Here is a 72,089-nt window from a genome sequence, read left to right on the forward strand (position 1 = left end):
TCGGCACTACAGGCTTAAAGGGGTATTCCAGGCCAATTTTTTTTTTTTTATATATCAACTGGCTCCGGAAAGTTAAACAGATTTGTAAATTACTTATTAAAAAATCTTAATCCTTCCAATAGTTATCAGCTTCTGAAGTTGAGTTGTTGTTTTCTTTTTAACTGCTTTCTGATGACTCGCGTCCCAGGAGCTTTGCAGCTCCTATGGGGATATTTTCCCATCATGCACAGCTCCCGGGACGTGACATCATCATTGAGCAGTTAGACAGAAAACTTCAGAAGCTAATAACTATTGGAAGGATTAAGATTTTTTAATAGAAGTAATTTACAAATCTGTTTAACTTTCCGGAGCCAGTTGATATATAAAAATTTTTTTTTGTCTGGAATACCCTTTAACTTTGCTGATTTTTCTTCTCGTTCTTTTGGACATAAGGTCCTGCAGGTTGTGGTCCCACCCTAATTCTTGTACTCTCTCTGGTGGTGCTGTTGAGACTGGTGGAAAGTTGGTAATTACTCACCGGTAATTCTGTTTCTTCATAGTCACGACAGCACCACAGCATTCCCAGCCCTTTTTATTTCTGTGCACTGGGTTTCTTGTTTACACGAGTGAGAGAAGAAAACTAAATGTGGATGTATATACATTGATATATTTCATGTAGAGGGAAAGAAGACCTTTTCTTCCTTTTTTGTAGATTTACTTTGACTACGTGGTGTCATTTTATTTTTAGTAGTTTATTTGTAGGAAGTCTATTTAATTTGTAGGCTCTTAATGGGTCTTGGTAATTCACTGAGGCTATGGAGGGTTGTGCTTCCTTTTGTGCTCCTGTGGGAGGAGTCCATCTCTCTGGTGGTGCTGTCGCGACTATGAGGAAACAGAATTACCGGTGAGTAATTACCTGCTTAACTGCAGAAAATATGGACTGATTAAAAGTAGGGATGCACCGATATATCGGCCGAAAATAGCTCTTTCGGGGAAATGCTGAAACAACAAGAAATGTGACGATAATGACCCACCTCCCCTGCCCGCCCACAGCACAAGTTACAAACACTGCCAGTGGCAGAGGCACTCGTGGGGGGTGCAGGGGGGGCCGGCCGCACGGGGCGCAACATCTGGGGGGGCGCGCTCCCGGGATAGGAATACTTCTTTTTATGTGCCCGGGCCGGCTCCCGTGTGTGGCTGCAGGCGGGGGCCGACCAGAGCATATAAAACCTAATACTGTATACTAAAAACCAGGGGGCCTCCAGCTGTTGTGAAACTACAACTCCCAGCATGCCCGGACCGGCAAAGTCTGTCCGGGCATGCTGTGAGTTGTAGTTTCACAACAGCTGGAGGCCCCCTGGTTTTTAGTATACAGTATTAGTTTTTATATGCTCTGGTCGGCCCCCGCCTGCAGCCACACACGGGAGCCGGCCCGGGCACATAAAAAGAAGTATTCCTATCCCGGACATCCCTGTGTCCCGAAAAATCTTTTCGGGACATAAGGATGTCCGCCGGTCACTCACCATTCCCCGGCATCCTCCTGCGATCCTCCTTCGGTCCTTCGCTTCTCCGCCTCTATGGTCGTACGCATGGGACGTCACTGACGTCCCGTGCGTACAACCATAGAGACGCAGGAGGACCGCAGGATCGTCGCAGGAGAACGCGCGCTGGCCGGGGCCTGGTAAGTGACCGGCGGCGTCATCTTCTTGAGTGTTCCGGTCACCGCTCCTCCGATCCTGGCACCTACTGCTATGGTCCATAGGCCATAGCAGTAGATGTGACCCTGGGCCGGAGGAGCGCTGACCGGATCACTGTGGGGGCAGCAGTACAGACATACAGCCTCCAGCCATACACTGTATATGGCTGGAAGCTGTATGTCTGTGGGGTGGGGGGAAGCTGCCTACTATTGTGGAGGAACTGCTGACCTAATGTGGGGGAGCTGCCTACAAATGTGGGGGGAGCTGCCTAATATTGTGTGTGTGTGTGGGGGGGGGGGGGGAGCTGCCTAATATTGTTGGGGGGGAACTGCCTAATATTGTGGGGGGGGGGAGTTGCCTAAAATTGTTGGGGGGAGCTGGCTACTATTGTGGGGGAACTGCCTACTATTGTGGGGGAAATGCTGACCTAATGTGGGGGAGCTGCCTACTAATGTGGGGGAGCTGCCTATTAATGTGGGGGAGATGGCAATCTACTGTGGGGGAATCTGATCTATGAGCGGAGCGCTGCATTTTACCAGAAGACGGGTAGAAGTCATTTTCGGTATCGGTTTCGGCCGGACATTTTTTTTTTTTTTCGGTTTCGTTTCGGTTCTGAAATTTCCATTTCGGTGCACCTCTAATTAAAAGTGTAAGACTAGCCCAAATCAGTATAAAATATTTGAGGAGATTTACCAAAACCTGTGCAGAGGAAGATTGGTGCAGTTGTCTATAGCAACCTGATTGCTTCTTTAAGTTTCCAGAGACCTTTTCAAAAATCAAAGAAGCAATCTGGTTGCTATGGGCAACTGCACCACTTTTCCTCTACACAGGTTTTAATAAATCTCCCCTATTATGTTTAAAGGCTTGGAATGTAGGAAGCGCAGGGTTTTTCCTATCCACAGATGTATTTCAGCACTCATTAAAAAAGAATGGGGGTATCCAGATAGGAAGGTTTTCTACCAAGAGCTCTGAAGAGAAAATATCTTTGACACTACCACGATAGCTAACAGGGACAAGTCACCTAAAACTGATTTGGCAATTGCCAAGGGGTCTAGATTTACAAACCTTTACAGATCGAATGATAAGAAATCTGAAAACTTTCTTAAAGAGGCCTTGGAGGCATCCACAGCAACGATTAAGCCAAATGTAGCAGCTTGTGTGGCTAGGTCTATGCTTGCTGTGGATAGATCAGGAAATATCAGAAACAATGTACCACGTGATCTGTTACTGAATTCTCTCCTGCTATTAAGAAATATGTAGCATTTTTGGTGGAATAATCCTCAGATTGTTGTTAGCCCGTCCAGCAGCCCTGTCAAGTTCAGCTCATTGAGCTCTTTTGATAAATGCTGTCAGATAAAAAAAAAAAATGTTGTACATCTTGGCAAAACCTTAACACGTCTAATATACTTCATAAGAAAATTTGTATTTCCTTTTTATAGAAATCTTGGCTTCTAATGAATACCCTATACCAGGGGTACGCAATTGGTGGACCGTGGTCCAGATCCGGACCGCCCACCAGATCCCCAGAACTCCCCTTATTCATTTGTAGCAGTGTCTTTAAAACACTGATACAAATAAATAGCTGTGGCCCGGAGCAAGGGAACGTGGTGTCCCTGCCTAGCCACGCTTCTCCTGTGATGCAGGCCATGCAAGTAGCTGCCTGCATCATCTGCTCTGGCCAGGCCTGACAAGAAGAGGGCCAGTGCAGCGGAGCAGCACGGGACCTGGGATGGGGAGCCAAAGCTCTCAAGTAAAAATTTGTGTTCCCCACCTGTGACTCTTCAGTTGTTGTAGAACTACAGCTCCCATCATGACCTGTCTGTGCATCATGGGAGTTGTAGTTTTTAACAGCTGGAGAGTCACAGTGGCAAAGTTCATGTGGGGGCACAGTTTATATGGGCATGAATAAAATCCAGTAAGTGAGAGCAGGACTTGCACTTCTCTGTGCTCACTCCTGTCCTATAAGACTGCAGCATGCAAAAAAGAAAAGAAAAAAAGGAGGGGGTTACAGAGTTCCCTGTGAGGGCCAATTTCTTTTTGGAAAAGTACTATCTGATATTCTTGAAAAGGCAGGTGATTAAACAAAGTGTTTTCTTCCTGCATTAAGACTAAAGCCTTTCCAGTCCACCTGAAGGTCTAGAAGTCAGGGTAAAGACCAGGCGGCATTTTCCTAAGAAAACAAAAGAGTACATGTTTAACCAATCCTCCAGTACCACAAAAAAGTCTAATCAGCAATGACAAACTGTGGAGAGTAGGAGGCAGACCAAAGAGGTTTTATCCATCCTGGGAGAAGATCTCCTACAAAAACTGGATATTAGGCACTATAGAAGACTGATTACGTCTAAAATTCTCCAGTTTGCCTTCTACTCACCTGGTAGTCACAAAAGACCAGTCAGGAATAGATGATCAGTCTACATTAGAACAAAGGGTATAGTCTCTAATTCACAAAAGAGTTCTTGTCTGAGTACCCTTCCTCTTTTTTAGTAAAGAGAAAAAAAAAAGCCTGACAACACACTTTCAGAACCATCATAAATCTAAAACCGCTAAACTAATTCCTGAAAATAAAAATTTGGCTGCTGCCAAAGCTAACAAAGTCAGGGAATGGATCAAGAGAGGCATAGAGGCTTGTAAAAAGGAACATAGCTTTGCCTCTGTTTAAATCATTAGTAAGACCACATATAGAGTATTGTGTCAAATATTGGGTATCCATATAAAAGAAGGACATGGCTGAACTGAAAAGGGTGACACAGATCATTAATTGTATGGGAGGATTACAGGACCAAGACAGGGTATCAAGCTTGGGGTTATTTAGTTTGGAGAAAAGACGTCTTAGGGGCAATCTGATCACAATGTACAAAGTGGGCATCCGTTACACTTAGAGAAAACAAGTCTTTGCCATCATTGCAGACAGAGATCTACTGTAAGAGCAGTGACCCTATTCTGTCCATCCTTGGGTGATAAGGTTTTTTTTCAAGGCACTTAAGTGATTATCGGTCTGGACTTTCCCTAGAACCCCCCCTATATATAGGGTGGTTGGTTGCTCTGTCTAGTTCTAACCCTGATGAAGATCCTAGTTCAAGGTCAAAACAAGTTGCTGTGGTTGCTTGGGGATGTGGGGTAGGTAGTGTGTATCTGTGCAGTGATGAAAGGGTGTTGGATTAACCCTTAACTGTTGTGATGCCAGAGTGCAGGTTCCTCTCTGTATATATGTCCTACCACCACCTGTCCCAGCAACGATAGGGAGGAATAAAGGATTGTCCACAAACGGAATCTTAGTAAACTGAAGATAACTTTACTGCAGATTTTATGCAGGTTAATTGTAGTAACAGTCTTTACAGAGGACCGGACTTTAGGTTCCTCACAGGTTTGGTTGGGACCTTGTAGGGAATAAGCTTGAAGTAATTGCTTTACGCTGTTCCACTGGATTTAGGGGAATTGTTTAGGTCCAGCCGTCACGTAGGATTAGGATTGAGTTAAATTGAACTCACGGTTTTGTATTTGGCTGAAGTTAGGCTTCAGGCCTAGATTTGTCTTGCAGGTATACACAGAGCTCAGCTCACTGTCATATCCCAAGGGAAAGAGAGCGACGATTGGATAACAGTGCCCTTATATCTAAAAGGGCGGGCTTCAAGCTTATTGGTTTCCCAGACCTCTCAGTCCTAATACAAAAGGATTATGGTACAACATGTGACATGACCTGGATGATCCTTAACCTTAGCAAAACACTACAATTATCAATCAGGTGACCTAAGGTCCTGGAAGCAATATTTACACTATACATTATATATATTATAAACACATAAAATTAAAGGAGGAAGAGGTGACTAGGGGTTATCCCACTTAGAGCATCCTATCAGTATTGAGGAACTCTGACTTTGGGGACTTATTACACAAGGTACAGTACGTGTACATTACCGGGACACCACAAACCCCCTTATTTGAATTGAGTCGACCTCGACGACTGTCCCCAGAGACACAGGGATGAAGTACTGAAAGTTTTTAAACAGTTCCGGGCATATTCAGAAATGTCCTTTTTAGTCAGGCTGTATCAACAGACAACAAAAGAGTCCTTGCTTTTGATGAAGTCTTTGCTTTTGATAAAAGTCCTTGCAGGCTCTGAATATTAAGTTTGTTTTTTTTTTCATTTTTTTTTTTCATTTTTATATACTTATACCAACAAAATGATACTATATCACTTTAGTATACAAACATGGAAAGCTAGTTAACCCATGAACATGATTGTATTGTCCATGAATTCACAAATAGGATGACATTAATACATCCTATAATTTACTGACTGATTATTTCCTTTTCCTTTTTCTACTTTGACTAAACTGTTAAGAATATATATACGAAGACATTTGAATCTCACTTTATATTTTTATTTATACCACATTAGTTACCTGTTATGCACACTGGTGGTGTACTGGCTTGCCTGAGGCTATCTGACCAATACCTGGCTACTAGGGTCCATTGGCTACATGCACTTATCCCTAGAACTCTTTCTAGATAATCCTGACATAGGTTACCTTATTGAATGTGTATACACTTAGGCTTACAGGAGCGCCTTCTGGCCAGGAAGAGCATCCTGAACTCGTAGAAAGAAAAAGAACAAGTTAGTATGCAAACAGTGGTATGGAACTGAATGACATGTTACAGTCCCTAAAGCTTTGTGTTGGGTTACTTGAAGTATAAGAAGAAGGAAAGTGGAATCCCGGTTCCACAAATAAGCGGTGCTTGGTAGCGCTTGTTTCTAGCGAGAGGTGAAAAATTGTAATCCATGAACTCGGGTATGGCATAAAGAAAAGAGTCTTTATTCGCACATGTAATAACAAAAGGGATAACGCGTTTCGAGGGGCGGAGACCCCCTCTTCGTCAGATCCAATCATGATCCAATCAAGATGATTGGATCTGACGAAGAGGGGGTCTCCACCCCTCGAAACGCGTTATCCCTTTTGTTATTACATGTGCGAATAAAGACTCTTTTCTTTATGCCATACCCGAGTTCGTGGATTACAATTTTTCTCCTCTCGCTGGAAACGAGCGCTACCAAGCACCGCTTATTTGTGGAACCGGGATTCCACTTTCCTTCTCCTTATACCAAGACGTCCAGGACCAGCTCCCGAGACGAACGGGTGCCCAGCAGCTCTTCCACCACCACCTCCCAGGGATCTGGGATACAAGCCCTCAACGGCGTTGTGTCTGTAACACAGCACCCCCAGGTGAGCGCACTAGTCTCTGTTCACCTGTACATTTTCCCATACATACAGAATCATGGCACATTAGTGCGCTCTCTTTTCTGTTTCCTTTTTTTTTTTGCATATACTCGAGTTACTTGAAGTGTGAGATATTTATTTTGTGTACAGAAATTGTGAGGTAAGTACACTAGAGAAGTGAGGATATGCACTATGTGTACATAAAATTATTTGGAAGTCAGTCTTGGTATCTGAGAGATAGATTATCTTCAGTAGACCTTTGAGACCTCTTGGCTGTCAGCAGTTTCATTGATCGACAACTCTCGGAAGACTTCAGTCCCTGAGGGAAAAGTTTGAGGGCTGGAAGCAGGAGTTAGATCCCTGTGCAGACTGGGAGAACCCATGGGAATGGGTGAATAGGGTTCTGAGTTGCTTGGAGCTGTCACTGGAGACAGACTAGCGCTGGGCGAGGAATTCAAAGATGGTTGGACTGGAGCTGGACACGGTACACCACAGAACATTGCAGGCTGATGAGGGGAAAACATTGGAATGTCTATTGACGGATGAATCCCTTCCCCCGGAACATATTCTCTCACCGGTCTTGCAGCTGCGGGAGTAGGAGGAGGCGGCACTGGTAAATCTTCCTTGAGACACAATTTTTAATTCAATTTCTGTGGACCACATGTGGTTCAATTACCTCCTTCAGCACCTCATAGACATCCGTGTCGGGATACGGCACTGCAGTGATGGTATAGGGTCTCCCAGAGGGAATCTACCTTATTTGTCCTGGGAAATTTCCTAAGCCACGCCCGATCTCCAAGCTGTAGGGGTTTGGCTGAAGCATGCCGATTGTAATCCTTTTACTGCTGGCCCTGAGCCTCGCCCATTTTCTTCTCCACAATGCCTGTAATCCATAGGCCCTATCTTTTGGCAGTTGGCCATGTTGTTCCATCATGAGGAAGAAAGGAGTGTACCCTGTGGAGCAATGGATAGTGTTGTAGATTTCCAGCAGCTCAGGCAAGAGTTGGGGCAACTCTTCATGTTTGGAGACAGATGCTGCCCTTAGCATGTGAATGAACACCTGTTTGATCCTCTCACATTAGCCATTTCCTTGAAGATGATAGGCTGTAGTCCAGAGTTTTTTGCAATCATGGAATTGGCAGAGTTCTTGGAACAGCTGAGCTTCAAACGCGGTCCCTCTATCTGTGAGGACCGACTTCGGACACCCCAAAGGTTGGACCCAATGGGTGTAAAACATCTGAGCAGCAGTCTTAGCAGTGAGGTCCTTGACGGGGACGACTACTACCCATTTGGAATAATGATCCACCATGGTCAGGGCATAGGTGTAGCCAGTCCGAGTGGAGGACAACTTCACGTGGTCCAAGGCAACCATCTGGTTAGGCATGTCAGGATGGATGTAGAGGTGCTCTCGCCTCCTTGCGGAGGTTTTTGGTGACATTGCAGACGATGCATTCGGCACACCACTTTTTGATATCTCTGTGCATTCCCACCCAGTAGAACCTACGTCTGATGGTGGCTTCGGTCTTGTGGACTCCAAAGTGTCTGGACTGGTCATGGTACTCATTAAGGACCATGGCTGCATCCCATTCGGGGGACTAGAATTTTATGTAGATGCTCTCCTTAGACTGGATCCAAGGAGTTTCTGTATAGCAGTCCTTTGTGAAGAAACGGGCAATTTAGTTGTTGCCACAACAGTTTCAATTCAAAGTCTCCCTGTGACCAGCGTTGACAGGTTGGCACCTTCTTCTGGAGCAGGTAGTCCAAGAGATCCCCTGTGACTCGACTCTCATCCTGAAGAGTTTTCCAAGTGTACAAGTCCTCAGGGATTTTGGGAGGCCTAGGCTCTTCGCCCTCCTGGGTAGCCAAAGTACTCTGCCTCACGAAACTTTGGTAGAAGGGCGGCATCTCCACGTCCTCCCACACATCTTCTATGGGCGGTTCTTCGCCAGGAGCCATGCGGGAGAGTACATCAGTGTTGACGTTGGTTTTTTCCACTCCTATACTTGATATTGAAGTCATAATTGGCCAGCCTAGAGGCCTAACGCTGTTCAATGGCTCCCAATTTTGCAGTGTTCAGGTGTGCCAACGGATTGTTGTCGGTGTAGACCGTAAAGGGAGTGGCTGCCAGGTAGTCCTTGAACTTCTCGGTGACTGCCCAGACCAAGGCAAGAAGCTCTAACTAAAGAACTGTAGTTGGCATCATTCCTATCTGCTCGCCGCAGATGTCTGCTCGCACAGGCGATTACTCTCTCTTTACCTTCCTGTATTTGGGACAGAATAGCTCCCAGACCTTCAAAGCTGGCATCGGTGTACAGCCTGGATGGCTGACCATAGTCAGGATACGCCAAGATGGGAGGCTCAGTGAGAAGGCGCTTCAGGGTCCGGAACGTCTCTTGTTCTTTAGCTCATTGTATCGGGAGTCGTCCATTATAATTCTCCTTCGCAGTACCCCGTAGAAGAGCAGTAAGGGGTCCAGCAATTTGGGCGAAGTGGGGGATAAAACGTCTATAGTACCCAGCAAACCCAAGGAAGCTTCTGATGTCCCGCAAGTGCGGGGCGTGGGCCAGTTCTTCACAAAACTCACTTTTTCAGGGTCAGGCTGCACACCCTCAGCACTGACAACGTGTCCCAGATAGTGAACCTTGGTTTCAGTAGATGACACTTGGATGGCTTGACCTTTAGTCCATGCTGTATAAGGACTTGGAAGACTTCCTTTAAATGGTCCAGATGCTCTTGGTAAGTCCTGGAATAGACAATAACATCGTCCAGATACAGAAGTACATTCTGGAAGTTGAGGTGTCCAAGGCATCGTTCCATCAAGCGTTGGAAGGTGGCAGGTGCGTTGCACAGTCCAAAGTGCATGCTCTTGAATTCAAAGAGCCCCATCGGGGTCACAAACGCTGTCTTCTCACAGTCTTCCTCAGCCATCGGTACCTGCCAATACCCACTGGTCAGGTCTAGGGTGGAAAAGTAGGCAGCAGATCCCAAGGCCATCAGAGATTCTTCTATCCGGGGAAGAGGGTAGCCATCTTTGAGTGACCTCATTTAGCTTCCTGTAATCTACGCAGAAGCGGATGGTTCCATCTTTCTTTTTGACCAGAACCAATGGAGCAGCCCAAGGACTTTGCCTTTCCTGGATGACGTCAGCCTCCTTCATCTCAAGTAACATCCTCTTCACCGTCTGGTACATCCCAGGTGCTACTGGGCGATGAATTTCCTTAATTGGGGGACTATCGTCAGTTAGAATACGATGCTGGATCATCGTGGTCCGGCCAAAATCGGTGGGGTGTTTACTGAAGGCCTCTTGGTATTGCTTAGCCACTTGAATGACTCCCCCAACCTGGTCTCTGGGAGGGTCCTCGTCCCCTATCTATAGCTGGGCCCACCAGGGTTCTGGATGGCCCTTGTCGGACCTCTGGGCAGTCTGGGCGGTCCATTGTCGGGCTACTTGCGGCTTTGACACTACATCCCTGGAGTCCAGATGATACAGCTGGGCTATAGGAGTATACTTGGGCAGCCTGGTAGCAACATCTGACAGATTAACCACTCGAACCGGTATTCTTCCATTCTTCACAGTCACGGACTCCTTGCGGCACGCACAAGAGGGTAGTCTTCGAGCTGAATGGGTTCCAATAACACCCGATAATCTTGATTCTTCACCCCTGGTCGAGCACGGCACCAAATTATACTCTACAACCGCAGACAGACTAACAGCCCGTATATCCTGGATTCTTACTTGACAAATCGCTCCTTGGTGGTTGAACTTCTGTCCAGGTGGTGTTACGCGACTTGCCGGACTGAAGGTTACATGTGAGGAAGAGATGCATGCAATGAACTGACAATTTCCTCAAAACAGTGTCTCATGATGTTCATCCCTAAGATGAATTCTGCGGCACTCTGATCACTAACATTAGTAACAATAACACCTTGCCCTCTAAGGACATGTCTCCCCACCTGTATCGTGGGCTCCCAGTACCCATGTCTTGGCACTGGTTTCCCATTCCCGCAACCACCTTTAAAATCTACATCATGGGGTTCACACAACATTTCGGGGCCCCAATATTTATAAAACTCCTCTTGGGGAATGGTGGACACTTGAGACCCGATGTCTATCAAGGCTTCTAACTGGACCTCCTCCACTACAAGTTTCTTATAAGGGCAAGGGGCAACATACATTGAGAAACCTATTTTAGTGCCGGTTGATCCTGGACCTTCAGTGGTTACTCCTGGGGTGCGGTCCTCTACCCCAGGGACTCTTCCAGTGTCCAGTTTTATTACAAAAGCTACAAACAGGTCACTGAGTCCCAGGTGGCCTCACAGGAGGGGCATTAGAACAGGACGGAGGGCAGGTTTCTTAGGTGGAGGTGTCTCGGGCCTAGGGGAATGAGACCTGCCCACCATCATTTTAAAAGCTTTAGTCAATTGATCAATGTCCTGTCGTACATTCTGTAGGTCGGTAGTCCATGGACTAGCAGGGGCGATGCACCAACTGGCTGTACAGGGGATAATGGTTGGGTTGATGTTCCCAGGGGCTCTGCAGAAGGGGCACTAACTTCCTCTGCCTCGGGCCCTGACTCAATAAATTTGTAGCTAAACTTTTAAAGGCTGGAAAAGACATATCAGGATTCTGCACCACCAGCATCCTTAGTTAGGCCTTATACCATTTATTATGTGCCCCATCTATGAATCTGTCCATCAGGACCTTGTTACCCTGCTTGGGCGTAATGCCGTCGAGTCTTTGCACTGATTCCAAAGCATTTTGTAAGGCCACAGCATATGTCCGAAGGGTCTCACCTGGCCTCAGACGTCATTCATATAGCCTTAGACGTACCTCAGAAGGGGAGTGAGACTCGAACACTTGATAGAGCCCCCACAAAGATCTACTCCACTGTAGCCTTGTTGGCAGCTGGCCAAGTGCAGACCTCCTCCAATGCAGTTCCCTGTAGTTGTCCCGTAAGTAACTGCACCTGCTGATTAGGGGGAAAAGAATAAAAAAACAAAGAGACTCTGGATCTTCTCCTTGAAGTCCCATTGTAGTTGGGGAGGACTGGATTCCCCAGGAAGACAGGTGCAGCCACAGGAGCTCCTAGGTTAAGACGTTGGGCCGGAGGTGAAGCAGGCAGCATCCTTCTTGCTTGTTGTGGTGACCCCTCTGGCGGGGTCGCAGGAGCACCACCAGCTTGTTGGTTAGGCGGTGGAGAGGGCGCTGCAGGTGGCAATGGTGCTGTAGGTTCGGACATCTTGACGTACAGCGTTGGCCCTTTAAATGAAGCTTGAAAATGCAGGACCCTTTACGAGACGCAGCTGTTCTTTAATCTGGAACTTGAGAGCGGTGACCTGGAACAGAGTGGGTTGAGCTGGAACTTGAGTGAGACGATCGGAAGTTTAAGTGAGCCCATGTAGGACTTCAGCGTAGCGATCTGACACCTTAGAGCTTAATAGTATGCTGGCTCTTTAAGAATTTTAGCTTGTTGCAGCACTCTGCGTTTTTTCGCTGTGCTAACTGTGCCTTTATGCAGGTCTTTTGTTTGAGGCTCCAACAAAATGGCCGCCGCGGCTCCGGAGACCTCGGTGGGCAGAGTTTTCTAATGAGGATTGCAACTCCGCTGTACTCTTCGCTTCCCCCCTTTGGTGCGCATTTCTTACCCACAGTAATACTAGCACAGTCCCATTCACTTGTGTGCGCACACCTATTTGCAGTATACGAAGGCTTTTCACAGTACATTAATACCGTTCTTTATATGGGGGGAGTACATTTTAAATGGTGGCAACAGCTGTAGGCACAAACCCATATCCTGTTCATAAGATGCCAAAAAGCTATGTGGTAGCTTGGGGGTGTAGGGTAGGTAGTGTGTAGCTGTTCAGTGATGAAAGGGTGTTGAATTAACCCTTAACTGTTGTGACGCCAGGGTGCGGGCTCTCTGTATATATGTCCTACCGCCACCCATCCCATAAACGATAGGGAGGAATAAAGGATTGTCCACAACCGGAATCTTAGTAAACTGAAAACTTTTACTGCAGATTTTATGCAGGTTAAACGTAGTAACAGTCTTTACAGAGGACCGGTCTTTAGGTTCCTCACAGGTTTGGTTGGGACCGTGTAGGGAATAAGCTTGAAGTAATTGCTTTATGCTGTTCCACCGGATTTAGGGGAATTGTTTAGGTCCAGCAGTCACGTAGGATTAGGATTGAGTTGGATTGAATTCACGGTTTTGGATTCGGCTGAAGTTAGCAGGCTTCAGGCCTAGATTTGTCTTGCAGGTATACACAGAGCTTCTCTCACTGTCATATCCCAAGGGAAAGAGAGCGAGGATTGGATAACAGCGCCCTTATATCTAAAGGGGTGGGCTTCAAGCTTATTGGTTCCCCAGACCAGTCAGTCCTAATACAAAAGCATTATTGTACAACATGTTACATGAGCACATGACTTGAAAGGTCCTTAACCTTAGCAAAACACTACAATTATCAATCAGGTGACCTAAGGTCCTGGAAGCAAAATTTACACTATACAAATTATATATATTATAAACACATAAAATTAAAGGAGGAAGAGGTGACTAGGGGTTATTCCACTAAGAGCATCCTATCAGTATGGAGGAAGTTATAACACACGGTACAGTATGTGTACAGTACCAGGACACCACATTGCATTAAAGAACCTTATCCAACTACCGGGAGAAGCACCTTCATTTGGGTGAACCATTTTACACTGTTTTGCATAGTTCAGAACCCCATACACAGATTCCTTCCAAAGGTTATGTATAGATTTCATTTGCCACAGGACATTTTATTACTGTCCTCTGGTACTTGTCCATTTAATGATGATGAAAGGGTTTCACACCTTAAATGTTAGGTGTTGTGTGTTAGAGTACTAAGAAATAAATAAGGGCTTCCAGGAATTCTCTCTCAACTCAGTTTTCTGGCCTGTACAAGGGGCAAATACTTGCAAGGACTCTTCAGCTAGATGGATTTTTTAAATCAACTGGTGCCAGAAATTTAAACAGATTTGTAAATTACTTCGATTTAAAAATCTTAATCCTTCCAGTACTTAGCTGCTGTATGCTCCACAAGAAGTTCTCTTTTTGGATTTATTTTCTGTCTGACCACAGTGCTCTTTGCTGACACCTCTGACTTTCTTAGGAACTGTCCAGAGCAGGATAGGTTTGCTATGGGGATTTGCTCCTACTCTAGACAGTTCCCAACATGGACAGAGGTGTCAGCAGAGAGCACTGTGGTCAGACAGAAAGGAAATTCAAAAAGAAAAAAAAAACTTCCTGTGGCGCATACAGCAGCTAATAAGTACTGGAAGGATTAAGATTTTTAAATAGAAGTAATTTACAAATCTGTTTAACTTTTTGGCACCAACTGATTACTTTTTTTTTTTTTTTTTTTCAGAAGAGTACCCCTATAAACTCTTAGCAGCAAACAGAGCTGAAACATTCCCTTTAAAGTACTGCCTTAACCACTTAAGGACGCCGGGCGTATCCATACGCCCCCGTTTTAAAGTCCTTAAGGACTGAGGGCGTATAGGTACGCCCGTGGGAATTCCGGTCCCCGCCGCTCGCTGGGCAGGGCCCGGACTGGGGTGACTGCTCATATCCATCAACAGGCACCCCGTACAAACCCCCGGCAATTTGCGGCAATTCCAGGTCAATCTCTGGAGACGCGGTGACCCGGAAAAAAAGGGTGAATGGGGCTGGGTGAGGTGGCATGGGTGCCATCTCAAGATCACGTGATTGATCGGTCGGAACGACCGACCAATCATGACCCTGCTGGGCGGTGATCGGGGCCGGAGGGGGTTGCCTATCTTGCCCTGGTCCGGCGGGGGTCCTCTCGTGTGCGGTGGCGGCGACAGGAGCAGCAGGATCGGTGGCAGCAGAGGCAGCGGTCCCGGCGGAAGGATACAGAAGGAGGTGAGGCCTGTTCACCTGCTGTAGCTTAGCAAAAACTCTCATGCAAAGCCAAAGGGCATGCTGGGAGTTGTAGTTTTGCAACAGCTGGAGTTCCAACTACAACTCCCAGTATGCTCTTTGGAGGTCTGTGCATGCTGGGGGTTTTAGTTATGCAACAGCTGGAGGCACATTTTTTCTATGAAAAGTGTGCTTCCAGCTGTTGCATAACTACAACTCCCAACATGCACAGACTACCAAAGGGCATTCTGGGAGTTGTACCAGTGTGCCTCCAGCTGTTGCAAAACCAACTCTCAGCATGCCCTTCAACTGTCAATGCATGCTGATTGTTGCAGTTTTGCAACAGCTGGAGACACATTGAGTGTGAAACAGTTTGTTACCTAACTCAGTGTTTCGCAACCAGTGTGCCTCCAGCTGTTGGAAAAATACAACTCCCAGCATGCACTGAGATACTGTACATGCTGGGAGTTGTAGTTTTGCAACAGCTGGAGGCACACTGGTTGCGAAACACTGAGTTAGGTAACAAACTCTGTTTCGCAACCAATGTGCCTCCAGCAGTTCCATAACTATAACTCCCAGCATGTATGGTCTGTCAGTGCATGCTGGGAGTTGTAGTTACCCCCCCCCCCCCCCCCCCCACACCACATGTGAATGTACAGGGTACATTCACAATGGCTGGTCTAGAGCAAGTTTTCTGCTGCAAGTTTGAGATGCGGCAAATTTTCCGCTGCAGCTCAAACTCCGTGAGAAACTCGCTGTAAACCCGCCCGTGTGAATGTACCCCAAAAACACTACACTACACAAAATAAAAAAGTAAAACACTACATATACACATACTCCTACACAGTGTCCCCCCCCCCACATATATAAAAACGTCTTGTACGGCACTGTTTTCAAAACAGTGCCGTACAAGACAACTCCCAGTACTGCCGGACAGCCACTGACTATCCAGGCATGCTGGGAGTCTTGCAACAGCTGGAAACACTGCCGCAGGGTATTTTTGTGGCAGATTCAAATCCCCAATTTAGGCCTCAAATGCGCATGGCGCTCTTTCGCTTTGGAGCCCTGTCGTATTTCAAGGAAACAGTTTAGGGCATCTCCGTACTAAGGAGAAATTGCGTTACAAATTTTGGGGGGCTTTATCTCCTTTTACCCCATATGAAAAGATAAAGTTGGCGTCTACACCAGCATGTTAATGTAAAAATTTTCACAAGCGGTAAAAGGAAAAAAAAGACCCCCAAAATTTGTAACACAATTTCTCCTGAGTACAGAACTACCCCCTATGTGGGCTTAAAGTGCTCTGTGGTCGCACAACATGGCTCAGAAGTGAGAGCATGTCATGTACATTTGAGGTCTAAATTGGTGATTTGCACAGGGGTGGCTCATTTTACAGTGGTTCTGACAAACGCCTAATAATAAATACCCAGATGCAACCCCATTTTGGAAACTATACCCCTCACTAAATTTAACAAGGGGTATAGTGAGCCTTAACACCCCACAGGTGTTTGACGAATTTTCGTTAAAGTTGCATGTGAAAATGAAAAAAAATTAAATGTTTCACTAAAATACTGGTGTTACCCTACATTTTTCATTTTCACAAGGGAGAAAAGGAAAAAAGCCCCCCAAAATTTGTTGCCCCATTTCTTCTGAGTAAGAACCTACCCCATATGTGGATGTAAAGTTTTCTGTGGGCGAACTACAATGCTCAGAAGAGAAGGAGCGCCATTGTGCTTTAGGAGACAGAATTTTTCCGAAATTGAAGGCCATGTGTGTTTACCAAGCCCCCATAGTGCCAGACCAGTGGACCTCCCCACACACGACCCCATTTTGGAAACTACACCCCTCACAGAATGTAATAAGGGGTACAGTGAGCATTTACACCCCACAGGTGTCTGACAGATTTTTGGAACAGTGGTACGTGAAAATGAAAAATTTTATTTTTCATTTGCACAGCCCACTGTTCCAAAGATCCGTCAAACGCCAGTGGAGTGTAAATGTTCACTGCACCCCATATTAAATTCTGAGAGAGGTGTAGTTTCCAAAATGGGGTCACATGTCCACTGTTCTAGCACCACAGGAGGCTTTGTAAACGCACATGGCCTCCCACTTCTATTCCAACCAAATTCTCTCACCAAAAGCTCAATGGCGCTCCTTCTCTTCTGAGCATTGTGGTTCGGCCGCAGAGCACTTTACATCCACATATGGGGTATATAAATTTTGGAAGGCGCTTTATCCAGTTACCCCTTGTGAAAATGAAAAATTTGGGGTAACACCAGCATTTTAGTTTTTACGTCCAAATTTAGCGGAAATTTGTCAAACACCTGTGGGGTGTTAAGGCTCACTGTACCCCTTGTTATATTCCTTGAGGGGTGTAATTTCCAAAATAGTATGCCATGTGTGTTGTTTTTTTTTTTTTTTTGCTATTCTGGCACCATAGGGGCTTCCTAAATGCGACATGCCCCCCAAAAACCATTTCAGCAAAATTTGCTGTCCAAAAGCCAAATGTGACTCCTTCTCTTATGAGCATTGTAGTGCGCCCGCAGTGCACTTGACGTCCACAAATGAGGTATTTCCATACTCAGAAGAGTTGGGGTTCCAAATTTTGGGGGGCATTTTTGTAAAAATGTAAAATTTGGGGGGGAAACCAGCATTTTAGTGAAAAAAAAATTATAAATTCATTTACACATCTGACTTTAACCAAAAGTCGTCAAACACCAGTGGGGTGTTAAGGCTCACTGGACCCCTTGTTACGTTCCTTGAGGGGTGTGTAGTTTCCAAAATTGTATGCCATGTTGGGATTTTTTTGCTGTTCTGGCACCATAGGGGCTTCTTAAATGTGACATGCCCCCCAAGAACCATTTCAGAAAAACTCACTCTCGAAAATCCCATTGTCGCTCCTTCCCTTCTGAGCACTCACAGAATACCTGACATCCACACAAGGTATTTCCTTACTTGAGAGAAATTGGATTACAAATTTTGGGGGGATTTTTCTCCTTTTTACCCCTTGTAAAATTTCAAAAACTGGGTCTACAAGAACATAAAAGGGTGTAAAAAATGAAGATTTTGAATTTTCTCCTTCACCTTGCTGCAATTCCTGTGAAACACCTAAAGGGTTAACACACTCTTTCTTATTGGGTCATTTATGTGATATTTCTAATATGAAGACTCCTCAAATCCACCCCAAAACTGAACTGGTCCCTGAAAAATTCAGATTTTGAAAATTTTGTGGAAAATTGCTGCTGAACTTTGAAGCCCTCTGATGTCTTCCAAAAGTAAAGACATGTCAACTTTATGATGAAAACATAAAGTAGACATATTGTATTTGTGAATCAACATATCATTTATTTGGAATATCCATTTTCCTTACAAGCAGAGTTTCAAAGTTAGAAAAATGCTACATTTTCATGAAATTTTGGGATTTCTTACCAAGAAAGGATGCAAGTAACGACAAAAATTTACCACTGTGTTAAAGTAGAATATGTCACGAAAAAACAATCTCAGAATAAATCGGTAAAAGCATTCCAGAGTTATTAATGCTTAAAGTGACAGTGGTCAGAATTGCAAAAACGGGCTCAGTCCTTAAGGTGAAAAAGGCTCAGTCCTTAAGGGGTTAAAGGGGTACTCCGGTGGAAACTTATTTTTTTTAAATATATAATATAAACTGGCTCCTGAAAGTTAAACAGATTTGTAAATTACTTCTATAAAAAATCTTAATCCTTCCAGTACTTATCAGCTGCTGTATACCACAGAGGAGGTTGAGTTGTTCCTTTCAGTCTGACCACAGTGCTCTCTGCTGACACCTCTGTCTGTGTCTGGAACTGTTCAGAGCAGGAGCAAATCACCATGGCAAACCTCTCCTGCTCTGGACAGTTCCTGACAGAGGTGTCAGCAGAGAGCACTGTGGTCAGACTGAAAAGAACTTCTCAACTTCCTCTAGGGCATACAGCATCTGATAAGTACTGGAAGGATTAAGATTTATTATTAGAAGTAATTACAAATCTGTTTAACTTTCTGGTACCTGAAGAGAGACAGTAAATACTCACTGGCGATTGTTTCCCCGAGCCATGACAGCACTGGGGGAATTCTCACCCTTTTATTTTGTGTTATGGTTTACCTTTTAAGGTGTAAGTTCTTTATATTATGTAATGCAATATGTCTGTACTAATCAGTAAGGCTCTTCTGGTCTCGTAAATTTACTGAAGCTGGAAAGGAGGATACTTACGTTGATTCTCCAGGTTTCTTGTGCTTTGAGGTGTAGGCCCTCTTTCATCTTGGTGCTTTCATGGCTTGGGGAAAACAGTAATTACTGGCTTTTCCTTCCAAACTCAAGAGCTATAAAGATGGTGCTGAACTACAGCATGCGCTCCTCCTCCCTCCCCCATCCCTGCAAGATTGGCGTACTGGCTCAATACTGAAAGCCAAGCAGGGAGAAGGAGTGCATGCCGCAGCTCACAGGATTTTATAGTTACATAGTACGGTTAAAAAAATAAAAAATAAAGTCATATGTCCATCAAGTTCAACCAAGGAGGAGAAGGAAAGGGGTATGTGTGAATGAAGGGATTCTATATTCCTTCATATGCATTAATGTTATTTTGCTCTAGGAATGTATGTTATCCTGTTTTTGAAGCCCTCAACTGTTCCTGAGGTAGACTGTTCCATAAATTCACAGTTCTTATGTAAAGAAGGCTTATCGCCCCTTGAGACTAAAGTTTTTTTTTTCTTCAGACAGAGAGTGCCCCCCTTGTCTTTTGAGGGAGAAACTTTGTAACTAAGCCAATCAGCTAAGACGGTATTATTTGTTTTATCTCCCTCAAAAACTGTCTATTACACAATAAATGTGGTGAAACTTTTGTAAGCCAAGTTTTTTGTACAAACCTGTCCAAAAGAAGTTTCAGAGTTGCTCATAGCAATCAGATTGCTTCTTTCATTTTTCACAGGCCTTTTCAAAAATGCTAGAAGTGATCTGGACAGGTTTTGCTAAATCTCCCCCAAAGTGTTCAGGGTATTGTCAATCTGTACCGGCTGCAGAGTTGTCCGCTGGAAAGGTTCTCGCCAACCTTTATACTGCAGGCAGAATGAAATGTACCTCATGTAAAGTATCATCATAAATTGTCACAAAATGCAGTCTCTTTCATTCTAATGTTAATGCAGTAAACATAAATGTTTTTTCTTTGTGCTTCATATAAGTTTGTATTTAACGTGCAAAAAGTCTTTGGTCATCTGAATACATATTGCATCAAAATAAGGCTGAATACTTAATAAGGAGTGTAGGGATGTACTTTGCTCTCCAGACAGTGACCTCCATGCTGCTCCATAGCAGTGTCATCACCAAGTAACAAAAAATCGCATGCAGTATATAAAGGTTAATTTACACACTTAATGTACTGCAGACTTAATTAATATAAGCTAAAATACAGAGTGGATTAAATATGTGTGAAAACACATATTGCATTACATGCCAATTTTACTGCACATACACTGTATTTTACCCCTATAGAAAGGGATATCCAGTGCAAGGTGCAGCAAAATCAGGTAACTTCATTGGAGGATCATAGGACACACAGGTAATAGGACAAACTCCGACGCGTTTCAGATCTCGCAGGATCCTTAGTCATGGCATGACTAACCCCTTAAGGATGCAGGGCGTATGGGTACGCCCTGTTCAGAGCCCTCAAGGATTCAGAATGTACCTTTATGCCCTGATCCCGCTAACGGGGTTTAAACCGTTCTCACAAGCAGAGAACGGGTTAAACCCTGCGGGTTCTGGTTTCTACGGGCAGCCAGGACCCACGGCTAATGCCAGGCACCGGCAATCGGGCCAGTGCCCAGCATCAACCCCTTAGATGCCACAGTCAAAGTTGATTGCGGCGTCTAATCTGAAAGTAAAACTATATCGGCAGCTCAGCGGAGCTGATCGGGACTATGGCGACAGAATCGCGATGTACCGATCAGCTCATTGGACGATGGGAGGGTCCTCACCTGCCTCTTCGTGGTCCAACCGGCAATCTACTGCTCCATGCCTAGAGTGCCGGTAACAGCAGCAGTGCCGGTAACACTGATCAATGCTAAAAAAAAAAATGCCAACTTTTTTTAATCACCCCCCCCCCCTTTTCCTATTATTTAAGTAAAATAATGTAATAAAAAAAAAAATCATATGTGGTACCTCCATGTGTGTAAGTGTCCGAACTATTAAAATATAAGGTTAGCTAAACCGCATGGGCGATGGCGTACACGTAAAAAAAAAAAAAAAAATCCCAAATTGTGAATTTTTGGTCACTTCATAAACCATAAAAATATTAATAAAAAGCGATCAAAAAGTCTCATCAAAACAAAGATGGTACCAATAAAAACTACAGACCACAGCGCAAAAAATAAGCCCCATATAGCCCCATTCTTGTAAAAATTAAGTTATAGGGGGTCAGAAGATAACAATGTTAAACATACTAATTTTGGGGCATGTAGTTTTTTTAAATTAACTGGTGACAGAAAGTTAAACAGATTTCTAAATTACTTCTGTTAAAAAATCTTCACCCTTCCAGTACTTTTTAGCAGCTGTATGCTACAGAGGAAATTCTATATTTTGGGAAAAAATTTTTTGTCTTGTCCACAGTGCTCTCTGCAGACACCTGCTGCCCGTGTCAGGAAATGTCCAGAGCAGCATAGGTTTGCAATGGGGATTTTCTCCTGCTCTGGACAGTTCCTGATATGGACAGCAGGTGTCAGCAGAGAGCACTTTGGACAAGACAAAAAAGAAATTCAAAGTGTATAGAATTTCCTCTGTAGCATACAGCTGCTAGAATGTACTGGAAGGGTAAAGATTTTTTAATAGAAGTCATTTACAAATCTATTTAACTTTCTGGCACCAGTTGTTTAAAAAAAAAAAGTTTTCCACCAGAGTACCCCTTTAAGGTGAAAATCGGCCTTAAGGATTCTGCAAGATCCGAAATGAATCACCGTTTGTCCTGTTACCTGAGTGTCCTATGATCCTCCAATAAAACTACAGCCGTTGGCTGTCCGGGCATGCTGGGAGTTGTAGTTTTGCAACAGCTGGAGGCTCCCTGGTTGGGAAACAATGGTTTATGTAGAGGACAGGAGCTTCTTCAGGGTCCTATACAGTACACACAGTGTCCCAAATGGAGCCACTCCTACTTGGTGTCCAAAAGAGCAGCTAACCCTGGCACAGGTAAAGAGTAGTACAGAACTTGTAGTTCCTCCCTGCACTGTAGGCGGCGCTACCAGACACCAGTCAGTGCATGCACTTCAGTAATACAGCTGATTTACCAGTAAATGCCCATTCTGATTGGTCAGTTCCTCCAGTTGTGACACATTTCCCAGATCTGGACTGTCTGTACATTGTATGTTGAGTCTGGTTTCAAGTTACGATGGTCCAGAAAAAAAACATTGTATGTTAAAACTATTGTATGTTGAGGCCATTGTAAGTTGAGGGATCACTGTATGAATATAGGTTTAAAGGTGGTATTTAGGCTTCAACAATGAATAGCCTATCATCAGAATAAGCCATAGATATTAGATCACTGGGGGCCAATTCCTGACACCCCTATTGATTAATCTGAAGCCCTTGTGCAAATGCTGCAACCTCTGCAATGTTTACAAGTGCTCTGTACAAAGTACCAGACAATGCTGCGGTACCTTACACTATTGCTACTAATTATATGGCAGAGCCTGTGGAGATGTCAGAGTGAATGGGCCCTTAGGCATTGATGTGCTCAGTTCAGCTTTCATTTGATATTCTGCTCATGAAGAAAATGAAAGCTGCACTGTGAATAGTTGCATTTTTTTTCTCTTTTCAGGAAAAAACTTTGCAGTCAGATTTTAGCTTTCAATACAGAATTATATTGCACTACACCCACAATCTTTTGTTGGGTCAGAGGATAGTTTTTTAAAAATGCAGTAACTCTGGTGATTTAAAAAAAGAAAATACAATAAAATCATGTGCAAATTTGTGTTTTTTTTTTTTGTTGCACAACAGATTCTGCAACAAATATGCAATATGTTTAAGGGGAACCCATCATTAAAAAAAAGTTATATGTTAAAGAGAAAGCTATTTCTAATAAACTTTCTAAATGTTATTACATTTTTTTTTATGTTTATTTTAAAGGGGTATTCCAGGCAAAACCTTTTTTTTATATATATCAACTGGCTCCGGAAAGTTAAACAGATTTGTAAATTACTTCTATTAAAAAATCTTAATCCTTCCAATAGTTATTAGCTTCTGAAGTTTTCTGTGTAACTGCTCAATGATGATGTCACGTCCCGGGAGCTGTGCATGATGGGAAAATATCCCCATAGGAACTGCACAGCTCCTGGGACGCGAGTCCTCAGAGAGCAGTAAGACAGAAAACAACAACTCAACTTCAGAAGCTGATAACTATTGGAAGGATTAGGATTTTTTAATAGAAGTAATTTACAAATCTGTTTAACTTTCCGGAGCCAGTTGATATATGAAAAAAAGTTTTGGCCTGGAATACCCCTTTAACTTGGGAAAACCCACCACTAGGGGTCTCCCTACATGTCCTGGCCGCTAGATTTCGGACTCATGCTGTTGGCCTGACAGGAGTCCGAAATCTGACTGCAGCTGGGACATATGACCAGCACAGCTCTGCTCCCAGTCAGACCGGCGGGAGCGAGCGCTGAGGCCGCAGCAGCGGCGGACATGGCTGGCTGGAGACAGGTGACAGACCTATGGAAGAAGTTTTCACCTTCTCCCAGCCGGCCTGCAGCTTCACCGCTGCTTCTCCCCTGCTCCGGACACCAGCGGGAACCGGGGAAGCTGTCCCCACCCCAGCAGGCTTCTGTGACATCACGCCTGCTGGGGCACACCCACATTGTCCTGCTGCCAGCTCACTCTGTGAGGTAGGACATAGGCAAGGTACAGAGCTTTTTAAAGCTCTTAAAAAAAAAAATTAAGAGCGGGTGGGTGTTGGGGGTCTTAGGTGTAGTTAGGAAACATAGCCTAAGTTAGTTTAGGATAGTTTATTTAGTGATAAGTACTCTTTAATTTCTACTCCATCAGCCCTTGTGTGCAAAATCATTGATTTATTGCCCAATTCTTCAGACCAGCTGAATGAATGTGTATATACAATATCCTAGTCACCTTCAAGGGTCATCACTATTCAGGTAAGGCTGTGTTTACACATGGGGTGTATTTGGTGGTACCGCTACAATTTTACAGATATTCGATCATCACTTAACGCAACTTAACAGATTTGCATTGCAATTCTGTGATTATGCAAAATTGTACTTTTACCACGATTTTTAGAAAATAGTACTGCTAATTTATACCCTAAAGCTCCGGTCTGGATCTACTTTTAATAATGTAATGAATATTTTAATTCCATTCAGTATCTATAGTATGTGAACAACCTCTTACAATTTGTGGTCACTAATCATGCAACAAACTTTGCATAAACCAATATTTACAAAAGAAAATCTAAAATTATTTATCTTATCAGAGAAAATGCCACTTCCTCCTGTGTGTGCAGTGTATCAGATACATCATGGCAGCTAGTCTCCACACACTAACTCGGGAGGGAATTAATCAATGGATTTTGTGTAGGTTCTGGTGAAATATTGCCACAATTTTTGGAGCAATCACTTATTTGCACAAAAATATGCAACTTTTTCTGTGTTTTACGCAAACATTTGAGACAAAAAATCTGGTGAAAATCTTTATATGCAAGTCCTAGGCATGGCTGGCCAGTGCTATTGTTGACAGGTTAGTGACCATTGTGGTGCCTCCAAAATGAAGCTTCACTTATAATTGAATTGCCCACCACATAATTCTATCTTTAGTGTATGTTCACGCTGTACATTTTAGAGAAATCTGCAATGTGTAAACACACCCTTAAAGGGGTACTCCACTCCTAGACATCTTATCCCCTATCCAAAGGATAGGGGATAAGATGTCTGATCGCGGGGGTCCCGCCGCTGGGGACCCCTGCAATATAGCATGCGGCACCCACCTGTTGCTTGTCCGGAAGCGCTGGAGGGTCTGGGTCCCAACCATGGGAATGGAAGTTTGTGACGTCACGACTCCACCCCCCCGTGTGACGTCACGCCCTCGTCCCCTCAATGCAAGTCTATGGGAGGGGGCGTTACGCCCCCTCCCATAGACTTGCATTGAGGGGACGGGGCATGACGTCACACGGGGGCGGAGTCGTGAGGTCACAAACTTCCATTCCCGTGGTCGGGACCCAGACCCTCCAGCACTTCCGGACACCTTACAATCTACTCTGCAATATAACTGATAAGATTGGAATATACGTTGCAATAAGTTAAATATTTGTATAAAATATAGCATAAATATTAGATTTTCTTGCTGAAAGCGAAAAAAAACAAAAAAACTTTAAATAACCCCTTATAAAGATCAGTGCTTAAAAATTGAAGCGCAGTTGATTTGCACTAAAAAAACTTTTTTTCCCTGAAAAAGTGAGAAAAGGCACAGAGACATCACTTGACTTTTTTAAAACCAACTGATACGAAGAAATATATGCACTCTTGGAACCAGGAGCAATATCCAACTAAAAAAGAGAAGAAAGAAAGAATCATAATTATGGTAATGCCTTTAAAAGTAATGTGGCATAGATAGTATTAAAACTCAGATATGGGTCATTATGCTTCCTCCACTTCTTAGACATCTACTTTATTTCCCTTACTCATAAGGTCTATATTCCATTTCAAAGAAAAGTGAGCATATAGTGTAGATTCTCCCAGCAATATGCTGCATATAACTTCACATTTTGGAAGTATATGACTATTTGCAAAATTGTTTGTTTTTATGCTCTTATCCCCTGTTTCTTTGGTGTGGGCACCTTAAAGGGGTATTCCAGGCCAAAACTTTTTTATATATCAACTGGCTCCGGAAAGTTAAACAGATTTGTAAATTACTTTGATAAAAAAAAATCTTAATCCTTCCAATAGTTATTAGCTTCTGAAGCTAATAATAGTTATTAGCTTCTAGTTGTTTTTTTCTGTCTAACTGCTTTCTGATGACTCACGTCCCGGGAGCTGTGCAGTTCCTATGGGGATATTCTCCCATCATGCACAGCTCCCGGGACGTGACATCATCATTGAGCAGTTAGACAGAAAACTTCAGAAGTTAATAACTAGAGATGAGCGAATTTACAGTAAATTCGATTTGTCACGAACTTCTCGGCTCGGCAGTTGATTACTTATCCTGCATAAATTAGTTCAGCTTTCAGGTGCTCCGGTGGGCTGGAAAAGGTGGATACAGTCCTAGGAAAGAGTCTACTAGGACTGTATCCACCTTTTCCAGCCCACTGGAGCACCTGAAAGCTGAACTCATTTATGCAGGATAAGTCATCAACTGCCGAGCCGAGAAGTTCGTGACGAATCGAATTTACTGTAAATTCACTCATCTCTACTAATAACTATTGAAAGGATTAAGATTTTTTAATAGAAGTAATTTACAAATCTGTTTAACTTTCCGGAGCCAGTTGATATATAAAAAAAAGTTTTTGCCTGGAATACCCCTTTAAAAATACCAAAGGCACCAGCCATAGGTGAAGACTTTACTAGTCTCCATCCTGCTATGTAGAATACTGAAGAGGCTTTAACACATGGGCTTTAAAGTATATACACTTTATATTAGTAATCCAGTCCACCCTTTATACAAATTCTAAAGGGAACCCCTAAACAGTCATTGAAAAAGGAGGCGCTGTTTCAGGCATTGCTCAAATGATTATCCTTGGAGACTTGAAATTAAAATAGCATCAATGCATTTGACACATAAAATAATAAACATACAAAAGCAGTGACACATCATAACAGGAGTATAAGGTCCCTCTGATTTTAATCTGAGGAAGGAAGATTATACTCCTGAAACGAGTCATTGCTTGTATGTCTATTATTTTATTTAAGGCGTCAAATACATTCTTCAAGGATAATTCATTTTACCAGGGCCTCCTTTTTCTTTGTTTCATTGAGTAAGAATTGGGGCAGACACAGAATAACGTTGGAATCTATCCTAATAAGTGACTAGAAATCCCTGTTCACAATTGTCCTTTTATTTTTTTATTTTTTTTGAGAACAGCTCTGTACTCAATGGGGGAGATTTATCAAAGCATTATGAAAGCATTTAGTAGATTTTTTTTGCTTAAAATTGTCGCAAAAAAGCCGCAAGTGCGACTACTCTCTTTTTTTCCCGCAACTTTTTTATTGTTCAGTGTCCTAAGCAAAAAAATTAAAATCTTGCTTACCAAAGCAAAAAGTTATTTTTGAATTGCAGTGGTCAGAGATTTATCAAGTGCGAAAGTCGCAAAAAAGTCGCATGGCATGAAAAAACTTAGTAAATTTACTCCAGCTGAGACCTGGAGCAGAAAAAGCCACTACCAAAGCAAAAAAATAAATAAATATAAAAAAAATTGATTATGTGAAAGAAATTTATCAACAGGCTGAAACCAGTTGATAAATACGTCGCACATAAGAAAAAAATAACAAAAAAAGCAATACATAAGCAAACATTGATAAATGTCCCCCAATACAGTGGATAACATAGTGCTGCATGTTGGCTGCTTTGTACAAGTCTTGGAGTCAGCCCTGATCACGATTCAGAACATAACATGTATGGAACAAACCAGTATCTTACCTTAGTCTGTATTAAGTATTTGTTGCTTCCAGGGGGTGTGCTTTCATTAAAATATCCGGTAATGTCCGTTAAGGCATCATCTGCTTTCCCTCCATTATTGGAAGACTAAAAAACAAATAGATCTTAAGATATGGGTGGACACTTTAAATTAAAATTGCCTTTGTTGCCCATAGAAAACCACAGTGCACCTTTCACTTTGTATACAGCTCTCGTAAAATGAAAGCTGTACTATGTTTGTGCAGGATACGGGCAACAAAACAAAACACACTCATCACTAGTCCTACAGGGCTATTTTTTTATACTTCAGCACAGCTGCATCTAATCATTTCACTATTGTAACTGGGTCATGTGATCACAGTGCTTAATATTTTAGACAAAGGGATCAGTCCTGGGTCAGCTGACTTCCTGTTAACTGCAGTATGACATCATCAGATCAATTCTGCTAGTTCCCAGACCCTTCCCCTACCATCTCTGTCTGTATGCTGCTGCAATCTCTATGGGGGCAGTATACACCCTGTTCCAAGTTATTATGCAAATTATATTTAAGTGTCACAAAGAATAAATATTTTGTTTTTCAGTTTAACTCATGGATGGCATTGTGTGTCGGCTCTTTTGATCACTGAAAACAATCTCTGAAACCTGTGATAATTAGATTGCCAGGTGAGCCCAATTTAAGGAAAAACTACTAAAGGTGGGTATTCCACATTATTAAGCAGACACCATTTTCAAGCAATATGGGGAAGAAAAAGGATCTCTCTGCTGCCAAAAAGAGTGAAATAGTTCAATGCCTTGGACGAGGTATGAGAACATTAGATATTTCACAAAAACTTAAGCGTCATCATCGCACTATTAGGGTACGTTCCCACACGGCGTATTTTGCTGCGTATTTGCTGCATATTTGGTGCTGCGTATTTTCCTACCCATTGACTTCAACAGAGAAAATAAAATATGCAGCAGCAAATACGCAGCAAATACGCCGTGTGGGAATGTACCCTTAAGAGATTTGTGACTGATTCAGAGCACAGACAGGCTTGTGCAGATAAAGGCACATTGAGGAAGATTTCTGCCAGATCCATGCATCGGCTCAAGAGTGCAGCTGCTAAAATACAATTACATAGCAGCAAACAGATATTTGAAACTGCTGGTGCCTCTTGAGTCACATTGACATCAAGGTGTAGAGTCCTCCAGAGTCTTTCAACTGTGCATAAACCTTCTAGTCGGCCACCACTAACCAATGCTCACAAGCAGAAACGGCTGCATTGAGCAGAAAAATACTTGAAGACTTATTTTTAAATAGTCCTGTTACTGATGAGTGTCATGTAACCCTGGATGGTTGAGATGGATGGAGTAGTGGATGGTTGGTGGATGGCCACCCTGTTCCAACAAGGCTGCGACGTCAGCAAGGCAGTGGAGGAGTCATGTTTTGGCTGGAATCATGGGAAGAGAGCTGGTCGGCCCCTTTAGGGTCCCCAAAGGTATAAAGATGACCTCTGCAAAGTATGTGGAGTTTCTGACTGAACACTATCTTTCCTGGTACAGAAGGATGAACTATGCTTTCTGTAATAAAATCATCTTCATGCATGACAATGCACCATCTCATGCTGCAAAGAATCTCTGCATCAGTGGCTGCTATGGGGATGAAAGGTGAGAAAGTTATGGTGTGGCCTCCATCCTCCCCTGACCTCAATCCAATTGAGAACCTGTGGAGCATCCTCAAGGAAAAAGATCTATGAGGGTGGGAGGCAGTTTACATCCAAACAGCGGCTCTGGGAGGATATTCTGACATCTTACAAAACAAATTCAAGCAGAAACTGTTCCAAAACTCACAAGTTCAATGGAAGCAAGACTTGTGAAGCTGCTATCCAAATAAAGGGTCCTATATTAAAATGTAATGCGACCTGTTAAAAGTTTGATTAAAATAGCTTTTGATTTCAGTAAATATGCTGCAAACACAACTAATCACAATCATTAGGAGGTTTGTTCAATAACATTTAAATTTTACTCTTAATAGTTGATAACATGAGAATTATGCTGACTGTTATTTACATCAATAATTTTCGTAAATGAGAAAAATATAATTTGTATAATAATTTGGAACAGGGTGTATATTGTAGTTATACAACTCTACTGTCGCAGTGTTCCCACAATGCCTTTTTTACAGTATTTTTCTGTTTACTATTATTTTCTCAATCATGTGACAAATCATGCTTTTTTAAGGCAATTGTACAAAAGACAGGAAAAATTCCTCCTGGTGTAGGTCAAGTGAGTAGCGCCGCGCATGTGCCACGCGCCGTACACCCGGAAGCGGCGTTCTCCTGCATAGATAGATTCGCAGGAGAATGCCGCTTCCGGGTGTTCGGCGCGCGGCGCTACCCACGTTACCTACACCAGGAGGAAGACTGTGATGAGGCAGCCATGAATATTCATGAGCCGGGCAGCCGCTCCACCCGGCGAAAATGACGGAAGCGAGTCCGTGCTGATGCTGCGGACCTCCCACTGAGCCCCAAGCCTGGGAATACCATATAACTAAAAATGAAGATATCTGGCGAACTGCTGCACAGTTTTTAATGAGGTAAGAAGCGTTTTAATCAGGATCACCCGCACTACAAGCCTGTGTAACAGGTTTAGCGTGGGTGATTCTGATGACAGATTTCCTTTAAAGGGGTATTCAGGGATCTAAGCATTTATCCCCTATCCTTAGGATAGGGGGATAAAATGTCTGATCGCAGGGGGGGGGGGCCGTCCGCTGGGACCCCCCTGATCTTCCTGCAGCACCCGCATTGTATGCAGGGCTGCGTCTCCAGTGTCCAAAACTTCTGGATTTCCGAGACTGGAGACGTAACATCACGCCCCCTATGTGATGTCACGCCCTCTCCATTCATGTCTATTGGGGGGGGGGGGGGGGAGAACACTTCCTGGCTTCTCAGCGGTGCTGATCGGGATGATGAGAGGACAGCGGGAGGGCCCTTTCCTGCCTCCTCGCCGTCCGATCGGTAATTCAAAGCTCAAGTCAGCCATGGCAGGCTGGAGCAATAGAGCACCGATAACACTGATCAATGCTATACTATGGTATACTATCCCTAGTAAAAGTTTGAATCACCCCCCTGTTCCCATTTAAAAAAAAAAATTATGTAAACAAAAACAAACATGTGGTATCGCCATGGGGCGTTAATGTCCAAATTATAAAAATGTAATGTTACTTTAACCGCACGGTCAATGGCTTATATGTGAAAAAAATACCAAAGTCCAGAATTGCATAATTTATAAAAAGTGATCAAAAAGTCCCATCAAAACAAAAATGCACCGATAAAAACTACAGAAAAGTGCACTGAGTGGAACTGAAAGCCCCAAAATTTACAAAATGGTGTTTCCCCCCCCCCCCCATTTTTGCCCCACAAATAATAATTTTTTTTATTGCACCTTAGATTTTATGGTGAAATGATTGATTTCATTACAAAGTAAAATTGGTGGTGCAAAAAACAAGCCAGCATTAAGCGTGTATAAAATGTGCACATGATTTACATTTTCAGTAGTCGATCCAAGCAGCGTCATAAGGTCTCTGCATCCTTTGGAATTCTGCCACTCACATCCAGATTTGGTGGACATGCCATCACCACTTATGCATGACAAGTCACCTTCCAGCCTGAAAAAGCAAACAATCCCTATAAGGTTATATTCACATGTGAGAGATTTGTTACAGAAATCCATGCTCATTCTTCAGAAACAAGTCCCCCCAAAAAATAAAGGTTTCAAATATAACAAGGTTTTTTTTTGTCTGACTGTCCCAGACTTATAATTAAGCAGTGAAACAATCGCTGAGAGGTGGGAAGTAAGGCACTGAGACCTCAACTGATCAAAACTTTTTACATTATTTTTTTTTTTAAATCAACTGGTGCCAGAAAGTTAAACAGATTTGTAAATTACTTCTATTAAAAAATCTTAATCCTTCCAGTACTTATTAGCTGCTGAATACTACAGAGGGATTTTTTTTCTTTATGGAACACAGAGCTCTCTGCTGACAATCACGAGCACAGTGCCCTGTTAGTTTTTGATATTACGCTGAGAAGCAATTAGATCATTATACAAGATTGTAGATGTGCGACCATGTCTGTTTCTTCTACCTGAATTCACATTGTGTTTTCTGTCCACTCCTTTTTTTTGTTTGAACATGTGTCTGCACACTTCCCCACCCCCTCAGCCCAACCCTATATAAGTAGTAGTTAGCTACACAAGGGCCATTTCTTTCCTAGCAGCCTCCCAGTCTGACTGGGAGAGCATGGAAAGTGTGCTGTAAACCTTGTTCACACTGGTGTGGTGCTATGCGGCGTCCGTTGCTGCTGTGGCGCCGTGTCTGTGGGGGGGGGGGGGGGGGGTGGCCCATAGACTGGTTTGAGTGCATTGGGGCCGCTCTGCCACTGGGTCATTCCCCCCCGTGGGCACTGGTGTCGTGGCGGTGGTGGTCGCTGCCCAGTGCTACGCCCTTTTATGCTAGGGACGTTAGGGACCCACTCTAAATAGGTGGCCTTGACGTGGCGAGTGGGCTTGTACTTTTTGATCAAAAATGTATACTAACAACCTGTTAGTTTTTGATATTATGCTGAGAAGCAATTAGATCTTTATACAAGATTGTAGATGTGCGACCATGTCTGTTTCTTCTACCTGAATTCACAGTGCTCTCTGCTGACATCTCTGTCCACTTTTAGAACTGTTCAGAGTAGGAGAAAATCCCCATAGCAAACATATGCTGCCCATGTCAGTTCCTAAAAGGGACAGAGATGTCAGCAGAGAGCTCTGTGTTCCAAAAAGAAAAATAATTCTCTGTAGTATTCAGCAGCTAATAAGTACTGGAAGGATAATCTTTTAATAGAAGTAATTTACAAATCAGTTTAACTTTCTGGCACCAGTTGATTTAAAAATAAATAAATAAATAAATAAATAAAGTTTTCCACCTGAGTACCCCTTTAAGCAGCCCCACAAAGTTGTCTGAGAGGAGAGTGGAAGCCAACCTGAAGTCTTGGTCTTACAATGACTGAGAAAACGGCTGTAAATGCCATCACAGGGAACAGACAGGGTCCTCTTGTTTCATGCACAGAGCTCACTGAAGGAGTTGATCCAGTCAGAAGATAGCTATAGCTGTTAATCATGGCTGATGGTAGGGGGCTTTGGACCACCACCTCTCTCCCCGTCTCAACTCTGATCCTGCTTGATTGATAGTCAGCTTGGTGCAGAGCCCCGATTCAAAATCTCGCACCTGCACATTTGTATGCATAGCGCAGGAAAGAGATTTAGAAACAGGGCTCAACTTCCAGTCAAGCATGAATGGGAAGATAAGAGAAGCAGCGTTAAAGGGCTTAGGAATGCCTCATTGATGCTTGGCACCAGAAAAAAAAGCCTTTATAGAAGCACTGACAGGGCAAGGCAACATATTGTACATTTTCAGACTAGAAGGATGAGTAACACACTGGGACCCCACATATTAGCAATTAAAGGGGTATTCTGGCTTTATACATCTTCTCCCCTATTCAAAGGATAGGGGATTAGATGTATGATCGCGGGGGTCCCGCCACTGGGCACCCCCATGATCTCTGTGCAGCCCCCGGCATTCTGTGCCAGGTGCTGCCTCTGAGACAGGGAGGTGACATCACGCCCCCTCCCATAGACATGAATGGAGGGGGCGTGACGTGATGTCACTAAGGGGCATGGCCGGAATACCCCTTTAACCCATACACTGCCCTAGACCATCAGGCAATTTTTAAATTACCCTAAATACCACTAGGAAGTCTGATTTTACCTTTTTCACTACTTTAGATACCCAGGGTTGCGAACATTAAAGGGGTACTCCGGTGCTTAGACATCTTATCCCCTATCCAAAGGATAGGGGATAAGATGCCTGATCGCGGGAGTCCCACCACTGGGGACCCCGGGATCTTGCACGCGGCACCCCGTTTGTAATCAGTCCCCGGAGCGTGATCGCTCCGGGTCTGATTACCGGCGACCACACGGCCAGCGGCGTGTGACGTCCCGCCTCTGCCCCCCGTGTGATGCCACGCTCCGCCCCTCAATGCAAGCCTACGGGAGTGGTCGCCGGTAATCAGACCTGGAGCGAACACGCTCCGGGGACTAATTACAAACAGGGTGCCGCGTGCAAGATCCCGGGGGTCCCCAGCAGCGGGACTCCCGTGATCAGGCATCGTATCCCCTATCCTTTGGATAGGGGATAAGATGTCTAAGCACCGGAATACCCCTTTAACTTCCTCTCTGCCATATACCCCGGGGATGTTATCATAAACACATTGACTACAGCAAAAACTTCTTTTAGTTTCTGTGTCTGATCACTGGGTTAAAGGGAGCAGAGCCCAGGACCCTAACTTCCCAGTTCACTAGCTACCCAGGCCTACAGCGAACAGTGGCCAAAAACGGGTATGATAGGCGATGCAACATTCTCAAAATCTAGTTGATACTTTGATATATCTGACTACATTGCAATACAAATAAAACAACCTGCAAGTGACATATTTCTTATATACCCCCAGTAATCATAAGCTCCAGATGGAATATATTAAAACCTATACTAATTGTATTACCATAACCGGGTCTTTATTAATTGGGATAGGTTTTCTTCATTAGACATCAGCTCTTCCAGGCTTTTTACATCGTCATTTGTATCTTCTACAGGAACGGCTGGAAAGCCTAACCTAAATATTCGTTCACATTCCTGTCTGTTCTGCAGCAAGATGACAAACAAAGGAAATATTTAAGTCATGTGTTCAGTCATATCAGCGTTTACTTCAGAATATGCATGTACATGTCGGATTATAACTGGTGACTGTGTTTATATCTTTTTGTGGTATCGGGGTGTTTCAATGATGCTACAGGGTCTGGTGGTATTAACTAGAGATGAGCAAAGTTCCAGTAATTCGATTCGTCGCGAACTTCTCGGCTCGGCAGTTGCTGACTTTAGCCTGTATAAATTAGTTCAGCTTTCAGGTGCTCCGGTGGGCTGGAAAAGGTGGATACATTCCTAGGGGAGAGTCTCCTAGGACTGTATCCACCTTTTCCAGCCAACCAGAGCACCTGAAAGCTGAACTAATTTATGCAGGAAAAGTCATCAACTGCCGAGCCGAGAAGTTTGTGACGAATCGAATTACTGGAAGTTCGCTCATTTCTAGTATTAACCCTTGGTTTCTCGTGACGCCAGGATGCGGTTGTTCTGTATAGAAGGCCCTACAGACAACTGGCCCAAAAATGGCAGGATAATAAACGGAATGTCCACAGCAGGATTTAAGAGATAACTGGAACTTTTACTTAACTTCTTGTGCAAACAGTCTTTACAATTAAATAATTTCTCTTGAGGTAACCGGGATGCAGGTTCCTCACAGGCTTGGCTGGGACTAATAGTCTTGAGCTTTAAGCAGGCCACTGTGCTACTAATTATAGGATTTGAGTTGAATAGTAGTCACAATTAGTAGATAGAGCTTTATAACTCACGATTTTAGTGGCTGCTGGTTCTTTAGGCTTTGGCCTAGGTAAGATGAATTGTGATATGCTGATTGTGCTTGGCTTAATGTCCAGGTCCTAAGAGAGCGAATTTAGAGACTACAGCCCCTTAAATACTAGGGAGGCTGGACTAATCCCATTGGTTGCAAAGCCTGTAGGTCCTGCGAACCCAGAGAACTCTGGGTACATCACATGACATCACATGACCCAGGAAGGTCCTATACATTTATACAACTTTGTACATAATGACTAATATACACTATACCTTTTATAATGCATTATACGAGGCGAGTAAAGGGTAAGCCCTGCAGGAGAGCCCTGTGGAATGGAGGGACTCTGAGGGGACTTAAGACAGGGACAGGATAAGGTCCTGTACCGGGACACCCCATTTTCACCTGGTCCTAGTCACAGAAGTGTAATTCAAAGCTCTTGGGCCGGACTGCAGACTGTGCCATTTTTAAACCGGTTCTCTTATGTGACAGATAGGCTTTAGGACCCCTCAGTCACCAGTGATTCACCTCTGTCTAGTCTTCCAACTATACATTACATTACGCTTTCTATTAAATGCAGGAGCCCCAGAGAAAATTCTTTGACCTTCCATGAGAATTCATTAGATTGTAGACTACTGTTCATGAAAGTCTAATATGTATGTAAGCTACATACAATCCAAAAAACAGCCTAACCTCTGCTAAGACTAGTGGCCCTGTAGTATTTTCTGTTCTCTAGGCTTAGTGTTCATATGCCTTATAATCTAATAAAGGGGTTCCCCAGCTTGGGACCAGAGAGACTTTAAAAGTGAATCCGACAGCAGATTCACTGGCACTAAACCCAATACACTGGGTTATAGTGCGGGTAAACTTGATTAAATTGAGGTATACCTTATCAAGATCTGTTGTCCGGAGATAGACCCGTTATTAACCAGCATTATTAATGTGTTAATGGATTTGAGCAATCAAGGAGGGATCCGGCATACCTGCCAGGCTCTGCCCACCATTGCGCAGAGACAGCGATTAACATATCAGCATTGCCAGCTAATAAAGGGTCTCTCTCTGGAACCAGACCATGAATCGAAATAAGTTTTACATGATTTTAAATCCATTTCACCCGTACTAGAAGTCTGTGTATTGGGTTTAGTGCGAGTGAACTGGCTGTCAGTTTCCCTTTAAGTAATGGTGGTGCCCACTCTAGTGACCTGATACATCCATGTATTACACAATTGGCATTATATATGACTAGGCAGTACTTGACTACTTAACCCACATCAAACTACTTATCATCTAGCCGACACCGATTGTAGCTAACCAAATACATTCTCAAACACAAACCTCATTTCCTAGATTAAATGCATTCCATTGGCCTTCTCTATGGGTTTGGTTAGTGCCGCAGTCACCCTCAGCAATAGTTGTGACAAGGATGTCCTCTTCTATCGCACCATCCTCATACACAAGTTGATCGGCCTGTGGTGTGAATTCATTAAAACTCTCAAAGTCTCCCCATGTATTGGTGGCCTCAGGAGAAGAACTAGCTGCATCACAGTCTTTCTGTAGACCTAGGGATCCACTCTCTAAGAAGCCATTGTCCAGAGTAGATGGCACAGATAATAATGTCCTTCCATCATTGCTGCATGCTGTAGTAACATCACTACCATCCTTCATTGTCCTTCATGGGCTATGGAGATTAGCAGGCCTGAATATACCTGAAGCTGTGAAGTCTCTAGAGGTAAATCTGGAATAGGAAAATGTGGGAAACAAATTATTGCAAATATGTACAGTATGAATAAAGCATATATATATATTTCTGGCAGCATTGCTAGAAAAAAAAAGTATTGCCATGTGCCAAATAAATGAATCCTACTATATGTATTGATTTCTTGTCATTGCAAGAACTCTACTTGCTATTGATGCGATACGAGATGTGCAGCACCTGAAACTACGGATACTGGAAGCCTGTGCTATCATTTCTCCTGCAGTGTATATAGTAGTATATAGCAGTGTATACGGGCACTGGAAGCCTGTGCTAGCATTTCTCCTGCAGTGTATATAGTAGTATATAGCAGTGTATACGGGCACTGGAAGCCTGTGCTAGCATTTCTCCTGTGGTGTTGCTATCAGTGTGTGAAGAGTGGGAGAAGAGGGTTGCATTGACAATCCAACACAATGGGCAGCACATTGAACACATTTTATAAGTGGTCAGAAACTTGTAAATAACTCATGAAAGAATAAAGTTACGTTAAAACCAAGAACATCATTGTTTTTCTTGGGAAATTCCCAATAAGTTTGATGTGTCACATGACCCTTTTCCTATTGAAAAAACAAAAGTTGGATTCAAAATGGCCAACTTCAAAATGGCTGCCATGGTCACCAACCATCTTGAAAAGTTTCCCCCCTCACATATACTAATGTGCCACAAACAGGAAGTTAATATCACCAACCATTCCCATTTTATTAAGGTGTATCCATATAAATGGCCCACCATGTAGTGTAAAAAAGTGTTAGGAGAGAGTTTGGAAACATTTGTATTCACTGACAGAAAGCAGAGATCTTAAAGGGAAACTGGCAGCAACTGGAACTGCTGGATCACAACAATCCTTACCTTGCTTCCCCAACATGGTCCAGTTCCTGAGACATCCCTATAAACCCTTATATATAAATTTGGGTATTTGGTTCACTTGGGTCATTCCTCCCTAGTACTCCCTCCCAGCCAGTCCATGATGCATGTCCCTATTAAATATTCCTGATCTCCCTATTCTGCATGTAGCCTCTACGTGCTGGGAGATCCCGCCTGTGCACATTAAGATCTCCAGCACGGACTATCACCTTGCACGAGCAGATCTCAGCATGTAGTAGATAAGTGCAAAATAGGAATATTATTAATATTTTGAGACATCTCAGGAATGACATCACGTAAGAAAATGAGGTGAAGGCCATTATGATCATACATTACCAGCAGGTTAGTGCAGTGACACACTGCTATTAGTTTTCCCCTAAAAACTATGAGGAACCTATTGAAAACTGTGAACCCAGCTTCCGACCAACAAAGCTGTGAACAAAGCAAGACCAGTGTATGGAGGGGTTACTCAAAAATTCATAACTCAGAGACCAGCCAAAGGATGGTCCAAAATGACCCTATATTTCCCACACAACTAAAATTAGTAACATTATTGAAAATTACATCAGCTATTAATTATAGTGGTGTGGGGAATGCAAAGTATTTGGGTCAGTAATTTAAGCCACCATCTGAAGTGGGACCAAAATACAGTGAAAGGTGCAAATGATTCCATAACACATTTCATTGTGTCGGTTTCACTCCTGATATTTGGCTAAAAATGCCAAAATACTGTGATCCCCAGTCCAAGACAAAGTAGATATCCATCAAAAATAAACTAATCCCCTATCCACAGGATGGGAGTGCCAAAAAGAGTACAGCACTCTGGCATTATCGGCGCTCCCATAGAAATGAATTAAAGGGGTACTCCCGTGGAAAAGCTTTTTTGTTTTTAAATCAACTGGTGCCAGAAAGTTAAACAGATTTGTAAATTACTTCTATTAAAAAATCTTAATCCTTCCAGCACTTTAGGGGCTATATGCTACAGAGGAGATGCTTTAATTTTTAGATTTCTCTGATGTCATGACCACAGTGACCTCTGCTGTCCATTTTAGGAACTGTCCAGAGCAGGAGAAAATCCCCATAGCAAACATATGCTGCTAAGGACAGTTCCTAAAATGGACAGCAGAGGTCAGCAGAGAGCACTGTGGTCATGACAGGACATCAGAAAAATCTAAAAAATAAAGCATTTCCTCTGTAGTATATAGCCCCTAAAAAGTACTGGAAGGATTAAGATTTTTTAATAGAAGTAATTTACAAATCTGTTTAACTTTCTGGCACCAGTTGATTTAAAAAAAAAAAAAAGTTTTCCACGGAAGTACCCCTTTAAGTGCGTGCCGTCTACTGGTAGATGACACAAGCTCCTCACAGAGAGTCGAGGTCCCATCCCAGAGATCACAGGGAGTCCCACTGGTCGGACCCCCGCGATCAGCCACTTATCCCCTATTCACAGGATGGGAGTGCCAAAAAGACCCGAGTACAGCACTCTGGCATTACCGGCGCTCCCATAGAAATGAATTAAGTGCGTTCCGTCTACTGGTAGAGAACACAAGCTGTTTGGAATTGCATGTATACCATAGAGGCTGCTATGATTTGGAAATACATGTATACCATAGAGGCTGCTATGATTTGGAAATACATGTATACCATAGGGGCTGCTATGATTTGGAAATACATGTATACCATAGGGGCTGCTATGATTTGGAAATACATGTATACCATAGAGGCTGCTATGAAGGATTTGGATAAAGAGCTGTTTTTTTCCTATTCTCCATTGACAGTGTGAACTTGCGCAAGGCTGATGTGGAAAGCCCCATTTTGCCCTAGTTATGAGGTCCTCTCTCCTGCATTATATTATTTGGGAATACAGTGATCCCTCAACTTACAATGGCCGCAACATACAATAGTTTCAACATACAATGGCCTTTTCTGGACCATTGTAACTTGAAACCAGACTCCACATACAATGCTATGGAATCTGTGAAACATGTCAATGGCTGGAAGAACCGACCAATCAGAATGGGCATTCACTGGTAAAACCCTTGTATTCCTAAAGTGTATGCACTGACTGGTGTCTGGTAGCACAGGGAGGTTTAACATGTTCTGTACACTTTACCTGTGCCAGGGTTAGCTGCTCCTTTGGACACCAGGTGAGGGCGGTTCCATTTTCCTTTTTTTAGGACATTGCGTGTACTGTACAGGACCCTGAAGGAGCTTCTATCCTCTACATAGACTAATGTTTCCCAAAGAGGGTGCCTCCAGCTGTTGCAAAACTCCAACTCCCAGCATGCCCGGACAGCCGAAGGCTGTCTGGGCATGCTGGGAGTTGTAGTTTTGCAACAGCTGGAGGCACCCTCTTTGGGAAACACTGAAATAGACAGTGATTACAGCTCCCAGCAGATCTTTCTTACTTTTATATGTAAGGATTTGCTTTATCTGTATTAGTTATCTACTTATTTTTGTTTAATCCTCACTTTTTCCTATTTTTGGATGACATTTTGGTGGCTTCAGAACCAATTACCAGCTTTCCATAGAGTTCTGGTCTCAACATACAATGGTTTCAACATACAATGGTCGTCCCAGAACCAATTAATATTATAACTTGAGGGACCACTGTAGAACATTCCACCTTTCAGACACCGTCTTTCTTTAGGGGGTTAATTAAGTTAGGCTTGCCCCCAGCAATTTTACACCAGTCCCTTTTTTGTACCTGAATCAAAACCAAGGAGGAAACAGCATATATTTATTCTACTGGGCAAAGGGTAGAAGTACTAAAGGTTATGGGGGAGATTTATCAAAACCTGTCCAGAGGAAAAGTTGCTGAGTTGCCCATAGCAACCAATCAGATCGCTTCTTTCATTTTTCAGAGGCCTTTTCAAAAGTGAAAGAAGCGATCTGATTGGTTGCTATGGGCAACTCAGCAGCTTTTCCTCTGGACGGGTTTTGATAAATCTCCCCCTATGTGCCCACTATGGAATATCCTAACCCATTCATTTGGCAAGCCAGCTGCACACAGAATGTCCACATGGAATTTCTGCGGGCGGACATTCTGTGTGCTGCAGGCTCCGCCGAACCAAATCGGCACTAGGACCACGCGTCCATTGAGACCAATGCAGTCCGCACCGGAATTCTGCAAATTTCCGTGTCCATGCAGGTAAATCTATTCCAGTGTTTCCCAACCAGGGTGCCTCCAGATGTTGCAAAACTACAACTCCCAGCATGCCTGGACAGCCGAAGGCTGTCCAGGCATGCTGGGAGTTGTAGTTTTGCAACATCTGGAGGCACCCTGGTTGGGAAACACAGATCTATTGAGTGATTCTGTGAAGAGCTCCATACAAAGAAACTGGGTCAGATTGGCAGATTTAAAAAATGGGTTATGCCGGATTAGAAAAACTGCTTTCTCACAGAAACAGCACCACCTTTGTCCTCAGGTTGTGCGTGGTATTGCAACTCGGTTCCATTTAAGTGAATGGAGCAAAGTTGTAATATCACAGACAACTTGAAGACGGTATAACGCTGAAAGAATGATTAGAAGAAAGAAACAATGAGGGGCATTTATGAAGTTTGCTTAGGTATGCTATTTTTTAGTTTTTTTTTTTTCACTTCCATTCTGCTTACGTGCGACAAATTTACTATATTGTTTCACAGCGTTAATACATTTTTTTTGCAAGTAAGCAAAAACGGGAGTTTTTTTCTCAGTTTCTGTTAGTTAAGCCAAGGTTCGGCTGGAGTATATTTAGTAGGTTTTTAAAACCTTAGCGACTTTTTTGCGAATGTCGCCGTTGATAAATTTCTGACTATGGCTAGTCAAAATTGTAAAGCCGCTTATGTATGCCGATTTGAAAAAAAAAATGCTTTTCTCGCTATTGTGGCAGATTGTCGCAAGAGGTGGCGCAATTGCGAATTTTTTGCAACAATTTTATGCAAAAAAAAAAAAAACAGGTAAATTGGTTGATAAAAGGTCTGTCAATGTTTTACTAATCCTGGATAACCCCATTAAAGGGGTATTCCAGGAAAAAACTATTTTTTTTATATATCAACTGGTTCCAGAAAGTTAAACAGATTTGAACATTACTTCTATTAAAAAAAATCTTAATCCTTTCAGTACTTATGAGCTTCTGAAGTTAAGGTTATTCTTTTCTGTCTAAGTGCACTCTGATGACACGTGTCTCGGGAAACGCCCAGTTTAGAAGCAAATTCCCATAGCAAACCTCTTCTAAACTGGGCGGTTCCCGAGACACATGTAATCAGAGATTAGACAGAAAATTACAACCTAAACTTCAGAAGCTCATAAGTACTGAAAGGATTAAGATTTTTTTAATAGAAGTAATTTACAAATCTGTTTAACTTTCTGGAGCCAGTTGATATACATAAAAAAAAGTTTTTTCCTGGATAACCCCTTTAACCCCTTAAGGACACATGACGTACTGGAACGTCATGTGTCCACTCCCGATCTATAACGCGGGGCCACGGCGTGGCCCCGCGTCATAGCGGTTCGGGCCCGGCCTCTAACAACGGCCGTGACCCGTGGCTAATAGCGCGCGGCATTGATCGCTGTGCCGCGCGCTATTAACCCTTTAGACGCGGCGTTCAAAGTTGAACGCCGCGTCTAAAGTGAAACCGAAAGCATGCCGGCTAGCTCAGTGGGCTGTTCGGGATAGCCGCGGTGAAATCGCGGCATCCCGAACAGCTGACAGGACAGCGGGAGGGCCCCTACCTGCCTCCTCGCTGTCCGATCGCCGAATGACTGCTCAGTGCCTGAGATCCAGGCATGAGCAGTCATGCGGCAGAATCATCGATCACTGGTTTCTTATGAGAAACCAGTGATCAATGTAAAAGATCAGTGTGTGCAGTGTTATAGATCCCTATGGGACCTATAACACTGCAAAAAAAAAGTGCAAAAAAAAAGTGAATAAACATCATTTAACCCCTTCCCTATTAAAAGTTTGAATCACCCCCCTTTTCCCATAAAAGAAAAAACACAGTGTAAATAAAAATAAAAATAAACATAAATGGTATCGCCGCGTGCGGAAATGTCCGAATTATAAAAATATATAGTTAATTAAACCGCACGGTCAATGGCGTGCGCGCAAAAAAATTCCAAAGTCCAAAATAGTGCATTTTTGGTCACTTTCTATATCATGAAAAAATGAATAAAAAGCGATCAATAAGTCCTATCAATGCAAAAATGATACCGTTAAAAACTTCAGATCACGGCGCAAAAAATGAGCCCTCATACCGCCCCATACACGGAAAAATAAAAAAGTTATAGGGGTCAGAAGATGACAATTTTAAACGTATAAATTTTTCTGCATGAAGTTATGATTTTTTCCAGAAGTGCGACAAATTCAAACCTGTATAAGTAGGGTATCATTTTAATCGTATGGACCTACAGAATAAAGATAAGGTGTCATTTTTACCGAAAAATGTACTACGTAGAAACGGAAGCCCCCAAAAGTTACAAAATGGCGTTTTTTTTTTCAATTTTGTCTCACAATGATTTTATTTCCCGTTTCACCGTAGATTTTTGGGCACAATGACTGACGTCATTACAAAGTAGAATTGGTGGTGCAAAAAATAAGCCATCATATGGATTTTTAGGTGCAAAATTGAAAGAGTTATGATTTTTTAAAGGCAAGGAGCAAAAAACGAAAATGCAAAAACGGAAAAACCCCCGGTCCTTAAGGGGTTAAGCATTCTCTAGTGGGGCCAGATTCTGTGGGCACAACCAAGTATATCCCATGAAAGAAAATGTACATATGTTTTGTATAGCTAAGGGAGGGCCCCTAGCTTACCTGTCTCTTTAGGGCCCAAAGACCCCCCCAGTCCACTACTCATAAGTCTAGAATCCCACATAATTCATCGAAATATCTCGAAATATGTAGATTATACAATGGCCCTGATTTACTAAGAGCGGAGTGTAGGTTTCTTCTTCTCTTGGGGTTTAATTCCCTACAATTTTTTTTCCATTGTATTTACAAATTTTTTCCTGCACTTATATTTTTTATTTTTACACACATGCTCGGATCTGTCTGGTTTTCCTCAGCTCAAATCCACCACATTTTCTGTGGAAACCTTAGTAAATATGTTGTTTTTTGTGTGAAAATGTTGGGAACGCGCTCCTTTCCTGTGACCACGCCCCCTTTTCATGACAGACACGCCCATTTTCGGGTTCTCTTAGTAAAATGTTGGTCTGGTTTTTAATTTCTGGCTCAGACAGAATTCTGGCGCAAAGCCCAACAAAACATGTAGGGTTTACAATAATAAATCAGGGCCAATATCTATATTCAGAAGAGCTGCAGGGAAGTATCACATTGAGAGTAAAAGGTAAATAGCTAAAAGGATACAACAATGTTTGGTATTTTGCACACAATGACCTGTTAAGCCTCAGAAATGTTGCAGTCTTGCGGCATTACTTGTTTACAGTCACGTCTTTCCTCCGGGCTGAAGTGTGGTAACACCGGAAGTACCGCACGTCATAAATCTCACAAATGAGAAGTTGCCTAAATATAATTATTTAATGACGGGGTTACTCTGTTCTTCAGCTTTGAAGATCGTGTTAGGCAGGATCTTTTGCCTATATGGTAGTGGTATTCAAACTGTGGACCCCCAGCTGTTGCAAAACAACATCTCCCAGCATGTCCGGACAGCCGTTGGCTGTCCGGGCATGCTGGGAGATGTAGTTTTGCATCACCTTGAGGGCCACAGTTTGGAGACCTCTGCACACGGTAATAAACCGTACATGTGTTGTACATGAATTTTGCCTTGGTGCAGCTCAATACAGAAGGTAAAATGTAGTTATGTAGCGTCTGTCCCTACACAGGCCTTGCTTTTCTGCAGAGGCAGGTACCATAAGGCAATCATTGCAGCCTATATTATAGCCCATTCAATCAGAGAGTAGAAATGAACTCTGCTGAGGAAAATACAGTGCAGCAGCCTCCCATTGCTTTCAATAGGATTCTGCTGCACCATTCACCCTATGGATGTTTTGGACCCCAGACTCCACCAAAACATTAAGCATGTTCATTCTTTTGGCAGAATGTGCTCAGAAATGCATTAACATCTGTGGAGACAGCACATTTCCGAGCGGCTTATTTAGCCAGCCACATGCAGCAGATTGAGTATCCTCCCGGGTGGAGATTCTGTAGTGTGAATGAGCTCTTACAGTACGAGCAACTGAATCTAAATCTTAAAGTAGCTGCGGCACCAAATCTGCTGCATGTGAATTTGCCCTTAAAAGGAGAACTCTGGAATAGGAAAATTGCCCGTCATACAACCAGCAGTAAAAAAAAATAAAGAGGTACATACCTTCCTTCGCTCCCCCGGTGCCTCCGGTAACCCGCTCCGGTCTCCGCCGCGATCCTCTTCCTAGTTGCCGGTGGTCGGCGGGTAATACTGCAATCAGCCAATCACCGGCCGCAGTGAAGTCCCGACTCGGCCGGCGATAGGCTGAGCAGCAGTGTGAGAACGCTTCAAGACACACAATTCTTCACTACACCGGCACCTGCTGCCGGGGCCGAAAGCGTCACACTGCCTATTGCCGGCCGAGTCGGGACTTCACTGCGAGGGGTGATTGGCTGAGTGCAGTATGACTCGCCGACCACCGGCAACCAGGAAGAGGATCGCGGCGGAGGCCGGTAGCCGGTTATCGGAGGCCATGGGGGAGCGGAGGTACATGTACATCTTTATTTTTTTTACTGCCGGGTGTCTGACAGGCAATTTTCCTATTCCGGAGTTCTCCTTTAAAGGGGTTATCCAGGAATGGAAAAAGAGAGATCATTTCTTTCAAAGACCGCCCCCTGTCTGTCTCCAGGTTGGGTGTTTTTCTGCAGCTCAGTTCCATTGAAGTGAATGGAGCCAAGTTGGAATGCCACACCCAAAGTGGAGATAGGGCACGCATGATCTTTGTTTTTCCATTCCTGGATATCCCCTCTAAAGGGAACCTGTCACATTGAAAATGCAGTCTAATCTGTAGGCAGCATGTTAGGTTATATTTACATGGTGGAATTTCTGAGCAGAATTCAGCGGAAATATTTAGTCTATGAAGATGACGCTTTTCCGAGCGGTCCTAGTGCCACCGAATCAAGCAAATGTGCAAAATTTCTGTCCATTTTCAGCCATATGAACATGGCCTTATAGCAAAAAAAAAGCTGGTGGTTTTATTCCCAAATGAAATGCAACGTTTCGGCAATAGCCTTTGTCAAGCTATTGCCGAAACGTTGCATTTCACTTGGGAATAAAACCACCAGCTTTTTTTTTTGATCCAAGACCTACTTGTGCGGTGATTTGTTGGAATTGCTGTTCATTTATCCTGGGCTGGCAGCCTGGGCAACCACAAGCACGTAGGGTGGTCCTCGGTGCGGTCTTACCATATATATTTATTTATTTTCTTTTTAGTGCCACCGAATCAAGCAAATGTGCAAAATGTCTGTCCATTTTCAGCCATATGAACATGGCCTTATAGAAAAATTCCAGAATAACAATTTATTTGTGTAAATCTCTGCTCAATCCAGGGTTAAATTGTCAAGTGCATGGTGCTACTCAGTGATTGACAGCTCTTTTTAAAGGTAAACTTATACACCGCTGAGGGCCACACCATGACTACTTAGCCCCAAATAAGCATTTACATGAATACATGACAGGTTATCTTGGGACATTTTCCCACAAACTATAATATATCAATCTGCTTAGCTTATTAGCTGCTCCTGCTCGATAACATGCTGCCTGCAGATTAGACTGCATTTTAACATGTCAGGTTTCCTTTAAGAAGTGAACCCCCCACCCCCTTGGCTCCAAACTGGAGGTGGGAAAGTGCAGCAATGGACTGTTGTCAAATTCTGCCTTGGGCTAAGTTTCCACTTTTTGGAATACTGCCACTGCAGCTTTTGAGCTAAAGTCAGAAGTGGATCCATAATGGAGGAGAAGTATGAGTCCTTCCTTTATATGTCCTATTCCTTTTCAATACACTTCTGGCTTTGGCTCAAAAACTGCAGTGGCAGTATTCCAAAAACTGCCAGAAAAAAAACCAAGTGGAAACTTAGCCTTAGTCATTCATGGAAAAGGTAACACTGCAGGCGAATGTTCTTGGATAGTGCATTTCTGTATGTGTGTATATATATATACATATATATATATATATATATATATATATATATATATTTTTTTTTTTTTTAAAGGACAGCAATGATATGAAAACAGACAACAGAATAAAATGAACTGGAGCAGATGCCCTTTCAAACGTATAGTAAGAATCAATGTAGAGACAGCAGTGTAATTACATGATCATTTCCTTATGATGCATAATGTACACGTGTATGTGATAAATATATAAGCTATGTTATAAACTGCAGTAAAGTATAGGGCTGGTCACTGCTAATACGTTATATAGATATCATTGTACGTACAGATTTCCCTGAAGTCCTTCCTCTATTACACAAGTCACTGTTAGCAGAAGCTAGAGAATTGCTTAGCAACCTGGGAAACGCTCTATAGCTAAACTGAGAGTCTCCCACTGGGGATGTGCACTATCTAAAGCCAGGCTCCCACTGCACGGTCTCTCTTTGTGCAGATGAACGCATTGTTCCAGCAGCCCCAGGCAATATCCTGTACAGTAGCCTTTCTGTCTAATGAACTGAAAATCATCATGTAATTCAGAATGATTTCTCCTTGTAGCCAGAATAGAGCCCTCCGTTAATATGAGAAGGATAAAAAAAAAAAAACACGACAATACAGAAGAAAATAAAGAATGAGAAATTACGAAAAAGGACTATAATCAGGAGCACACTGTCACCCCCATCAAAGGAAAAGCACTCGTCCAATCCTTGGTAACCCTACCCCACTTCTCACCACTTGGTGAACTGACTCTCTTACCTGTTCTCCCTATTTCTTATGTTTAAATGTCACCATAAAAACCACTGATGGCTAAAAGGTGCCCACACACCTTCAACAACCATTATCCGAATGGGCATTTGGCCCACAGCTTTGAGTTCGTACACATGAACATTCAACTTGGCCAAGTGTTTATGTCTTCTGAAAGAGAGGGGGGGAGGTAGGCCACTGCCAGACAGCTCCCCAAAAACAAAAGTATCGGGCAGTTGAAATCCAACATAATTTGCCAGGGGAGATTAGGTAAGCCCCCATACACTAATAAAGAAGTTCCCTAGTCTAAAACTATTGATTGGATAGGCCATCAAAAAGTTGTCAGGGTGCCAACAATCGCCACCCCCAACAACCAGCTGTTTGGCACAACTGTGGTGCCAGAAATAAACAATGTACGGAAGCCAAACACTGATTGTAGTGCTGGCGCTAAAGTGAATAGGAGCAGTTATACAGCACAACCACTACAAATAGTGTACGGAGCCAAGGTTTCTGGCTCCCATACATCATATATTCCCCTCAGCTGTTCTGATCAGTTGGTTGGCAGGGGTGTAGGGTGTCAGTATTCCTGCAGATAAAGTATTGATGGGCTATCCTGTAGAGAGGCTATCAATAGTTTTAGGCTAGGAAACCCCCAAACCATATGCATGAAGCCCATAGAACATTACACTAGGTCCCTATGGTTCCCTATTATGGGGCAGTAGGCACTCTGCAAGTCGCTGAATGCTGCCACTGTATGGCACCACATTGCCTCTAAGGCCAATTTTACATAGACGTATTATAGACACATAGATATAAGAGCTGCTCCCACTTCACCATATTATGGTGGCAATTCATACTAAGTGCAGACAGAAAGTGCAGACAGAAATAACTTCCTTTAGTAAGAAAACCACTTTAATGGGACATGAGGTTTCCTGAACCTTAAAATGTGTGCGAACGATTAGGTCTTCCCCAAAGCCACTGTTCAGGTGAGGTCAGTAAGCTTCTGCTGACTACGATACGACTTCCAGAACCTGCTGCTAGTGTCTTGGTGCCAGACACCACAGGGTATCTTCAGAAATCTTTAGGGTCTCTGCATTGACAAGTCAACGTTATTATGGTGGCATGCGGGGTCCTACACAAGATTAGGCAGGTGGGTTTAAAGGGGTTATCCACCATAAGGTAATTTTAGTATGTACCTGGCAGACAGTAATGGACATGCTTAGGAAGGATCTGCACTTGTCTTGGGGATAAATGGCTATCTTGTGAGATTACCATAATACCGTGGCTAGCTTTTTGTGAACTGGTATTTCCCGTTTCATTTTTCTTTTGTCGACTACAAATCACATAATTCCATTTTCACCAAACCTGAATCTTACAAATCGGCGTAGTTTAATTTAGTCCTTCTGATTACCAACATTCAGAGTCTCAGTTCAAACTTCTTGGGTGAATCATTCTGCTTTCCAAGCGTTTCGACTTGGCAGTGTTCACACATTGCTTTCAAGTTTTTTTTTTACCATGTTTTCTTATCATGATTGTGGTAAAATGGCACCAATTTTGAAAAAAATTGCAAAACAACGCAACTATGAACACAACCTAAAAGAATAGACACCTGAAGCGAATAAATCGACCTTGGCAGATCATAGTGTTGGTTTGCTTAACTCTAGTCATCCGTATCCCTTTCTCTCGGGGCAGAATAAGGAAATCCAATTCTCTATCGTGGCCTATAGTGTGACTCTAATAACTGACGTACAATAGGGTATTGCTATACAATCCCATGTATAACCAATGCGGTCCCTTTAAGACTTCGCTAGTGAGCAGAGGATTACAAGCTGATCATTTCGGATGTGATTAGCGAAGGCTTCTTGACAACAGATTGTTACTATCGCTTTGTATCATAGTGATGTTATATAGAATCTAACATTAGACACAATAGCAAGCGGTGCGTTCTGCGATTACAGGAGGAAGCTGAAATCTCTTACCATAGTGCACAGCCTGGCAGCTCCTGGATGTTAGAAGAAGCAGAGCTGGACTGAGTCGACTTCCTTGTGGCTGTCTATAGCCTCAGCCGCAGGTCAGAGAGGTGTGACTGCACTGTGCAGGTGGAGTCTCTCTATGACCCAGCAGAAAGGGCGGGTTGCAGGGAAAACACTTTCGCAATGTAGGTTAATGACAGCACACCCAGAGATTCTTCTCCTTTGTGTCTTCTCACTGAGGCTGTTTTTAACCCATAGTAATCTGATAAGGAAACGTGAGCTGCAAATACAACAAGGAAGAAACTTCAAGAACTTCAAGTGCTGTCACACCTGCAGATATAAGGCTAAATTTATATGCGGCAGAAATAAAGCGCATACAAAGGAATGAGTTGTTCCTGCTTCACCTGCATGAATTTCTGCAAACCCCAATCAAGACAGTGGCTGAAAGTTCTGCAGCAAATCTGCCCTGTGTGAATACAGTGGTCCCTCAACATACCATGGTAATCCGTTCCAAATGGACCATCGTTTGTTGAAACCATCGTATGTTGAGGGATCCGTGCAATGTAAAGTATAGGACAGTGGTCTACAACCTGCGGACCTCCAGATGTTGCAAAACTACAACTCCCAGCATGCCCGGACAGCCAACGGCTGTCCGGGCATGCTGGGAGGTGTAGTTTTGCAACATCTGGAGGTCCGCAGGTTGAAGACCACTGGTATAGGAAGTTGTACTCACCTGTCCCCGCCGCTCCGGACCGTCACAGCTTGTCACCGCTGCCCCGGATGTCGCCTTCCATCGCAGTCGCCGCGTCCCCGGGGTGTCCCCGACGCTCCGACAAGACCTCTGCTTCCCCGGCATCCTCGCTCTCCGTTGCCGCTATCACGTCGCTAAGCACGCTGCTCCTATTGGATGACGGGATGGAGTGCACAGCGGCGTGATGACAACGATGGAGAGGACGCGCCGGAGCCCCGAGGACAGGTGAGTGATCGTCAGCGGACCACACGGGGCACCGTAAACGGCTATCCGGTGGCAGCTGAAGCAGTCTGCGCTGCCGGATAGGCGTTTCTGCGATGGCCCCGACATACAAAAGCATCGTATGTTGATGCTGCCTTCAACATGCATGTTGAAGTGATCGTATGTCGGGGCCATCGTAGGTCGGGGGGGGGGGGGGGGTCACTGTATACCTTACTGTATCAGGTTTCCTTTGTGTTTTCATGGACCATCTGCTACACAGTTCTTTTCCTGGGAAAAGCAGAAATGAGACTGTTGAGAATGGAAGCCAATGGTGCTGGTGTGAACAGAGCCTGATATACTGGTGAAAATCGAAAAATTAGAATGTTGTGCAAAGTTCATTTATTTCAGTAATGGAGCTGATATATTCGAAATTATGAATATTCACTTTTTTCCACATATGCGCCTATTCTCATATGCGCATATGTGAATATTTGCATATTCCTTCTTTTTGCTTGTGGGCCAATTAGAATGATGCAAATACACTTGTCAGAGGTTATTAACAACATCCCTAGCAACCAATAGTAAAGTTGCCCACCCCCTCACTGTTTTCTTCCTCGAATATGCGAATATTCAGATATGCGAATATAATGAAAATTCGAAATTCGCGAATATAGGACAAATATTTGTTGATATATTCACGAAATATTGTGAATTCGAATATGGCTAATGCCACTCATCACTAATATATAGCAAATTTATTTGCAATATTCGTGAATTTGTGATATTCGCAATAAAAATTTGAAATGCGAATATTCGTGAATAGATAGATGCAAAATAGATAGGTATGAGAGAGATAGATAGATATGAGACAGATAGATAGATAGATACAGATGATACCGGGAGAAGCAGCACAACTAGAAGTTGCTCAGGTGCCGGGTGCCAGCTGGTATAGGCTCTGGTCCGGAGACTTGAAGTAAACATCCAAAAATGAGAAACTCCAGCAGCACACCAGTATAGTGAAAAACAAATGTGAATAAACTTCATATTTGTTTTTCACTATACTGGTGTGCTGCTGGAGTTTCTCATTTTTAGATAGATAGATATGAGATAGATAGATATGAGACAGATAGATAGATAGATAGATAGATAGGTAATAGATGCAGGCAGCACACCAAAGTAGTGAAATCAAATCTGTGTTATTTATTCCATGGTGAAAAGGACAACGTTTCGGCAATCTCTCACTTGAAAATAGCGGTGAGATATCTCCGAAACGTTGTCCTTTTCACCATGGAATAAATAACAAAGATTTGATTTCACTACTGTGGTGTGCTGCCTGCATCTATTACCTATTAAGAAGAATCGGGGCACCAAGGTTCTATTGTGCCTGCACCCACCTTCCTAATATCTGGATGTGCTGCTTTATAAGGACTTTGAATAGATAGATAGATATCCAAAAATGAGAAACTCCAGCAGCACACAGTATAGTGAAAAACAAATGTGAAGTTTATTCACCCAAAGTCTTTGGGTGAATAAACTTCACATTTGTTTTTCACTATACTGGTGTGCTGCTGGTGTTTCTCATTTTTGGATGTTTACTTCAAGTCTCCGGACCAGAGCCTATACCAGCTGGCACCCGGCACCTGAGCAACTTCTAGTTGTGCTGCTTCTCCCGATATCATCTGTAGATAGATAGATAGATAGATATGAGATATACCCCACCCACCTCTATCAGGTGTGTATATAAGGTGGCTTGGATGTTCCAGATCCTGCCATGCTTACTGAACTGTTCACACAGAGGCATATTCACAGTGTAGGGTCCGTCCCAGGAGGCTACCTTATCGCGGTGGGACGGTCCAAGCTATTTGACCGCCGGCGGAGACAAATTTGCGAGCTAAGTGCCTCACTATTTCATAGTTTCACATTTGCATCTATTACACCATAGCTGTATAGCTCTCCATGTTTTAACTGCATATTCATGTTGCACCTATATCCTTGTGCTGGCAGTGTGCTGCTACTGCATTCTTCTGTTGCTAGATATGAGATATAGATAGATATGAGATAGATAAATATGAGAAAGATAGATAGATATGAGATAAATAGATAGATAGATGCATTGATTGATAGATAGATATGAGATAGATATGAAATAAATAGATGGATAGATAGATATGAGATAAATAGATAGATAGATAGATGTGAGATAGATAGATAGATATGAGATAGATAGGCAGCACAAACCTGATGATGCAGAGGTGTATTGGGTGCCGACGGCACAGCCCAGGTCGCGGTCTGTTAGCCAGGTATATGAAGAAAAAACATCCGCAGCACTCCAAGTAGAAATTCAAAGGTGATTATATTCTCCCATAGTGATACAACGTTTCACCGGTCTCACACCAGCTTTTTCCAAGCATAAAACATGATTGCAAGTACCACACATTTATATGGTACAGAGTAATCAATTCATCAAATATTCATTAGTGAAAAAATCCATAAAAAACATCATACAAAATAGGAATAATGCAAAAATACATACAACCAATCAAATTACATACTGTCAGTGATTCGTGAATTCATTGCGAAAATGCCGATCGCATATTCTACATGTGATATACCACATAATTCATAAGGATCCTAAAACCGGATCATGTGCAGCAGTGTTTTCTCACTAATGAATATTTGATGAATTGATTACTCCGTACCATAGAAATGTGTGGCACTTGAAATCCTGTTTTATGCTTGAAAAAGCCGGTGTGAGACCGGTGAAACCTTGTATCACTATGGGAGAATATAATATATAGTAACGTAGTAACATAGTTCATAAGGTTGAAAAAAGACCAGTGTCCATCAAGTTCAACCTATAACCCTAATGAGTCCCTACTGAGTTGATCCAGAGGAAGGCAAAAAACCCTCATACCTTGAGGTAAAAATTCCTTCCCGACTCCAAATATGGCATCAGAATAAATCCCTGGATCAATGTTCTGTCCCTATAAATCTAATATACATAACCAGCAATGTTATTACTCTCCAAAAATGCATCCAGACCCCTTTTGAACACTGACCATGACCACCTCCTCAGGCAGAGAATTCCACAGTCTCACTGCTCTTACTGTAAAGAACCCCCGTCTGTGCTGGTGTAGAAACCGTCCTTCCTCTAGACGTAGAGGATGCCCCCTTGTTATACAGTCCTGGGTATAAATAGATCATGGAAAAGATCTCTGTACTGTCCCCTGATATATTGATACATAGTTATGATGTTGCCCCTAAGCCTTCTTTTTTCTAAACTAAATAACCCCAATTCTGCCAATCTTTCTGGGTACTGTAGTTCTCCCATTCCCCGTATTACCCTGGTTGCCTGTCTTTGAACCCTCTCCAGCTCCACTATATCTTTCTTGTACACTGGTGCCCAGTACTGTACACAGTATTCTATGTGTGGTCTGACTAGTGATTTGTGCAGTGGTAGAAATATTTCCTTGTCGTGGGCATCTATGCCCCTATTGATGCACCCCATATTTTTTTTTGCCTTGACAGCAGCTGCCCGACACTGGTCACTACAGCAAAATTTACTATTAACTAAGACTCCCAAATCCTTTTCCACGTCAGTCGTCCCAAGTGTGCTCCCATTTAATACATAATCCCAGCCCGGATTTTTCCTCCCCATGTGCATTACCTTACATTTATCAGTGTTGAACCTCATCTGCCACTTCCCAGCCCAAACCTCCAACTAGAGATGAGCGAACTTACAGTAAATTCGATTCGTCACGAACTTCTGATGACTTTGATGACTTTTCCTGCATAAATTAGTTCAGCTTTCAGGTGCTCCGGTGGGCTGGAAAAGGTGGATACAGTCCTAGGAGACTCTTTCCTAGGAATGTATCCACCTTTTCCAGCCCACCGGAGCACCTGAAGGCTGAACTAAATTATGTAGGATAAGTCATCAACTGCCGAGCCAAGAAGTTCGTGACGAATCAAATTTACTGTAAGTTCGCTCATCTCTACCTCCAACCTATCCAGATCCATTTGTAACAGTGCACTGTCCTCTATTGTGTTTACCACTTTACAGAGTTTAGTATCATCTGCAAAGATTGCTACTTTACAAGGTCATTAATAAATATATTAAATAGAACAGGACCCAAGATGGACCCCTGTGGTACCCCACTAGTAACATTCACCCAATCAGAATAAGTACCATTAATAACCACCCTCTGTTTCCTATCACCGAACCAGTTACTTACCCACTTGCACACATTCTCCCCCAGCCCCATCCTTCTCATTTTATGCACCAACCTTTTATGTGGCACCGTATCAAATGCTTTGGAAAAATCCAGATATACGACATCCAGCGATTGTCCCTTGTCCAGTCTGGAGCTCACCTCCTCAAAAAAGCTGATCTAATTAGTTTGACAGGACTGATCCCTCATAAAGCCATGCTGATATGGAGTCATACATTTATTTTTATCAAGATACTCCAGAATTGCATCCCTTAGAAAACCCTCAAACAATTTACATACAACGGAGGTTAAACTAACAAGTCTATAATTCTTGGGGTCACCTTTTGATCCCTTTTTAACTCCTTGGGGACGCATATGCCCTCGCGTCCCGTCACTTAAGGACGGAGGGCATACCTGTCGCCAGGCGGTGATCGGACCGGGATGACTGCTGATATCTATCAGCAGGCATCCTGTGGCAATGCCTAGGGGGGGGTTCTCAGACCCCTCCATATCGGCGATTGCGGCAAATCGGTGGTCAATTCAGACCAGCGATTTGCCGTGATCCGGGCGAATTGGGTCACTGGTGACCCGATCGCCCCGAAAATAAGAATGATCGGAGCTGTCAGAGACAGCTCCAAGCATCCTAAAGGATAGGAGCGAGGTGGCAGTGTTGTCACCCCCTCCTATCCCCTGCCATTGGTCGATCAGGCTGACACCCAATGGCAGGAGGGGGGCGGGGGGGGGGGGGGGTTTGGGGTTAGAGTTCAAAGTCGGGGCAGAGCGGGGGGGAACACGGGCGGTGAGGGGGGAGCATGGTCCGGCTTACCCAGACCAGCGGAGGCATCCTGAACCAGCGGCGGTGGCATAGACACAGGAGGAGCGGCCGGAAAGTGCGGCGTAGAGAAGGCTGCAGCGAAGATCGCTGTAAGGGATCTTCTCTGTGGCATTATAAAAGCTGCAAAACTACGACTCCCAGCATGCCCAGACAGCCAAAAGGCTGTCTGGGCATGCTGGAAGTTGTAGTTTTGCACCATCTGGAGGGTCACAGTTTGGAGACCACTGTGTAGTGGTCTCTAAACTCTGGTCCTCCAGATATTGCAAAGTTACAACTTTCAGCATGCACCGACTGTCTGGGCATGCTGGAAGTTGTAGTTTTGCAACATCTGAAGTGGCAGTGTGGAGACCACTATACGGTGGTCTCCAAACTGTAGCCCTCCAGATATTGCAAAAGTACAACTCCCAGCATGGCCAGACAGTGAGGGATGATGGGCATGTAGTTCTGCAATATCTGGCCCTTCATATGTTGCAGAACTACAACTCCCAGCATGCCTGGACAGTCTGGGGATGCTTGGAGTTGTAGTTTTGCAACATCTGGAGGGCTACAGTTTGGAGACCACTACTTAGCGGTCTCCAAACTGTTCTTCCCCAGTTGTTGTATAATTCCAAGCATGCCCAGACTGTCCAGGCATGCTGGAAGTTGTAGTTCTGCAACATCTGAAGGGCCAGATATTGCAGAACTACACGTCCAGCATCCTTGACTGTCTAGCCATGCTGGGAATTGTAGTTTTGTAACAGCTGTAGGCACACTGGTTGGGAAACACTGAGCTAGAGTCTGTTTCCTAACTCAGTGATTCCAACCCGTGTTCCTCAAGCTGTGGCAAAACTACAACCCCCAGAATGCACTGACAGACCGTACATGCTGGGAGTTGTAGTTTTGCAACAGCTGGAGGCACACGGGTTGGAATTACTGAGCTAGAGTCTGTTTTCTAACTCAGTGGTTCCCCACCAGTGTGCCTACAGCTGTTGTAAAACTACAACTCCCAGATTGTACGGTCTTTCAGTGCATTCTGGGAGTTATCATTTTGCCACAGCTGAAGGTTTGGGCGCCCTCCCTCCCATATGAATGTACAGGGTACATTCACACGGGCAGGTTTACAGTGGGTTTCCTTCTACAAGTTTGAGCTGCGGCAAATTCCCGCAGCTCAAACTCCCAGTGGAAAGCTTACTGTGAACTCCCGCCTGTGTGAATGTACCCTAAAAACACTACACTACACTACACTAACTAATAATAAAAAGTTAAACCTACATATACACATCCCCCCTCCCCAATAAAAATGAAAAACGTCTCATATGGCAGTGTTTCCTAAACGGAGCCTCCAGCTGTTGCAAAACCACAACTCCCAGTATTGCTGGACAGCCATAGACTGTCCTGGCAGGCTGGGAATCTTTCAACAGCTGGAGGCACCCTGTTTGGGAAACACTGCTGTAGGGTTTTACTGTAGGTAACCGGGTCCGCCACTATTGCAAATTCCTTATTTAGGCCTCAAATGTGTATGGTGCTCTCTCACTTCAGAGCCCTGTCGTATTTCAAGCCAACAGTTTAGGGCCACATATGGGGTATTTCCGTACTCTAGAGAAATTGCGTTACAAATTTTGGGGGGATTTTTCTCTTTTTACACCTTATGAAAAGGTAAAGTTGGGGGCTACAACAGCATGTTAGTGTAAAAAAAATAAAAAATTTCACACTAACATGCTGGTGTTGCCCCATACTTTTCATTTTCACAAGAGGTAAAAGGAGAAAGAGACCCCTAAAATTTCTAACGCAATTTCTTCTGAGTTCGGAAATACCCCATATGTGTACGTAAAATCCTCTGCGGACGAACTAGATGGTTCAGGAGTGAGAAAGCGCCATGTACATTTGAGGCCTAAATTGGTGATTTGCACAGGGGTGGCTGATCGGTACAGCGGTTCTGACATGAACGCCAAAAAAAAAAAAAACACCCACATGTCACCCCATTTTGGAAACTACACCCCTCACGGTATGTAACAAGGGGTATAGTGAGCCTTAACACCCTTCAGGTCTTTGACAAATTTTCGGTAAAGTTGGACATAAAAATTTAAAATTTGTTTTTTTTTTCCCTGAAATGCTGGCGTTACCCCAAATTTTTCATTTTCACAAGGGGTAATAGGAAAAAAGCCCCCCAAAATTTGTAACCCCATTTATTCTGAGTAAGAACGTACCCCATATGTGGATGTAAATTGCTCTGCGGGTGCACTACAATGCTCAGAAGAGAAGGAGCGCCATTGGGCTTTTGAAGAGAAAATTTGTCCGGAATTGTAGGCCACGTGTATTTACAAAGCCCCCACCCATAGTCCCAGAACAATGGACCCTCCACACATGTGACCCCATTTTGGAAACTACACCCCTCACGGAATGTAATAAGGAGTACAGTGAGCATTTATGCCCTACAGGTGTCTGACAGATTTTTGGAACAGTGGTCCGTGAAAATGAAAAATGTAATTTTTCATTTGCTCAGCCCACTGTTCCAAAGATCTGTCAAATGCCAGTGGGGTGTAAAGCCTCACTGCACCCCTTATTAAATTCTGTGAGGGGTGCAGTTGCAGCACCATGGGGGGGCTTTGTAAACGCACATGGCCCCTGACTTCCATTCCAAACAAATTATCTTTCCAAATGCTCAATGGCACTCCTTCTCTTCTGAGCATTGTAGTTCGCCAGCAGAGCACTTGACGTCCACACATGGGGTTACAAATTTTGAAGGTAATTTTCCCCTATTACCCCTTGTAAAAATGCAAAATTTGGGGAAAAACCATCATTTTAGTGAAAATTTATTTTTGCTTTTACACATCGAACTTTAACAAAAAGTCGTCAAACACCTGTGAGGTGTTAAGGCTCCCTGTACCCCTTGTTACATTCCTTGAGGGGTGTAGTTTTTACCACTAACATAAAGTAGAATGTGTCACGAAAAAACAATCTCGGAATCAGAATGAAAGGTAAAAGCATCCCAGAGTTGTCACGCCCCCTCTCATAGACTTGCATTGAGGGGGCGGTGCGTGGGAACCAGACCCTCCATCGCTTCCAGTAAAAGGTGGGTGCTGCGTAATATATTGCGGGGGTCCCCAGCGGAGGGACCCTCGCGATCAGACATCTTATCCCCTATCCTTTGGATAGGGGATAAGATGTCTAGGGGTGTAGTACCCCTTTAAGAGATTAAAAGACTAGTGGTGCTGGAGCATTTTTCTGAGAGTTATATCCTGATAACAAGCGCTGATCCCTGTGATCAGTGATGGCTTACAGAGCCTTTAGACGGCCCAATTTATTGTGCAGTCTGACCACTTGACCAGCCATGTGACCAATCAAATTCATAATTTTCTTCCGCACAGCCCCTATTTGTCCAGGGCGATGTGCAAGCGATAGTGATGACTTTATTAGCCACAAAAAATCTGATCACCTGATGGAAGACAGTTTTCTAATTCGTCGGCTGATCGCCAGCTCTTTTACATGGGCCGATTATTGTATGCTACCTCCCCTGATAATCGGCCCATATAAAAGGGTCTTAAGATTGTCTTGGGTTTGTCCTACCTCTTGTATAGAGAGGCAGAATGCACCATAGATGTCTATTGAACTCATCATCCTTACACTCCAGCGATCTGCTCGCCAAAGAGATCAATGACTATCTTCACCAGGGAATGGCGCCACAAAAAATATATATGTTTCTAACATGATGAGTGGCTACCAGAAACCTCTGGAGGAGTCCTATCTCCCTTGAGAACAAAAGGATCGGGCAATAAAATTCAACATGCCCCCATCCTTCATCTCCCTGTCATATCAGGAAAGTGTTGGTACACTCCCATACACCAAGGATAGTTGTTTAGTCCCACCGAAGTCCGTCGGCTTGGCCCATTTGCGCTTAACTGAATGGGCACCTTATGCATTTATCTGAACAGCAGAGTGGGCATCATAGAGAACAGAGAATTCATGGCCGTAGGGCCAGCTGATGTATTAGATCGATACCAAATTTTATTCTAATTTTCAGTTTTGTAAGGTTTTTTTTTTTTTTTTTTACAAGATTTACTCTTTTTTTCTTCTTCCACGTTTGCCTTGATGAGTATACGTATTTATTGTATTATTAGTATACGTATTTATTGTATTATTAGTATATACTGTATATTAAACAACAACAAATAACGTGGTCTCAAATGGCTGGAGGTGCTCAACCCCAAATGCAGTTGTGCATTTATACTGGGGGAGCAGATCCTTCCCTTGTAGTCCGTTGCTAGGGGCAATCCCCAGCATAAAAATGCATACAACGGAGGATGCCTGCAGTGGACTACAAGTGCCACAATAGAATCCTACACCAGATAAACGGTGTGGATGTGTAACAATTAGAATAATACAATACAGGAATGTGGGTGCACTACTGTGGTAGATGTATACAATGACATTGGCTAACCCTCAACACTGATGTTAAAATTGAGACATTCGCCAGTGTATCCTTATATGAAGGACATACCAGAGCCCGCACACCAACGCCAAGGTTTGCGTGAAAAGCAAAAACCAGGGTCCAGTGATGATGTGGAGGAGGTGAGGGGGGTTGATGATGTGGAGGAGGTGAGGGGGGGGGTCGATGATGTGGAGGAGGTGAGGGGGAGGGGTCGATGATGTGGAGGAGGAGAGGGGGTGATGATGTGGAGGAGGTGAGGGGGGGTGATGATGTGGAGGAGGTGAGGGGGAGGGGTCGATGATGTGGAGGAGGAGAGGGGGTGATGATGTGGAGGAGGTGAGGGGGGGTGATGATGTGGAGGAGGTGAGGGGGGTGATGGTGAGGGGGGTGATGATGTGGAGGAGGAGAGGGGGGTGATGATGTGGAGGAGGGGAGGGGGGGTGATGATGTGGAGGAGGTGAGGGGGGGGTGATGATGTGGAGGAGGTGAGGGGGGTGATGATGTGGAGGAGGTGAGGGGGGTGATGATGTGGAGGAGGTGAGGGGGGGTGATGATGTGGAGGAGGTGAGGGGGGTGATGATGTGGAGGAGGTGAGGGGGGGTGATAATGTGGAGGAGGTGAGGGGGGTGATGGTGAGGGGGGTGATGATGTGGAGGAGGAGAGGGGGGTGATGATGTGGAGGAGGTGAGGGGGGGGTGATAATGTGGAGGAGGTGAGGGGGGTGATGGTGAGGGGGGTGATGATGTGGAGGAGGAGAGGGGGGTGATGATGTGGAGGAGGAGAGGGGGGTGATGATGTGGAGGAGGTGAGGGGGGGTGATGATGTGGAGGAGGTAAGGGGGGTGATGATGTGGAGGAGGTGAGGGGGGTGATGATGTGGAGGAGGAGAGGGGGGTGATGATGTGCAGGAGAGAGGGGGGTGATGATGTGCAGGTGAGAGGGGGGTGATGATGTGGAGGAGGAGAGGGGGGTGATGATGTGGAGGAGGAGAGGGGGGGGGTGATGATGTGGAGGAGGAGAGGGGGGTGATGATGTGGAGGGGGTGAGGGGGGTGTAGGTGAGAGGGGGTGATGATGTGGAGGAGGAGAGGGGGGGGTGATGATGTGGAGGAGGAGAGGGGGGTGATGATGTGGAGGAGGAGAGGGGGGGTGATGATGTGGAGGAGGAGAGGGGGGGTGATGATGTGGAGGAGGAGAGGGGGGTGATGATGTGGAGGAGGAGAGGGGGGTGATGATGTGGAGGAGGAGAGGGGGGGGGTGATGATGTGGAGGAGGAGAGGGGGGGTGATGATGTGGAGGAGGTGAGGGGGGGGTCGATGATGTGGAGGAGGTGAGGGGGGGGGTCGATGATGTGGAGGAGGTGAGGGGGAGGGGTCGATGATGTGGAGGAGGTGAGGGGGGGTGATGATGTGGAGGAGGTGAGGGGGGTGATGGTGAGGGGGGTGATGATGTGGAGGAGGAGAGGGGGGTGATGATGTGGAGGAGGGGAGGGGGGGGGTGATGATGTGGAGGAGGTAAGGGGGTGATGATGTGGAGGAGGTGAGGGGGGTGATGATGTGGAGGAGGTGAGGGGGGGTGATGATGTGGAGGAGGTGAGGGGGGTGATGATGTGCAGGTGAGAGGGGGGTGATGATGTGGAGGAGGTGAGGGGGGGTGATGATGTGGAGGAGGAGAGGGGGTGATGATGTGGAGGAGGTGAGGGGGGGTGATAATGTGGAGGAGGTGAGGGGGGTGATGGTGAGGGGGGTGATGATGTGGAGGAGGAGAGGGGGGTGATGATGTGGAGGAGGAGAGGGGGGTGATGATGTGGAGGAGGTGAGGGGGGGTGATGATGTGGAGGAGGTAAGGGGGGTGATGATGTGGAGGAGGTGAGGGGGGTGATGATGTGGAGGAGGTGAGGGGGGTGATGATGTGGAGGAGGAGAGGGGGGTGATGATGTGCAGGAGAGAGGGGGGTGATGATGTGCAGGTGAGAGGGGGGTGATGATGTGGAGGAGGAGAGGGGGTGATGATGTGGAGGAGGAGAGGGGGGATGATGATGTGGAGGAGGAGAGGGGGTGATGATGTGGAGGAGGTGAGGGGGGTGATGATGTGGAGGAGGAGAGGGGGGTGATGATGTGGAGGAGGAGAGGGGGGGTGATGATGTGCAGGTGAGAGGGGGGTGATGATGTGGAGGAGGAGAGGGGGTGATGATGTGGAGGAGGAGAGGGGGGGGTGATGATGTGGAGGAGGAGAGGGGGTGATGATGTGGAGGAGGAGAGGGGGGGTGATGATGTGGAGGAGGAGAGGGGGGTGATGATGTGGAGGAGGAGAGGGGGGGTGATGATGTGGAGGAGGAGAGGGGGGTGATGATGTGGAGGAGGAGAGGGGGGGTGATGATGTGGAGGAGGAGAGGGGGGGGTGATGATGTGGAGGAGGAGAGGGGGGTGATGATGTGGAGGAGGTGAGGGGGGTGTAGGTGAGAGGGGGGTGATGATGTGAAGGAGCACTAGCTACTTCCCTACCTGGCTACCTACCCAATTACCTGCTTGGCTACTTCCCTACCTGGCAACCTACCTAGTTACCTGCCTGGCTATTTCCCTACCTTGAAACCTACCTAATTACCTGCCTGGCTACTTCCCTATCTGGCTTCCAACCTTATTACTGGCTACCTACCCACCTACTTAGCCTCCTGGTTACTTACCTACATAGCTACTTACCTACATAGCAACCTAATTACCTAGCTAGCTAGCTACCCAGCTACCTACCTACATACATAGCTACCCACTTACCTACCTGGCTAGCTACTTAGCTACCTTGCTACCTACCTATTAACCTCCATATCTACATCGCTACCTATCTACCTAATTGGCTTCCTACCAACCTAGCTAGCCACCTATATCCAAGGACAATCTTAGCACACGAAAGTATAAAGTGCAGTTCAGTGGAGTTTATTCCATTCTAAACAGAGTTACAGAGCAGGCTACGATTCGTCGCTTCTAGTGCTTGGCAAAGGTGAAGACAGGTCGCTGAAACGTTGCTTGCTCTGTAACACTGTTTGGAATGGAATAAACTCCACTGAATTCTGCACTTCTGGGGAGGGCACTGGAAAAAATGCAGAAACTAAGATGTTTGTCTTGCAGATGCTGCAGTGATGGGTTTTGGCTGGAAGAAGTCGTCATGGCGGTCTGAGCCAGATGGAGAACAGAAGGAAAGAGGATGACGCCGACCATAAAAGATGTGAATTGTGAGTCAGTTAATGTAACTGTATGTATATTATTGCGCAACACGACTGGGGTCTGTATTATGCCGGGGGATGGGGTCTATTATGCAGGGATCTGATTCTGGGGTCTGTATTATAGTGGGGTCTGATTATGGGGTCTGTTTTATGGTAAGTGGTGATGATTCAGGGGTCTGTATTGTGGAAAGGTAAGGTAAATTAAACATGTTCTGCATGGTGTGTGTGTGTGTGTATATGTGTGTGTATGTATATATATATATATATATATATATATATATATATACACATACACACACGTTTTAAAATTGCCCCCCCACTTTTGTCACTGGCCCCCCATGTGCCCCCCCTAAATATGAATGCTGGAGACGCCACTGACAATGGGGGATGCCTGCAGTGGACTACAAGTGCCACAATAGAATCCTACACCAAGTAGGTAAGTTTTTTTTACAAGATTTACTCTCTTTTTTTCTTAATCCATGTTTGCCTTCTCAGAGATGAGATAGTGTGAGTATATGTAATTATTGTATTATAAGTATACGTAATTATTGTATTATTAGTATACGTATTTATTGTATTATTAGTATACGTATTTATTGTATTATTAGTATACGTATTTATTGTATTATTAGTATACGTATTTATTGTATTATTAGTATACGTATTTATTGTATTATTAATATACGTAATTATTGTATTATTAGTATACGTAATTATTGTATTATTAGTATACGTATTTATTGTATTATTAGTATACATATTTATTGTATTATTAGTATATACAGTATATTAATTCTATTATTAGTATTTACTGTATTATTAGTATATGTATTCATTCTATTATTAGTATAAGTATTTATTCAACAAACAAGTGAGTGATCCAGCTCAACTTCCCTGATGTACGGTGCTCGGACCGGTGCCCGGCAAGGCATCCAATATTGAAGAAAGATAGTACAGAGGGTCCAGCACTTTGTTGCAAGCAGCTTTATTGAAGATACATCACACCATAAAAATAACAGTCAGTCAGACTTTCGAAATTAGTTCACATTACCACCATGAACAGTTTGGAAATTAGCTAATACAGCTGATTTTTGCCTTACCACAGTAATACTACTATCATTTAAATGTTCCAATGCACGTGTTTTAAATTTTCTTGTGGTATAACCCACATATTTTAATTTACATGCCGTACATTCAATGATGTACAGGGTGGGCCATTTATATGTTCTAGCATTTCTCCTGTGGTGTTGCTATCAGTGTGTGAAGAGTGGCAGAAGAGGGTTGCATTGACAATCCAACACAATGGGCAGCACATTGAACACATTTTATAAGTCGTCAGAAGCTTGTAAATAACTAATGAAAGAATAAAGTTACGTTAAAACCTAGCACATCATTGTTTTTCTTGTGAAATTCCCAATAAGTTTGATGTGTCACATGACCCTCTTCCTATTGAAAAAACAAAAGTTGCATTCAAAATGGCCAACTTCAAAATGGCCGCCATGGTCACCATCCATCTTAAAAAGTTTCCCCCTTCACATATACTAATGTGCCACAAACAGGTAGTTAATATCACCAACCATTCACATTTTATTAAGGTGTATCCATATGAATGGCCCACCCTGTAGATATATTTACTGTCATATACAAAACGACGGGAAGTGAAAATGAAAATGGAAACACCCCCTCCTGGCAGTGGTTTTCTGGGTACACCCCAACAGGAGGACCCAACACTTGTTCAACCTCTAAAGCAATGGTCTCAGACTGTGGCCCTGAAGATGTTGCAAAACTTCAACTCCAAGTATGCCCGGACAGCCGGCGGCTGTCCTGGCATGCTGGGAGTTAAGGTTTTGCAAAAGGGAATCCTTGATTTACCTTTCATGATAAGTCTGGATCCTCTGAAGGAGGCAGATAAATGTTTTGCTGTCTGGGCATGCTGGGAGTTGAAATTTTGCAAAAGGGAAGCCTTGATTTACCTTTCACGATAAGTCTGGATCCTCTGGAGGAGGCAGATAGGTGTTTGGCTGTCTGGGCATGCTGGGAGTTGAAGTTTTGCTAAAGGAAAGCCTTGATTTACCTTTCATGATCAGTCTGGATCCTCTGGAGGAGGCAGATAGGTGTTTGTCTGTCCGGGCATGCTGGGAGTTAAAGTTTTGCAACATCTAGAGGGCCACAGTTTTGGACCACTGCCCTAAACCTTGGAGAAGGTCCTGGTGTGAACCTGTAACTGATTCTCCAACTCAAGAATGGCCATCCCATTGATATAGGGGTCTCTGACCATGTGACCCCCACCATCTGCTCTTGGGGACTGTTTAGTGAATCAATGGAAACCAATTTAGACTAGAACCCAAGACTTGCTTGAAGTTTCTGGAGACGTTTGGAATCGTTCAGGAAATATGGTGCCCTTCGATAGGCAAACTTATTTGGAAATGTATTGACTATATGGAACAGGGGTACCCACAAATATCTTACTATTCTTTCCAAATCTCAATATCTTATACTTAAAGGGGTACTACGGTGGAAAACTATTTTATTCACATCAACTGGTACAGGAAAGTTAAACAAATTAGAAATTACTTATATTAAAAAATCTTAATCCTTCCAGTACTTATCAGTAGTGATGAGCGGCAGGGTTCCTATGTTTGCAAAATTCGTTCCCCTTTTTTTCCATGCGAAAATTTGCATAAAAATTTGCATGTGAACCCCCCCCCCAATAAAAACAATATTTGTCATTAACAATATATAGCACTATATTCAAAATATTCACGAAATCGCGATGTGATGATATTCACGATAAAAATTTGCATTACGGATATTCGTGCTCAACACTTCTTATCAGCTGCTGTATGCTCCACAGGAAGTTGTGTATTGTGTAGTTCTTTTCTGTCTGACCACAGTGCTCTCTGCTGGCCCCTCTGTCTGTGTCAGGAACTGTCCAGAGCAGGGGCAAACCCCATAGCAAACCTCTCCTGCTCTGGACAGTTCCTGACATTGGCAGAGGTGGCAGGAGAGAGCACTGTGGTCAGATTGAAAAGAACTACACAACTTCCTGTGGAGCATATAGCAGCTGATAAGTACTGGAAGGATTAATATTTTTTTAATAGAAGTAATCTACAAATCTGTTAAACTTTTTGGAGCCAGTTGATATGGAAAAAACTGTATTCCACTGGCGTACCCCTTTAAGTGAGCATGGCAGCACTCAACCAAGCCAAGAGTCTGCTATTCTCCTCTGATAACTCTGCCTGGACTAGACCCCCATTTGTGTCATGGTGTTATTTGCTTTATGGAATTATTTTTTTTAAATTAACAAATAATAATTGTTACGCCTAGCGCTCCGGGTCCCCGCTCCTCCCCGGAGCGCTCACGGCGTCTTTCTCCCTGCAGCTCCCCGGTCAGTCCCGCTGACCGGGAGCGCTGCACTGTCATGGCCGTTGGGGACGCGATTCGCACAGCGGGACGCGCCCGCTCGCGAATCGCATCCCAGGTCACTTACCCGTTCCCGTCCCCTGCTGTCATGTGCTGGCGCGCGCGGCTCCGCTCTCTAGGGCGCGCGCGCGCCAGCTCCCTGAGACTTAAAGGGCCAGTGCACCAATGATTGGTGCCTGGCCCAATTAGCTTAATTGGCTTCCACCTGGTCCCTGACTATATCTAACCTCCTCCCATGCACTCCCTTGCCGGATCTTGTTGCCCTTGTGCCTAGTGAAAGCGTTTTGTGTGTCTAAAGCCTGTGTACCAGAACTTCTGCTATCCACCCTGACTACGAACCTTGCCGCCTGCCCCCGACCTTCTGCTACGTCCGACCTTGCTTCTGTCTACTCCCTTGTACCTCGCCTATCATCAGCAGTCAGAGAGGTGACCCGTTGCTAGTGGATACGACCTGGTCACTACCGCCGCAGCAAGACCATCCCGCTTTGCGGCGGGCTCTGGTGAAAACCAGTAGTGACTTAGAACCGGTCCACTAGCGCGGTCCTCGCCAATCCCTCTCTGGCACAGAGGATCCACTACCTGCCAGCCGGCATCGTGACAGTAGATCCGGCCATGGATCCCGCTGACGTCCCTCTGCCTTACATCTCTGATATCACCACGGTGGTCGCCCAGCAATCCCGACAGATCGCCCATCTAACCCACCAGCTGTCGGAAGTATTCACCATTGTGCAGCAACTTCAGTCGCAACTTCAGCAGCAATCATCTCCTCCGCCAGCTCCTGCACCCCTTCCGCAGCGAGTGGCCACTCCTAGCCTCCGCCTGTCCTTGCCGGACAAATTTAATGGGGACTCTAAGTTTTGCCGTGGCTTCCTTTCGCAATGTTCTCTGCACTTGGAGATGATGTCGGACCAGTTTCCTACTGAAAGGTCTAAGGTGGCTTTCGTAGTCAGCCTTCTGTCTGGAAAAGCTCTGTCATGGGCCACACCGCTCTGGGACCGCAATGACCCCGTCACTGCCTCTGTACACTCCTTCTTCTCGGAAATTCGAAGTGTCTTTGAGGAACCTGCCCGAGCCTCTTCTGCTGAGACTGCCCTGCTGAACCTGGTCCAGGGTAATTCTTCCGTTGGCGAGTACGCCATACAATTCCGTACTCTTGCTTCTGAACTTTCCTGGAATAATGAGGCCCTCTGCGCGACCTTTAAAAAAGGCCTATCCAGCAACATTAAAGATGTTCTGGCCGCACGAGAAACTCCTGCTAATCTACATGAACTCATTCATCTAGCCACTCGCATTGACATGCGTTTTTCTGAGAGACATCAAGAGCTCCGCCAGGAAAAAGACTTAGATCTCTGGACACCTCTCCCACAGTCTCCACTGCAATCTGCGCCTAGGCCTCCCGCCGAGGAAGCCATGCAAGTGGATCGGTCTCGCCTGACCCTGGAAGAGAGGAATCGCCGTAAGGAAGAGAATCTTTGTCTGTACTGTGCCAGTACCGAACATTTTTTGGTGGATTGCCCTATCCGTCCTCCACGTCTGGGAAACGCACGCTCGCACCCAGCTCTCGTGGGTGTGGCGTCTCTTGATGCTAAGTCGGCTTCTCCACGTCTCACGGTGCCTGTACGGATTTCTACTTCAGCCAGCTCTTCCCTCTCAGCCGTGGCCTGCCTGGACTCTGGTGCTTCTGGGAATTTTATTCGGGAGTCCTTGGTGAATAAATTCCGCATTCCGGTGACCCGTCTTGTCAAGCCACTCCACATTTCCGCGGTCAACGGAGCCAGGTTGGATTGCACCGTGCGTTACCGCACGGAGCCCCTCCTAATGTGCATCGGACCTCATCACGAGAAAATTGAATTTTTTGTCCTTCCCAATTGCACTTCCGAAGTTCTCCTTGGACTACCCTGGCTTCTACACCATTCCCCAACCCTGGACTGGTCCACTGGGGGGATCAAGAGTTGGGGTCCCTCTTGTTCCAAGGACTGCCTTAAACCAGTTCCCAGTACTCCCTGCCGTGACCCTGTGGTTCCTCCTGTATCCGGTCCCCCTAAAGTCGTTAGGGACTCTGCCTGCCACAGAAAATGCCTTTCCCCCCCTCCCAGTCCCTTCAGGCAAGCCTCTGTGTCCCCTCATGGCTCCCGTCCTTGTGTCTCCCTGCCCCGTGCCAAGCTTCACCCTCTGCCCTCCCTCCCCATTTCTACTCCTGCTGTACTGCCTGCCATTGAGGAAACCATCCATTCCTTCCCGGTGTCCTCATCCCAGGGGAGGCAGTCACCGGACAAAAAAAAGGGGAGACCTAAGGGGGGGGTACTGTTACGCCTAGCGCTCCGGGTCCCCGCTCCTCCCCGGAGCGCTCACGGCGTCTTTCTCCCTGCAGCTCCCCGGTCAGTCCCGCTGACCGGGAGCGCTGCACTGTCATGGCCGTTGGGGACGCGATTCGCACAGCGGGACGCGCCCGCTCGCGAATCGCATCCCAGGTCACTTACCCGTTCCCGTCCCCTGCTGTCATGTGCTGGCGCGCGCGGCTCCGCTCTCTAGGGCGCGCGCGCGCCAGCTCCTTGAGACTTAAAGGGCCAGTGCACCAATGATTGGTGCCTGGCCCAATTAGCTTAATTGGCTTCCACCTGGTCCCTGACTATATCTAACCTCCTCCCATGCACTCCCTTGCCGGATCTTGTTGCCCTTGTGCCTAGTGAAAGCGTATTGTGTGTCTAAAGCCTGTGTACCAGAACTTCTGCTATCCACCCTGACTACGAACCTTGCCGCCTGCCCCCGACCTTCTGCTACGTCCGACCTTGCTTCTGTCTACTCCCTTGTACCTCGCCTATCATCAGCAGTCAGAGAGGTGACCCGTTGCTAGTGGATACGACCTGGTCACTACCGCCGCAGCAAGACCATCCCGCTTTGCGGCGGGCTCTGGTGAAAACCAGTAGTGACTTAGAACCGGTCCACTAGCGCGGTCCTCGCCAATCCCTCTCTGGCACAGAGGATCCACTACCTGCCAGCCGGCATCGTGACAATAATTTTGTATCCAAATTCTTAATTCCCCTAAATGTGAGAAATGAATAAATAAAAATTTCACCAAAAAAATTAGATCTCTCCAGAAGCATAATGTCCCTTTCCTCCACCAGAGGGCGCCATATCAGGAGACGTCACAGGTTCACAGTTTATGTAATAAATTATTTTTACACCATATTGTTCCCTCCCTAAAATTCCCCTCTCTGGCGGCTCCATGACGCTGAACGCTACTTGTGCATTTATCAACCATGTTTGTCTTATCTGTAGATTTAGAAAATTAAACAGTTTGTAGAAGCACACCTGTATGAGCGTCTCCGCACTGATGTATGGACCCGTGAAATAAAGGACACATTTTGCAGCATTGGTGAGTGCCCTGTGGATTTCTTTCTCATCTTTGAAGTGAACTGTTTGTTGGATTGCGGTGAGCACCTATATGCCGAATATTTATCACGGGATCTGTAGGAAGGTGTCAGCGTGCATTGAATCAGTGCTTGAGCCGGGCAGTGCCGGGTGCCTCTTTGTGGATTGCATAATTTACAAATCTGTTTAACTTTCTGGCCCCAGTTGATAAAAAAAAAAAAAAAGAAATGTTTTTTCCCGTGGAGTACCCCTTTAACTTGCCAGAAGAGATAATCAGCATAATTAAACAATTAAATAATGATACCCCACACAGTATATATAAGGTCATAGGAAGATACACACAGTAGAAGTTTTTTTTGTGCTGCAGAAGGGATATCCATTTTCTGCTTGGACCCCCGCAATCTCCGGGCTGGCACTGCAGTGTTATGGTCTCGGAAGCCTGGGCCTTACGTGATCATGACGTCACGCCACACCCCCTCCATTCATGTTTATGGGAGGGGGCATAGCCGCTATGACCGTCAGTCATCAGGCACAGATCTGATTTCGCTCTGTGCACCAGATGACTGGGGTGCCACAACAGAGATCCCATGGGTCCCCAACGTTTAGACACATTATCCACTATCCTTTGGATAAGGGGTAACATGTCTAGCAGTGGAGTACCCCTTTAATGGCCATATGTATATTTCGTGAAATACCGATATTACTATAAGCACAATCAATACTTATCTGCAAATTGTATGATGGAATAGTATAATGGTGCAAAGTGCCGCTCACCAGACATGTTCCGAGACGGTCCTCTAGTACTTGCACAAGAAGCGATCGCCAAGGGGCTGACAGAGTGTGCAGACCTTTATGGCAGCTCTGGGTACGGGGGGGCGGGTGATGAGCTGCCAGTGTATGGAGAACCCCGGCTCTCTCTGGATGACAGGGCCGGTTTTGCCTGTAGGCAAAATAGGCAGCCACCTAGAGAGCCGCCTTTATGGAGGGCGCTGCTCTGCCTGCTGCATGAAAGTTAGTAGCCAGCCAACATCCGAAGCACCCGCCCAGCCAGCACCACCATTACAACCCCCCAGTACCAATTTAGTCTGCATTCTTCAGCCTGCTGGAGGAGCACAGTGCCACCTCTGAGGCCAGACAGGTAGGTTAGGTCTATCCCAGCATCCTGACATCGCACGCGCCTCCATACATCCGCCCCACAAAGAGATTGTTTGTTACAGTGTGTCACCCCAGTAGTAAGGTGTGGAGTCAAAGGGCGGAGCCAATAGGCAGGGTCAAGGGGCGGCAAAATTAGCTCTCGTCTAGGGTGGCAAAAATCCCTGCACCAGCCCTGCTGGGTGCTGATAATTCCTCGGGGATTACTGAAATGATTAGTACAGTGAAGCAAATCTTCCGATGGTGTCATCAAGGTGGAGGCATGCGCAAAAATTGGAATTTTAAAATGGAAGGATGTAATAAGTAATAAGGTTGAAGTTATAAGGCTAGGTTTATATTGCCGTTCGCGTCCGACCCATTAAAGGGGTACTCCATTGCCTCAGCGTTCAGAACATTTTGTTCCGAGCGTTGGGTGCGGGCTGCGGGGGTTGTGATGTCACGGCCACACCTCTCATGACATCACACCACACCCCCTCATGCAAGTCTATGGGAGGGGGCGTGGCAGCATTGAGCTGCATAGAGCATTGAGGGGCGTGGCGTGATGTCACAAGCCCCTGCAGTCATTTTACAAGTTTTTAACAGAGAAAAAAGCTGTTCTTTTTTTTTTCTCCGCTAAACTTTATGGAAATTCAGCCGGCAGTGTGAATGAGGCCTATGGGACTGTGCAAAATTGCTGTAATAAGAAGCGTTTCGGACCCTTTATAAGGTCCTTCGTCAGTAATGTGCAATACTTGAGTTCCTTTATATAGGAACACCTGAACCTACCAGCAAATCCAGAGGCTTGTTACAAAATCCAGCATGGAGTCGGAACGGAAATGAATAGAATGAATATATAAATGACAACTCCGAAATATAAGACTTATAATGGAAGAATATATAGGATTAAAAAAGTGAATAGGGATCAGATAGATATATGTCCAAATTAAATGTAAATATATATATTTATATAGATTTACGCACAAAAAATTGGAAAAGGGGATAACATCCTAATAAAGAGGTAGATTGTGTGATATCTGTATGTATAATATAAAGAATAGGGCACAACTCTTCTAATAATACACTATGGGGGAGATTTATCAAAACCTGAGCAGGGGAAATTATGAGTTGCCCATAGCAACCAATCAGATGGCTGCTTTCAGTTTTGAAAAAGGCCTCTGAAAACT

At 44.5% G+C, this 72,089-nt stretch overlaps 1 protein-coding gene across 3 annotated transcripts; it reads right to left on the minus strand.

Annotated features, from left to right (window-relative positions):
- Positions 1–25,041: 25,041 nt before the first annotated feature.
- LOC130295283 (uncharacterized) lies at positions 25,042–49,631 on the minus strand. Of its 3 annotated transcripts, none has more exons than XM_056545893.1 (6): positions 49,369–49,631; positions 36,253–36,652; positions 34,015–34,154; positions 30,953–31,073; positions 27,431–27,535; positions 25,042–25,343 (listed from the first exon to the last, which is right to left on the minus strand). In XM_056545893.1, exons 2-6 carry the CDS (start codon positions 36,580–36,582, stop codon positions 25,197–25,199), a joined length of 843 nt encoding a protein of 280 aa, XP_056401868.1. In that variant the 5' UTR covers positions 36,583–36,652; positions 49,369–49,631; the 3' UTR covers positions 25,042–25,196. The 3 variants fall into 3 exon arrangements, with proteins under 3 accessions (XP_056401868.1, XP_056401869.1, XP_056401870.1); XM_056545894.1 differs by lacking the exon at positions 49,369–49,631 and adding an exon at positions 40,242–40,367; XM_056545895.1 differs by lacking the exon at positions 49,369–49,631 and adding an exon at positions 39,648–39,773.
- Positions 49,632–72,089: the final 22,458 nt, after the last annotated feature.

This window comes from Hyla sarda, chromosome 11, assembly GCF_029499605.1.
Source record: "Hyla sarda isolate aHylSar1 chromosome 11, aHylSar1.hap1, whole genome shotgun sequence".
NCBI lineage: Eukaryota > Metazoa > Chordata > Amphibia > Anura > Hylidae > Hyla > Hyla sarda.

Bases quoted from the DNA above. Each gene is read 5' to 3' on its own strand.
- LOC130295283 (XM_056545893.1), bottom strand. From the start codon at position 36,582: ATGAAGGATGGTAGTGATGTTACTACAGCATGCAGCAATGATGGAAGG. The intron at 27,536-30,952 runs GTAAATCATGTG...TTTGTTTTTTAG, and splicing joins TTGGATCGACTACTGAAAAT to TCTTCCAATAATGGAGGGAA. The intron at 25,344-27,430 runs GTAAGATACTGG...TCTCTTTTTTAG, and splicing joins AATACTTAATACAGACTAAG to TTGGATATTGCTCCTGGTTC.